At 40.0% G+C, this 72089-nt stretch overlaps 3 protein-coding genes across 3 annotated transcripts; 2 read left to right on the top strand and 1 right to left on the bottom strand.

Moving 5' to 3' along the window:
* Positions 1–13216: 13216 nt before the first annotated feature.
* Positions 13217–29206, bottom strand: LOC114458848 (putative uncharacterized protein DDB_G0271606). Its single transcript, XM_028441226.1, has 5 exons — positions 28938–29206; positions 22082–22213; positions 14728–14862; positions 13395–13478; positions 13217–13314 (listed from the first exon to the last, which is right to left on the bottom strand). The coding sequence occupies exons 1-5, from the start codon at positions 29191–29193 to the stop codon at positions 13217–13219; spliced, it is 705 nt and encodes a 234-aa protein (XP_028297027.1). The 5' UTR covers positions 29194–29206.
* Positions 25410–27003, top strand: LOC114458849 (centromere-associated protein E-like). The gene has a single exon (XM_028441227.1). It carries the CDS (start codon positions 25487–25489, stop codon positions 26873–26875), a length of 1389 nt encoding a protein of 462 aa, XP_028297028.1. The 5' UTR covers positions 25410–25486; the 3' UTR covers positions 26876–27003.
* Positions 29207–32259: 3053 nt separating the features above from the next.
* LOC114458852 (ELKS/Rab6-interacting/CAST family member 1-like) lies at positions 32260–33852 on the top strand. The gene has a single exon (XM_028441231.1). It carries the CDS (start codon positions 32337–32339, stop codon positions 33828–33830), a length of 1494 nt encoding a protein of 497 aa, XP_028297032.1. The 5' UTR covers positions 32260–32336; the 3' UTR covers positions 33831–33852.
* The last annotated feature ends 38237 nt before the right edge of the window (positions 33853–72089 follow it).

The raw sequence follows: 72089 nt of genomic DNA, 5'->3' as shown, positions 1-72089 counted from the left end.
AGACATACGGTGAGGCATCGTTCCAGTTTTATGGCCCCCGTCTGTGGAACAGTCTGCTGGAGCACCTCAGGGCTGCAGAGAACATTCATTTTTTTGAGAACAGGTTCAAGACCCACCTTTTCAATTTAACTCATTATTTACGTTACTAGAAACTTTCAGGAGAGCAGTTTCAGTGGAGTGGATTGATCTAAAACCAGATTGATATTTATCATAAAAATCATGTTGTACCATATTTAAGGTTAGCTGCTTAGCAACCACTTTCTCCATGAATATAGACATGAAGGGAAGTCTTAGATATGGGCCGGTAGTTTATAGGCTCCCCCGGATCAAGATTGGGTTTTTTAAGAATGGCATTCACTATAGCATGTTTAAAGCAGCTGGGGACTGAGCCAGATAAAAAAGAAAGGTTTATCAATTTTACCACCCAAGGGCCAATAACGTCAAAAACATTTAAGAGCAGTGAAGTAGGAACAGTGTCCACAGTGCTCGATGACGGTTTCATCTTTCTTACTAAAACCTGAACATCCTGTAGGATGACAGGAGTGAAGGAGGACCATGAGCTCACAGGGGCTGAGGCAGTGCACAAGCTAACCAACGGAGGAGTGATACGAGCCTTAAAATCTTGTACTTTGTTTACAAAAAAGTTAAAACATTTGTTAAAGTCATCCTGTGTACAGGCACATGGGACGGTGAGGGTGCAACAAGATTTTCAATAGTATTGAACAAGACCTTGGGGTTTGTCTTATTTCGCAAAACAAGATTAGTGAAATTAGCAGAGTGGGCACGTTTTATTATTTCATTTAGCTCCATTCTCTTTTCTTTAAGATGGAGTCTATGCACCTTTAGTTTAGTGGTTTTCCACAACCGTTCTACTTTCCGGCAGCTTCTCCTAAAGCTAAAAATACCTTCATTCATCCATGGACAAGGTTTCTTATTAGAGCCTGGAGTATTTTTAGCTGGTGCTACTGTGTCCAAAACAGTCAAACAGTGGCTATTGAAGTTTGACATAAATGTGTCAACATCAACACAACTAGCAAATGTAGATGGATCGAAAGAGGCAGAAAACCCACTGATTGCTGCTTCATTAAAAATGTGTCTCTGCTTTTTCACATCGGAAGTTATTCGTACCAGTGTGATTGACAGATTGAATAAAATACAGCAGTGGTCGCTTATTTGTAAATCATCAATACTTAGTTGGTTAATTTTTATACCAAAAGAAAAGACCAAATCTTAAGTATAACCTTTAGTGTGCGTTGACACATGTTGATCAAAGTGGAAAGAGTCAATAAAAGATATCAGCTCAGCTGCCATAGGACAAGAGGAGTTGTCAACATGCAGATTAAAATCACCAAGGATTATAACACTCTACAGCTTAACAATAAATGACATAAACTCAGAGAATTCATCTAGAAATAAACAAGCAGGAACAGGAGGTCGGTAGATTAAAACACAGTAAAAAGAGTGTTCATTTCCAACCTTACACGTCTGGAGCTCAAAGGAGTTGTAAGTGTTCATGTCCAACAGTCTGCAGCTGAAAGCCATGTTTCCGTAAGGTACATCAGATCCAACCCATGGGACATGAAAAGGTCCTTCAGGAGGTGAGAATTGTTGGCTAGAGACCTAGCATTCTGCAAGCCGAGGCGTAGAGTCACTTCCTCGTCAGCCTGTGGAGAGCTGTGGGGCAGCGGACTAAGCCACCCGTGATCCACACCACATATATACAGTATATATATGATGGACGGGCTCCTCCTCTCTGTCACCACTGTCACAGAGTCCAGTTTAATCCCCACAACGTCACTGGCCCTGCGGATGAGTCTGTTGAGTCTGTTGGCGTCTGCGACCCTCAGTCTGCTCCCCCAACAAACAACAGCGAAGAGGATCACACTCACCACCACTGACTCATAAAACATCCTCAGCATTTTCCTGCAGATGTTGAAGGACCTCAGCCGTCTCAGAAAATAGTAATAACTGTGAAAACATGTGTTCAACCATGCAAAAGAACAACACTCAAATCTAGGTAAAAATGTATATTGCATTAAATTAATATCATATGAAGCAGTCAATACACCTCAGTGCTTATAAATTCTCAAGGATTTTAATGACATTTATAAGCATTGGGAAATCTCCATGATCCGGGATTTGTAGACATCATTGCCTCTTTTCCATCAGACCTCCTCCATTGACAGACTACGCGCTTTTGGCCTCCTTATGCGCGGTGGGCGTGAATGAAAACCCAAAATTCAGTGTCTCAGAAAATTTGAATATTGTGAAAAACTCAGTTTTAGAAAGTCATGGTGCCACACCCTAATCAGCTCATTAACTCAAAACACCTGCAAAGATTTCCTCAGCCTTTAAATGGTCTCTCAGTCTGGGTCAGTAGGCTACACAATCATGGGGAAGACTGCTGACTTGACAAATGTCCAGAAAACACCTTCCACAAGAAGGGTAAGCCACAAAAGGTCATTGCTAAAGAAGCTGGTTATTCACAGAGTACTGTATCCAAGCCTATTCATAGAAAGTTGAGTGGAATGAAAAAGTGTGCTAGGAAAGGGTGCACCAGCAAAAGGGATGACTGCAGCCTTGAGAGGATTGTCAAGCAAAATGGTTTCAAGAATTTGGGGGAGCTTCACAAGGAGTGGACTGAGGCTGGAGTCAGCGTATCAAGAGCCACTATGCAAGACCTCTTTGAATATGACAAGCTCAGGACATATAACATCTAACCCAAACATTCAATATAAATAAAAGTACTTTTCTACAGTACAGTAACGGAGACAATCAAGAACAATACTCAGATCTAATTACCTAACAACCTTCAGAACTGGCTATATATTTAAAAGAAATCTAAACAAAATTTTAAAAAAACTCTCAAAAACATACAGAGCACTCTCGAACACTAACTCTAATCACTTACCAATCACTAAATGGGAGGCTGAACTCTCAATCACCATGAACACCGATTTCTGGACAGAAATTTTCTGTAATACTTTTAAGTTGACAAAAAACACAAACCTTGAGCTAATTCAATACAAGGTCCTCCACAGATCCCACATTACCCAACAGAAAATGCATGAAATGGGCTTCTCCCCAACAGACATCTGCTCTCAGTGCACCCAGAGAACAGCTGATTCATATTTACATGCCTTATGGCTTTGTTCCCCAGTTGAAAAACTGTCCTTCATTTTGGACTGCAGCAGACACTTCCTGGAATGGATGGTTCAGAATGCTAGTGACGAAACTAGCATTTTAACCACTCGTTTCTCAGAAGAGGGCAGAGAAGCAGCTCAGGGAGCAAGATTATTGAGGATTTCTCAGAGATGCAGGAATGAAACCCAATAATACTTTAGGGGTGTTTTTGATAATGAATTAACATTGCAACAAGGTTAAATGCTCAAAAACTTTGAATTGCATGATACAAGACCTTTAAAGCAAATACATTTATCGAGGTGGTTCTACATTGGTTACTTTTATATAATTTATTTTTTTTTGTTTTGTTTTTTTTTAAAAAGAGGGAAATAATTTTAATCGAATCAATTATTTTCTTTTTAAAAATATTTATTCATTTATTTTTAAAAAGGTAAAAAAACGGATGGTTAGTTGGTCGAAAATTTAATTTGAGATTAATAATATTATTTAGTGAATGATTTCATGCTCAATACATGGTTTAATGTCAGTTTTATAAATCAATTTATAAAATAATTTGACCAGAGCAAATATGTATAATTTCATGATTTGGGATGAGAACCATATGGGTTTTATCATTCCATGGTTGTTTTATAGTGGTAATGTATGGTGGTAGATGCAATAATGTAAGTTAAGTAGATTTAGTGTATGAAATGTTATAGAATTAGAGTAGGGTACTTCGGACAATCTTTATGTAATTATACCAATAATTGTATATCATGTTGCTTGTGTAGTAACTGATCATCTTCAAGATGGTCTGGACCAGGGACCGCCCCCCAGTACTCCCATGGTCCAGAGATGGTCAGTGTGGGTCTGATTAAGAAGGTAAGTGAGTGAAACATGTAATATTAAGCATTTGTATTATAAATTACCTAAATTTTGTCTTAATTTATGTATGATTAGTCTAAATTACTGTTGGAAAATGTGTATCTGTAAGGTGAAAAGGAATTGATGTGGATACATTCCAAGTAAGATATATGTGATGACTGCCATCTGGTGGCTGATTGTATTATGGTTTTGTAGTATTTTTTTTGGGAGGTTGGTTTGTTTACTATTTTGGTGGAATATAGAATGGCTCTATAAACTTTATATTAATAAAATAAATATATGATGGTATTATGCTTTTTGGAAAAGGGTTGTAATTATCTAATTTTTCCCTTTTGATTTAATTATGATTTGCATATGTGGTTGAAACAAAACTACAAAATAATTTTTATTCATATAAAAACTGTTTTTCTAATAATCTTAGGTGTTATGTTTATTTTATTTTGGGGTACTTTGCATTTTGGGTATAAAACATATTTATTCATGGAGTTATTGTATAATTCTTATTTATTTATTTTCTTTATTTAAGTAGGGACAGTACATATTAATGAACATTCAAAAAAATGTAAATATGCCAGATTATAGCCAACGGCTAATTTCCATTTGTTGTCCCGAGACAGGTTGATGTAATAAAATGCTACACTTAACAATGAGACATGGAGAGACACAAAACAATATACAAAAGGACAAAGAACATAGGGATCATAAAATACAGTAACTTTTCACGCAAATGGAACACTGGGACCAGAACAACGACACTTAAGAGAATAGACAGGATGCTGTAGGGCAAAGAAATGGACAGGGAAAAGAAATTGAGGTTAGAAATACAGATTGAAATATGTATATATATATATATTGTAAGCAGGGGAAGAGAGAGATATATAATAAAAAAAGCAAAGGGGTCGACAGATATGTGGATCTGAGAGGGCAAAAGCCTAGATAATCATTTGTCTTTATTCTTCTCTTTAATCTTCTAGTAATTATAAGTTTTTTGTATTACTCTAAACATATTATTTAATAAAGAAAAAAGGTTTATAAATCATTTTGGGAGAACTGGAACTAATCTGGGATTTGGATATTTAAATAATGTTTAATGGTTCCTATAGGGAGGATTTTTATTTTATAATAGAAAAGAATATATAAAATACACTTTTTTATTGTCATTACCCTGTAAAAGTTACAACGAAAATTGGGGGGGGGGCTCCCACACAGTCGTGTACACAAAAAGAAGAAGAAACAGGAATAATATGTATACAATAAAAGTTTAGAAAAAATATTATGTGCATTAAAATCTTAAAATGACTGTAGTTTTGCAGGAGTGCAGGCAGGAGGAGGTAGGCTGATTGTTTGTTCTTCAAGGTGGGGGTTATGCGTGTCTGAGTCCGTGGGTGTTGGCAGTTTGTATGGCCCAGGGGAAGAAGCTGTTTGACAACCTGATGGAGTGGGATCTGGTTGACCTGTAGGGTCTCCCAGAAGGCAACAGATCAAACAGGGAGTAGGCAGGGTGTGAAGGGTCTCCTGTGATGGCCTTCGTTCACCTGAGCCAACAGGATGTGACAATGTTCTCCAGGCTGGGCATATTTCATAATGATGTTGGTTGGGTGCGATGGAGAACAGTCGTAGGTGTACAGGGCATACAGTAGAGGGCTCAGAACGCAGCCTTGGGAGGAACCAGTGCTAAAAGTGAGTGTGGATGGCTTGCCAGGAAGTTTCTAATCAGATAGGAAGGGGAATTTGTAGCTGTATCAGTTTTTTTGTGGAGAATGTCGGGGATGATTGTATTGAACGCTGAGCTGTAGTCCACCATGAGCATCCTCACATAACTTTTGTGTGAGGGCGATGGCATCCTCAGTGGACTGGTTATAGGAGTTTTTGATCGGTTTTTGTTATATTATTTTAAATCTAGTGTTTACCAAAGAAGGTTAATAATTATTTCTGGGAGAACAGGAACTAATTAGGGATTTAGATGTGTTACGGCAAAATTTGCGGTTGACCTCATTTGGAGACATGATTTATTGCTCTGGTTAAGTGATGGAGTCCAGGCGAAGCATTGATGATTTTATAAAAAAGGTTTATTATAAAACTAAGTAAAAAAAAGTACAAAGATGGAACAAAGTGGAACAAAAATTAGTGACCTTCCGGCCGGACGTTCGATGGCAGAGCCGCTCTGTCTAACAGTTTCAGCTTAAGCTTTTATACAGATATGAGAAAAGGTCCCAACCCTGAACGAAAGAAAAGGAGGGAGTCAGATGCTCCCACAGTGGAAATGTTGGAGGATGATGAAGATGTGTATATTATGAGGAAGATTGGCCGCCACTCTTATCTATCCTTGATAGTGTGTGCGTTCGTGTATATCTGCATGTGAGTTTGAGTTTTGGCCCTCAGCAGAGACTGTGTTGCACTGAGTACAATACGATCTGTACTGTTTAATCTAACATGATTCAGCTGTTCAAAAGTGTAAAAAGTAATGGAGTCATCATGTATTAAAACATGACAAATTGTACACATGAACATACATTTGACGATATGATGATGAATATAAAAATCTGCCATAACAGATGATTAAACACTATTTAAATGTCCCTTTGGAAAGGTTTTTTTTTTTAATTCTAAACCTGGACAGTTGTTCATTACGATTTTTTATCTTAAGAATACGTTTTTTTTATCAGGTTTTTGTTGTTTGAAAAGAAAGAAGGTTTACAAATCATTTTGGGGGAACAAAAAATATTTTGCAAATTGAGGATTGTCCAACCAGTTTTATTTTCTAAGACACAGGCCCGCAAAAATACAATGTTGTGGTTTTGAAAACTTACGTTCCTTGTGGTTGTGGGTAACGTTATTATTATTATTTTTTTTTATTATTCAGTTTATTTCCGACATGGTTGCATTCACAGTTTTCTTTTTCTCTCTTTTTTTTTTTTTTTTTCATGCCGAAAAAGGAGACGAGAGAAGCAAGTTGCTTATCCGAGTCCCGTCCCCTATTTGGAACACAGAAAATTTACATCAGAGCTCGTCTCTCTGGTCAAACATTGTTTGGTTCTGAACACAATTTCATTTTTTTTCTTTTTTTTTTTTTTTTTTCTTTTTTGTGTAGGATTTATTCTCATCTGTCGTCAGTGTTTTCTTCTTTTTTTTTTTATTCTTCCTCTCCATCGTTGTTCGTGTCGTCCTTCTTCCCTGTAGATTTCATTCCCAAACGTTGTTTGTGTTCCTCCAGTTCAAAAGAAAAGTTCATCTTCTTTCTCATTGATGTGTTGATCTCGTATTCTTGCAAAAATGTCTTCCGAGTTTTCTCTTTATATCTAGCCAAGTTTGCAGCTTGTTTTGTCTATATTTCTCTTCATTTAACCAGGTTTCTGACAGTGCCATTATTTCAAACTTGTACAAGGTTGTAATGTAATCCTTAATGTTTTCAAAATTTGCATACATACTACGACAATTGAAATGAATAAGTGACAGACCTTTTTTACTCTTGGTTTCCACATTGAATTCATTGTCCGTAAAGTAAGCACAGTCTGAGTCTTGTTTCCAGTGTTTATATAGATCTGGATCCATGTCCGTGTTTACCATCAGTAATGTTGTTGTTTAGGTGGATCCTTCGTATTTTCCCAAGTCTTCCATCGTTTTGATTATTATCTTTTGGCCTGTAATGATGACATCTTTCTCTCTTTCCTTTTGTTCCAGCTCTTCGACCCTTGCGTTCAACAGTTTTATTTCTTCAGCATTCCTCTCATTCTGTTGTTTCAGTACCTTTGTGTGCATGTGGCCATTATAATGTATTTTGATTTGTTTTAGCTCCTTATTTGCAGTCGTGTTGTGTGTTTGCTGTGTTTTTGTTAAACTTTTTTTGTTAATCAGCATAGGCCAACCCACTACCTCTTGGACAGCTGCTGGTAATCAGCGCAACTGTGCAGGGCCGTAACTGGCCCTCATATGAGGGATTAAAAGGACATCGGCAGAGAGACAATGGTGTGTGAGTGGTGGCAGCAACAGCCATCGGCAGGTCTACTAGGACCGGACCGAGCGCCAGCGAAGCGTGAGGAGGGAACGGCGGAACCTGGGTCGGAGGCGAGGAACGGACGCGGTGACGGAGGGAGAGCGAGTGAGCAGCGCCAGGATGAGGAACGGGCGCGGTGACGGAGGCAGAGCGAGTGAGCAGCGCCAGGACGTGGAACGCGGAGACGCGGTGGAGTGTGACATTCAAGGCCTGTTTACTCTATACTGGGTGGTTGCATTCGAGCGCCGCCCAGACGCGGTGAGTCGCACACCTGGGGGGGAGGCACGCGGAGCCAGGATCACTTCTCTCCCACTGGCAGCTGTGTTGTGTCCGCTAAGGCCGGACCGAGCGACAGCGAAGCGTGAGGAGGGAACGGCGGAACCAGGGTTGGAGGCGAGGAGCTGACGCGGTAACCGAGTGAGCGAGCAGCGCCAGGACTGGACACCAGGGCCAGTGGCTTCAAGCCATTTCTGCAATGACCGACTTCTATTTTATCTCATTTTTGAAATAGCAACAGTTTTTCTTTCATTTTGGAGCCATTTTTTATAGCTACAAAAGTAACTTTGACTCAAACGCTAGTGCTTTGATCGAAAAGTTCATTTTTGGAACAAAAAGCCTCCTCGCAGATGTTGCAGCACATGAAAAGCCCTGAACCTGCGAACGACACCCAGACTGTATCTCATACGAGTCGAGCCAACTTGGACGGAAAGAAGTACTCCTCCTGGTGAAGGTAAAACACACACTCAACACCGGCTTAAAACCAAATGAAACATCTAGATCAAAACCCTAAATTCATAGTCCATAGTTTTATTTCATTACTGTCATGACTTCCCCAGGTGATGATGTAGATGGTAAAAAAAAGATGTCGTGTGGAAAAAAGGTCTTCGTTGAAACTGACTTGCAAAATAATACAAAGTTTATTAGCAGCTTAACAAGCAGGATCAAAAAGCAGGAGAACAGGAGACAGCGAGCCTGTGAGAGCAACGGGGGTCAGATCATGCTCTAAAGAAATTCAGCCAAGCAAACATATTTATGTTTTGACGAGAAACCTGAAACCAACAGGTTGAGTCTAAGGCTCTAGCCTTAGACAAAGAAAGGAAGCAACAAATGTTTACCACGGTGGTAAAACTCCCATGTATCAACAGACAAGCACGGGAACAGGCAACTTTCACGGTTCACAAGGCAATAAACATTCAAAGAGAATTGCTTCAAAGGTGGCTGGATTTGATTGTGAAACCATGTGTTCAGGCAACATGACAAAGGCCAATACTCCCAAATTTAAGTGAAAAGGTATATTGCATAAAATGAATGATACATGTGATACATTTATTGCAAGGTCGGGGGGTTCTTTGGGGTAAGGGAGTCTGGTCCCAGGGGGGTTGTTAAGGTAAACGCGGTGATTTAAGACGCAATATTGGAAAGTCCCGTGTTGTGCAAAAATCTGTGACCTGAAAAAATCTGTGATCGGAGGTGGCGACAGTTCCAACACCTGTGGCTTCTCGGCGGACATTTACTCCCCCTTAAACATGTTTGTAATTCTTCTCCAGTCTGTATTTACTTCACCCACCGGAGCGTCATGTTTAAGGAGGGGTAAATACAGTAGCTCCTTAATAGCTACAAAGAGATTTAGCACTCTTCTTCTCTACCGCCGAGAAGCCGCAGCGGTCAAAGATTTTTTTGGGTCCCAGACCTTGGCGTAACACCGGCTTCGGTGAAGGAAGCCGAAACTACCGTAAAAATAGCCCAAACAAAGTCTAAACGCTCCACTCTGAGCAAGCCTCAGGGCTTGCTCACAGTGGACTTCAGGAGAAATCCCCCCCCACTCACGCCCCTTACCATTCTGAATAGCAAAGTGGCTACCGTGGAAAAAGGCACAGCAAGAGCTGCTGATCATGTTCTACACCTCCATCATTCAGTCTGTTCTGTGCACCTCCATCATTGTCTGGTTTGGATCTACAACCAAACTAGACAGACACAGACTACAAAGGATAATCAGGACTGCAGAAAAGATCATTGGTGTTGATCTGTCCTCCATCCAAGACTTATACCTGTCCAGGGTCAGGAAACGGGCAGGTAGCATCACTGCAGACCCCTCACACCCTGCACACAATCTGTTTAAACTCCTCCCCTCCAGCAGACGCTACAGATCACTGTACGCCAAAACTACCTGCCATAAAAACAGTTTCTTCCCCCAGGCTGTCACTGTGATCAACACTAAACAGTCATAGAGTGTCAGACCTGTTTCTGTTACTGTGAAATAACCATGGAACTAAACATAACAACCCTGGATCAACCTGTCACTGAGAATGTTCATGGACATAATATTTTCATTTAAATGTTCACCTGCACTACTCATCAATGCACAACTGCACTATTATCTTATTATTATTATTGTATTTTTTATTTTATTTCGTTATTATTATTATTATTATTATTATTATTATTATTACTATTATCTTGTTATTTTATTTAGTTTGCACATATTAGTCTAACTACTCTTATATTTATGTTTATACTTCTTTTATTTATTTTTATTTATTCTAGTTGATTGTTATTATTTAATGTTATACTATCTGAGAGAGCACAGGTCACCAAGACAAATTCCTCCTGTGTATTCATACACTCTTGGTCAATAAAGTTGATTCTGATTCTGATGAACAGTTACCGTAGACTCACGGTAGGTGAAGCAGCAGTGGTCCTGGGTTTACTTAGCTTCTCTAATATGTCCCGTGTTCCAGGTGCTGGTGGTGTTGTGCCAAAGTCTGTGACCCGAAAAAATTTGTGTTAAGGGGGAGTAAATGTCCGCCGAGAAGCCAAATGCGGTCCCAGATTTTTTTTCGACTAGTATGTACATAGTCAACCATTAAAATTATGAAGTCGTTCGACCTCTCGTTTTAACGCCCGAAACACGTTTGGTGTGAACGCAGCATAACACTGTTGCTCTTCCCTGTCATAAATTCATGATATTTATTTAGGATCATAAGCTGTTCCTCCTGTGAAGATGCTCGCTCTGCCAGTTTCCTCCATTGACTGGTCAGACGCTGCAATCTTCACCCCTTTTGTGTGAGCGCGCACGTACCGAGGCTGAAATCACTTGGGTTAAATTAAGGCGTTGTGATCGACAGCTCCTCTCTGACAGGTTAGTTGAAGCCAGCTAACGGAGAATAATCCAGGATATACTAATCTAGATTCGTAGTATAGGCCCTTTGCGTTTTTGTTGTCAATTTCATGTGTTGTTGGTATTATTGAAATTATTCTCTCTGTGTGTTTGTTTTTTTTTTTTGTGCCGTTTGATTCTGTCTTATGGTGTTTTTTGTACATGTACCCCCATTTGAGAAACACTGCTTTAAACTAGTTCTTGGAAATGCCTCACATGGATTCCAGGGATGATTGGCTTCTTTTCAGTGTGATTTCCTTCCTACCTTTACTCTAAGTAAAGTGTTACCCACTATTATAACATTAGTTCACAGAGCGTTTATTACTTTAGAGTTTGATGACATTACTCCTGATTTATTCCTATTTTTTTTGTTTTTCTTGTTGTTTTATTGAGCAAGTTTTCTTCTTAGAAAAGCAACACCACTGACACACAGTCGCCCCCATTACCTGGATTTACCTTTCCTACAGGTTATTCTCCATATGCTGTGATCACAGTTACCAGAACAGGAATCACTCTTTTTGTGTGGATTTTATTAAAAATAATCATTTAAATTTTTTATTTTTTAGCAAATCTTTATGATATTATTCATAAATTCCTACCAATTAGTAATGTAACACAGATTTATTTTATCTATTCAGTTATTTAATGGGTAAAGCAATGAGGGTGGAGTTCTACTGGTTAAGGAAGTGGACTCATAACTAGAGGATTACAAGTTCAAGTCCCACTTTGGGTCACTGCTATGGGCCCATGAGCAAGGCCCTTTACCCTTAACTCTAACGGATCCCCAGAGATGCAGTTTTAAAGGAGCAGTATTATGAATAATTCACTTTAAAATGGTTTAGCTACAGTAAAATACAATCTTTTAGCCTAATTCTGTTTCCTCCCTCCTGATTTTTCTTGCGTTCTGACGTCACATCACAGAAACTCCTCCTCTTGACAATCCTGGCTCCTCCTACCCTGGAGCAGCATTTGTCTGACTCACAATCACAATAGCCTCTCAAATATCCATGTGTTTTACTGTAATGTGCAGTTTTTTGGCTGAAAACTATAACAGGAGTGTGTAGATGGCAAAATAAATTCACTATAGTAATAAAGCTGTGGCATGAAGTCTGCGTCTACAGACACGCCCACTCATGCATATGCATGAAGGCCTCAAAACAGCCTGTTTTTAGAAGCGTCATGAAATTTACTTTTCAGAGCGCTAACACTAAAAATATAGACGAGTCTAGGAAAATAAACCTCAATTACCATGTTGTTGGGGTTCTTAGAACAAATGGAGATGTGTGAAAAATAGCATAATACTGGACCTTTAAGAATGGCCCAAGCCAGTGTTCTTCCTGTTATCAGAAGCTTTTTGTGATTATGGATGATTTACTTTATACTTCATCATGTGACTGGTGCTACTCTGTAGAATAGAAACACACGACCAGTGAAGAGTCACACATCTACTTCATTTTCATCCAGTTACTAGTTTAATAACAAAAGAGTTTACAAAAGTCACACATTTGATAGAAATGTATACAATTTAATAAAAAATTAGGTGAGATTTGGAAAGTCTAATGAAAACAACAAAATTACAGCTGTTGCAATAAATTGATAAAAATAATTTGTGTTTATCTTCACTTGTTCTCAGTGAGCACAGAACTCAAACAGTTAAAGAATGTGTGTTCCTCACATTGTGAAAAGCAGGTGACCACTGAAGGTGTTGTGGTTATAAAAAGCATCATCATATATCCAGGAGTTCACCCACAGACGCAAAAACACAACATCTCCCACCTCCAGCAGCAGCGTAGCACCATTAGAGGCAGCTGTTCTACCAGAAGACGTACTGTCATATGCCATACAAATCTGTTGTCCGTTCTTCACCAAAAAGGCCCCCGAGGAATATTTAGATGTTCCATGAATGTAGAACTCAAAGTGATAGACCCCCCTCACTGGTGCAGTAAAGAGCCCTGTAGAACAGCTTGGTCAATGAATACATTCATCTTATCATCTTGTTATTCATTAAACCAGTGATGTTCATACCTGTATGTGGGTTATAGGCGTTTCCAATATTTTCATACACATTTTTGAAGATCAGGTTTGTGTCTGTTAAACGGTCCTGTGTATCCTGATCCAGAAGCCAGCAGGGAGGTGGAGAAGGCAACCTGCCTCACTGTAAGAGAGAAAAGCCCTTTTACAGCAGCTGATGGTCCAGGAACAAGACTGATGTGGTACTGAGATAAAATCACAAACCTTCTCTGTCTTTCCTCAGAGCTTCCACCTGCTTTTCAGTGATGTTTGCTTTGGTTTTAATGGTGACCAGCTCTGCTGCCTGTGCTGAAAGAAAAACCTTTACACTTATTCTCTATTGAAAGAAAACAACACTGTTTTTCATACAAGTATTCTTCATCACTTCAACCTTTCTAAAAAACTTTATCACTTTTTCAACTGAACATCAGGAGAGTCTTTAATGGGACCTTAAACCAGTGGTGGCTGCTGCTGAAACTGATGAGTGGGCGAGAAACTTCTCTTGGTTCAATATTAGAGCAAATCTGCAGCTGTAAAATATATCCTGTTGGCAGGTTTGGGCTACATTACATTTTTCAGTTACAATTATGTTTTTAATTACCCATGTTCAATTACAATTCTTTTTTTTATCCTCAGAAAGTCAATTAGAATTACGTTTGCAATTACTAAAGTTCAATTACAATTAGTCACAATAACTGAGCCTGAAATAAATAACCTAATAAAAGTAAACCTTCCTCTTGTGTTAGCTGTCTGTTAGCATCTCTTATGATAACTGTCCTAAATCAGCTGTAAAATACACTAAAAACAAATATCTATCATCTCATTTATTTCCTATTTATTGGTTTTCTTGTTAAGCTTCAGAATCAATGAAAATATAGGTTTTAATCATTTTGGTGTGGGAGTCTGAGATGTTTTTGTGTCACTATACCCCTGGATAAAATGTGGGAATGCTTGATATGAAACACATTTTAATAATTGTTAACTACATAGTGTAGATCTGTACATAGAACTGTAACATTGTTCCCCAGTTTTGCATTAAATTAATGTTATTACGAATACGACAGCAACAGATTTTTAAAATTACAAATACACATATAATTATATTATACCATAATTGTAAGTAATTATCAATTACGCAATTACAATTATAATTAACCCCAACCCTGCCTGTTGGTTTAAATCAGGGTTTGAAACTGTAAACACATTTAATACAAAATGTTCAACCCATGTTTTATGTTTTTTAAATGACTTCAGCACTCTAGTTTATTTGAATTTGCAACAAACTATAAAGTTATTTTTATGAAAATTTATTTTTGTATTTTATTTTATTTTTACCTTGTCTGCACATGCAGTCAGATCTCAACACTATATGTAGTTTAGTCTTTTCACGACAGCTATGCATGTTTTATTATTACAATTAAATAAATGATTTTATTTTATAACATAAATGTGATCATTACCAGCCCTCCTCTAAGGAAGGGTGAACAAAACTTTATTAAAGCTGTAACCTTAGTGAGGGGGAAGGGAACAGTTCTGTCATTGCTAATGTTATACTTACTTTGGATTTGTTGCTGTTGTTGTGCATCTTGTTGTTGTTGCTGTTGTAGTAGTAGTTGTTGTTGTTTGTGTTGTTGCTGCAGTTGTTCCAGCTCACTTTTATGCAGTTCCAGTTCTTTCAGTGTGGTTGATTGTTCTAAAATATGAAGTAAATGTTGAGAACATGTGAGATGAATGAAGGACAGATGCAGCTTATTTGAATATACAGTGTATTTGTTTAAGCTTTAAGATGTTTATAAAGGCTGGGATACACTGTGTGATTTTTTTTCAATCGTTGTAGTCAACTCCAGCTCAAACTGTGTGACTCAGACCCAGAGCCCGAATGTGCACAGCTCACGATTCATGTTCTCACACTGTACGGTCCGACACTCTGATACGATCAGACTGCTCACACTGTACGTTCATACACGACACGTCGGGGTCTTGTTTCCGGAAATGCAATGTACAAATTACAAGAAGAAGAAGAAGAAGAAGAAGAAGAAGAAGAAGAAGAAGAAGAACACTGAAGCGTCACCAGTAAAACAGACGAAGAAGAAAAACCCGGAAGTGGGGAGACGTTCGCCATTCTCAGCAAAAAGAGCTTTAAAAAAGAAAAGACGGCGATGTGATGGACCAGGAGCTGGCTGGACTAACGTGGGCATGACAGTCCGGCAATTTTACAGTGGTCCTACGGTGTTCGCGCATGCACAGTGTGAGCATCTACGGTAAGCCGGTCCATGGCACTGCTTCAACTGTGCAATACCCTCATGAGTAGCGGCTGGATTTTAAGCATGTTTGAAATATTTTATTTTATATATTTTGAAATATATAATTTGACACATAGTCAGGTACTGGGATCGAACCCCCAACCTCTCGATCAGAAGACGACCCACTACCACCTGAGCCACAGTCATAAGGGAGTCTTACCACCATAATGGACAATTGTTGTTTTTTTTTCTTTGTGTCCCAGTGAAGGGTAGTTTAGTTATCATGTGATGGTGACGGTGAAATTTACGGATACCTCGTCTTTGACTTGAAAACACACTCTGCGGTGATAAATGATGAAGACCATTCTGGAGGGATGATGAAGTAATAAAAAATGATTTTATTCTAAAGTAAATAAAAAAGGTACAGACAGGATAATCAAAGGGATCTCCCCTTGGCCAAAAGGGAGATCCCTCTGGCCAAAGGGAGCAACACGAGACTGACCCCCGGACCACATTTCACACACATTTTTACCCAGTTCCACTTCCTACCCTCACCCCCCCCCCGAAGAGGTGAGAAACAAAAGGCAGAGAGGCAGGGGGTCGGTTCAAAGGATGAGCGTAGAAATGTGTGTGTGGGTGTGTGTGTGTGGGAGTCGTCGTGTCTGGCCGATGTGTATTGGGAGGGCGAGTTAACCAACCTTCCAGAATGAGGAAGACAAAAGACATGGAAAGTGTACAACTTAAGACAATATATTTGAATAAGATCAAATTAATGAGTAAGCATATGAGAAAGTACACGAGTAAATATAATTAATCAATTTTTCCACCACAACACGACACCAGTTTCTTTCTTTCTTGGCAGCCAATCAACATGCAGAACCAAATTTAGAAGGCAGTGATGTCATAGTGACACAGAAAAGATATGAACAAAGATCAAAGGCAGTCATAGCTAACACTTTAAAAAGGAGCTCAAATAGTGTTTTGTTCAGTTCCAGACTAACTCGTCACACATTAGCATTCTTCGAGTGAACATTAAAAATGTCAAATAACATGACAAAAGACCCTTTAACCGATGCCTTACTTCGAAGAGGAAGTAATTTCTGGGAAGAAGAAAACAACACCATCCTTCAAAGCAAAGACAAGGAAATATCTGATCTCAAAGAATTACTGGATCTGAGGACCAACGAATTCTACGACAAAAGCAAGCAGTTGCAGGAGTACCTGATGGAGAGGGAGCGTATGGAAGCACAAATCAACTCCATCTTTAAAAGTAAAGACAGTGAAATGTACAAACTCAAAAAAATTGTGCGTACGACAAAAGCACAATTGCTGGAGAAAACCCAGCAGTTGGAGAAGAGCCCGCAGGAAGCACAAAGGCTTCAAAGCCATAAAAAAGATGTGAACGAGACCAAATTTTCACTGGAGGAGTTACATCGGAATTTCAATGCTCAGAAGAATCAGTTGGTGGCAGAGAAGGATGCTTTGCAGTGTGAGATTCATCAGCTGAACAACCGGCTTGAGCAACAGGACAGATCTTTTAGTCAGCAGCAAGCTGAGGCTAAGAAGATCATCTGTGACAAAGATTTTGATTTGAAAAAGAAGGATCTTCTCATGGATGAACATCAACAATCTATAACAGAACTAAGCAACACTCTCAAGAAGGTGGAGGAGGACTTCCAAATCCAGACAGACCAGTGCACCCAACTGGAGATGGAGTGTGCTGAAGCTTTGAAAGAAGTCGAGGATTTAGAGGAAGCTCTCTACCAGACAGAGAGCCAATCCCAACAAGAACTGACCCTGCTACAGACCTCCCTGGATAAAGCAAAGAAAAAGCTTCACGCCCAAGATCTGCAGAGAGAAAAGGAGCAGTCTGAGAACGCCAAGATGATTTCTACTATGATGGACGACCTCGCTCAGACACAGAATGTCTTAGTGGACACACAAGAAAATGCTGACCAGCAGCGAGCTGAGGCTATGAAGATCATCCTAGACAAAGATTTTCATTTGAAAAAGAAGGATCTTCTCATTGATGAACATCAACGGACTATTACAGAAATAAGCAACGCTCTCAAGAAGGTGGAGGAGGACTTCAAAATCCAGACAGACCAGTGCACCCAACTGGTGATGGAGAAGGCTGAAGCGTTGAAAGAAGTCCAGGCATTAGAGGAAGCTCACTGCCAGAAAGAGAGCCAATCCCAACAACAACTGACCCTGCTACAGACCTCCCTGGATAAAGCAAAGGAAAAGCTTCACGCCCAAGATCTGCAGATAGAAAAGGAGCGGTCTGAGAACGCCAAGAAGATTTCTACCATGATGGACGACCTCGCTCAGATGCAGAATATCTTAGTGGACGCACAAGCAAATGCTGAGCAGCAGAAGGACAGCCTCTCTACAAGGACACACACACTCAAGGACAAGGAGAAGGATAAGAAGGAAAAATATTCAAAGTTGAAAGCACTGTGGAAAAAATTCAAGAGCTGGTTAAAGGTTAAGAAACCCAAGAACAAACAAAACAATCCAGCATCTTTGTAACCTGAAGTAAATGGTACTATGATTTACTGGGGGTCAGCAGTCTCCTTCACCATTATTTTAGAGGTTGTGGGCTGAAAAGTTTGGGAACCCCTGGTCTGTACTGTAGAAAATGCAATAATAAATACATGAAAAGAAGATTGATCAAATTGTATTGTGTTTTATTGATCTTTATGAATACAGACAATTCTAACTTTGTACTTGTGTTAAATTGGAAATGAGGAACATGTGTTGAATCTTGTGGTGTAGAAGTGATGACAAAAAGGTGGTGTGGAAAAAGTCTTCGGACGAATGACTTGTAAGTAATATGCAGTTTATTAATACAATCAAAAGTCAAAACAGGTTACAAAAAAGTGAAGCCCTGCTGAGAGCTGCTGGCCAATTGATGCAAAACTCTGAGCTATTCAGAGTCTGTGTTTGCATATATGGTTCAAAATAAGTCCTCCCCCTTTAACATTAGCTCATCACCCTATAGTGAAAACAGCCCAATTCTAGTTTGTGAAAGTACACAGAAACAGTTCATCATCATGTGGAGACATAAGAAAGGAAATTTACGCCTGGATCCTCATCAGCTCAGTATCGCAGATTTGGTAAGTCATGTCTTTCATCTGGAACAAATAATCGGTTCCCAAGTCTCTGATAATGACCAACACCGGTGTCAACGTGCTCATTGGCTCACACCCTACAACTCCCCTCAATTGTCAAAATAGGTGCCCCTCGATTTATCACTTAGAGGGTCCTTTCATACATGAAGTCTGCAGGTCTGTTTTTAAACTTAACACCCCCAGATTCCTGTGAAATTCCTCATAGAAGTTTAGGGCCTCTGTTTAACCACTAGTTTCACATATGCATCTTTTCTGAAATCAATTCTTTATTGAAAAAGACTATAAACCTTTACTATCACACGTTAATGCTTTAATACACTTCACATGTTTGGAAAATGTTTACATTTATCAGTGATGTGTTTGCTGCACAGAAAATGAACCGAATGGTGTCTTTGTGAAAAAAAACAAAAAACAATAATGGTAACACAAAACTTTGACGATGAAAAAATATTTGTATACATTAAGTAGTGAAATGTATTGAGTGGTTCAGTCCTAAAATTGTGGGTTAATGACAGCTACAATTTTCTGTCCATGTCAACAATCAGGACAATCAAATCAAATCTATTTCATTTATTCAATTGTAACGTTTAAGCTATGTTTCCATTACAGATTTCCGCAAAATAAAAGCAATGTTCCTAAATGTTGACAAAGTAGAATTGCGCATTGAACGTGTTTACATTGAACGTTGTTTTGGGCAGGAGCCTCGTATCTCCGGTGAAATCTCATCCCACGAGACTTCTCTGCAGGAAAGCCATTTTTTTTTTTTTTTTTTTTTTTTTGACAAGCAAGTGGAGGCAGATATGGTAACAGGTGGCTAAAAATGGTCCAAAACTAGCAAAAACATGGCAAGAAAATAGAGTAAAGCGACTAAAACTGGTCAAAAGCAGTCAAGAGTGGCCAAAAATGGGCAAATAAAGAGGAACTGGTGATATGTAATGGCAAAGGGTAGCTTAATTGGGCAAAAATGTGGCAAACAATAGTGAAAAAGGGCAAAAATGTGGGACAAAAAGAGGCAAAATGTAAGGAGAAAAGGAAACAAGTGGTATTAAGTGGGCAAAAGGTAGCTTATTGGAATGAAAAGTGGCCAAAAAAATCAAAGAGAGCACAACATTTGAGAAGTTTCAAAAATAACTTGAAAAATGTGCAAATATAATAACAATAATTAAAATGAAGACATAAAGAGCGACTTGTTGAGGATCACTGACTTCAGAATCAGAATCAGAATCAGAAATGTTTTATTTGCCATGTACAGTTTTGAGGACAGTACAAGGAATTTGACTTGGTGGTTGGTGCACAAAACAAGCAACAAAAAGAAATAAAAGAAATAAAAACAACACAACAAAGAACAACCCAGCAACAATAATAATAATAATAATGATAAATATAAAGGATGAGGGATAAATAAAGGATAGATAGAGAATAAAGGATAAATAGGATAAATATAAATATATATATACAGTGCAGCAGGTATCAAGCTGGTGGAGGTGGTGATCGGGTGGGGGGGGGGGGGTTCAGTGGGTGACTTGGGGTGTGTTCATGTGGATGGTGGCAGAGGGAAAGAAGCTGTTTTTGTGTCTGGAGGTTCTGGTCCTGATGGACCGAAACCTCCTACCAGAAGGGAGAGATTGAAACAGTTTATGACCGGGGTGGGAGGGGTCGGCCACAATCTTTCCTGCACGCCTCAAAATCCTGGAGGCGTACAGGTCCTGGAGGGAGGGCAGATTGCAGCCGATGACCTTCTCTGCAGAGTGGATGATACGCTGCAGTCTGGCCTTGTCCTTGGCCGTAGCTGCAGCGTACCAGATGGTGATGGAGGAGCAGAGGATGGACTGGATGATGGAGCTGTAGAAGTTCACCATCATCTTTGTTGGCAGACTGAACTTCCTCAGCTGCCGCAGAAAGTACATCCTCTGCTGAGCTTTTTTGATAAGGGAGCTGATGTTCAGCTCCCACTTGAGGTCCTGAGTGATGATGGTCCCCAGGAAGCAGAAGTACTCTACAGAGCTCACTGTAGAGTCTCCCAGGGTGAGGGGGGTGAGGGGGGCTGGGTTCTTCCTGAAGTCTGCTATCATCTCCACTGTCTTTAAAGCATTGAGCTCCAGGTTGTTCTGGCTGCACCAGGACACCAGCCGGTCTGTCTCCCACCTGTAGTCGGACTCGTCTCCATCAGCGATGAGACCGATGATGGTCGTGTCGTCTGCAAACTTCAGGAGTTTGACCGACTGGTGAGAGGAGGTGCAGCTGTTGGTGTACAGGGAGAAGAGCAGAGGAGAAAGAACACAGCCCTGAGGAGATCCAGTGCTGATGGTACGGGGAGCAGAGATGGTTTTTCCCAGCTTCACGTGCTGCTTCCTGTCAGACAGGAAGTCTGTGATCCACCTGCAGGTGGAGTCTGGCACGTTCAGCTGGGAAAGTTTGTCCTGAAGGAGAGCTGGGATTATTGTATTAAAAGCAGAGCTGAAGTCCACAAACAGGATCCTGGCGTAGGAGCCTGGGGAGTCCAGGTGCTGGAGGATGAAGTGGAGAGCCAGGTTTACAGCATCGTCTACTGACCTGTTGGATCTATAGGCAAACTGCAGGGGGTCCAGGTGGGGGTCGGTGATGTCCTTGATGTGGGAGAGCATGAGGCGTTCAAAGGACTTCATGACCACAGATGTCAGAGCGATGGGTCTGTAGTCATTAAGTCCTGTGATCCTCAGCTTTTTAGGGACAGGAACGATGGTGGAGACCTTAAAACAGGCTGGTACGGTGCATGTCTCCAGTGAGGTGTTAAAAATGTCTGTGAACACTGGAGACAGCTGATCAGCACAGTGCTTCAAGGTAGAGGGAGAGACAGAGTCCGGTCCACAAGCTTTACGGGGGTTTTGTCTCCTGAAAAGTCTATTCACATCTCTGTCTTTGATGGAGAAAGGTGTCTCTGTAGGAGGGGGGGAGGAGGGGGGGAAGATAGGGGAGAGAGCCTCCGTAGGCAGCTGGGGTGAAACTGTAGCTTTGATGTGGGGGGTGAAGGTGTTGGAGTGAGGCTGGTCAGAGGTGTGAGGGGGGTTGGAGTCAGGTCTGTCCCATTGTCTGTCAAATCTACAATAGAACTCATTCAGACTGTTGGCCAGGCAGAGGTCATTAGCAGCAGCAGGGGCTCTGGGCTTGTAGTTTGTAATTTGCCTGAGCCCTCTCCAGACAGAAGCCGAGTCATTTGCAGAGAACTGATATTGTAGCTTCTCTGAGTACAAACGTTTGGCTCTTCTCACCTCCTTTTCAAACGTGTACTTCGACTCTCTGTACCTGGCTCTGTCTCCACTCCTGAAAGCGACCTCTTTGTCTGCCCTCAGCCCTCTGAGCTTAGCTGTGAACCAGGGTTTGTCATTGTTATAACTCACTTAATAACAACTTCGACATAGTGTCTCTGATAATGTAGTGGACAGGTCTGGACACATAATGCTATGGCTGAATTTTTGTCCCAGTCCACCCTGGTATAAATCTATGTTTTCAATGTGTTCCACGATGTTTCAATGCTCAGAAATGTGCATCACATTACCTTCATTCTGTCTTTGCAGGTGCTTCACCTCCACCTCATGTTTAGCCAGCTGGACGCTGATGTCTCTCAGCACAGTGTTGATGTCAGGGACAAAGTTCTGCTGTTGGTTCAGGACACTTGGAGGTTCGTCTCCTGCATGTTTGGTTGAAATGGTTTTATTCTCAGACTCAGCTTGGGGTACAGCTGCTGAGATGCAGCAGATACTGAGCAGCACTAATGGAAGAAGCAAAGCCATCTCTCTTCTCTGTCTGTGCATTTCAACTGTTAAAACAGCCTTAAATATATTCCTGACAGGAGGACGATGATCAATGAGTTACCAGAAGAGTTTATCAAGCACACCTTCAGTACGCGTATAATTATGTGAAATATTGCAGAGGTTATGCTTGACAATTACTCTGATGCTGTTGATTTTGTTCAGATACGAAGAGATCAAAGACCTGTTGACCAGCTCTCTATCAATGTTTGCTTTAGTTATAATGGTTATACAATCCAACCTTTCAACTATGCAGACAACTTGGTGTGTGGTATGAGGGCAATACAATACTTTGATTTACTGTTTTCTGTGCCATTGGTGCAGGATTGGTTGCTCAAAGTCTTCAGCTGTGACTTTTCCGATCAATATTTGGTAACATTGCTGCAGTGCGGATTTGAGATTTTTTGGGCAAAAGACCAGTGAAATGAATTGTTTAAGTACAAGGAGAACCATCACTTGAGATCTTGATGGACCTGATGTTTTTGTGTCCATATTGTTTGGTAGGATCTGTTTGGAAAGAACTGAGAAAATACAGGACTGAGGAAGTTATGTGATTACAGGTGACATACTCAGAGTTTGCGGGGGGCATTGCCCCCCCAGTGATCAAAAGTTTTCATTAGTTTTCCATTTTTTAACATAACTTACACAGTATACAAATATTTTAAATGCCAAAAATGTTCATTTCAAGTAAAAAACCCTGCACTCAGTGTCTATAGATATAAAGCGGTGGATTGAACGGTGCAAAAAAAAAAAATTATATATATATATATTTATTTATTTATTTCATTTTATTTTTTTTGCTGCCTCCTCTGGCAGAATCTCAAACTCCGCCTATGACAGGTTACATATATAGCCACTGGTGAACTGGTGAATCTTTGTGTGGGTTTCTGACCACCAGCTCATATACATATACAGAACCTGAGCTGTCTTATGGTTTTCTTACAATACTTCCTGTAGCATCCAAGTAGATTATGTTAATTTTTGATTGTTGATGGAAGATGTCGATTCTTATTTTTTGACCACAGCATGACTTCTCTTGGGAGGAAGGATGACCTTTTGTAAAACGTCTTCAAGTGCATTCATCTTGCTTTTTAACATCATCTGCAGACTAATAATTTCATTTTTGTGCTTCCTCTCAAGTGTTCTTTCTCTGCACGCAATAGATCTGAGGACACCTGGCCATGGTTTCTCATCCCAACATCCAGAGTTTAAAACAGATTCCTCCATGTTTTGGATGCTCTGAGTGCCCTGGGAAGCAAACCTTATTATATTATTATATATATTATATTTTTCTTTTGCTTTCAGAGCGTACTGGTCTTCTCTGCAGCTTATCACAGCTGTGGAACAGCATTTTATCTGCAAAGCTAATATGTGCTTTCAATGTATCTTCATTACCAACAGTGACCTCCACCTCTACTAGGCAGTCACTAAAATTTAAAAAAAAAAAAAAAAAAACAACAGGATAAATTAGAATTTAGCTTTTATGTTTTGTTTAATGTTTGTGCAGATACTGGTTGAATTTTTTTTTACCTTCCAGAACAAGTTTGTGATGGGGCTAGATGATTCTACCTGCCTAAACGAACTGACACCTCAAACATGGACACTCCAGTCATGGACAAAACATGGATGGCAATCCCCCAATGAAACCGTCGAGAACTGTGCTACTGAACAATAAGTTGATGCTGCCAAAGGAAAACCAACAACAACAATTGTCCAATGTATTCATATGTGTCCTACATGTTTGTGGTGTTTATTATATTGAAATATGCTTATTACAATGTATTCTACCTCATTAAAGATGTTTTACTTTATTATTATTATTATTACTTTATTCATTTGATGCAATATTCCTTTTCACTTAAATATTGCCTTCGTCATGCTGTTGAACACATGGTTCCACAATCCAAATCCAGTCACCCTTGAAGACTTGCTGTTTGCATGTGATATTGTCTTGTGACCCTTGAAAGCACCCTGTTCACATGGCTGCTCTTCCTTCAATTCCAGCTTCATGCCATAAACAAATCTAACTCCGGCCTTTGTTCATTGACATAAATGGACTTGGTAAATGGACTTTATTTATATAGCGCTTTATCACCACACTGAAGCAGTCTCAAAGCGCTTTACATATCAGCTCATTGACCCAATCACTCTCACATTCACACACCAGTGGGACAGGACTACCATGCAAGGCGCTAGTCGACCACTGGGAGCAACTTAGGGTTCAGTGTCTTGCCCGAGGACACTTCGACACATAGTCAGGTACTGGGATCGAACCCCCAACCTCTCGATCAGAAGACGACTCACTACCACCTGAGCCACAGTCATAAGGGAGTCTTACCACCATAATTGTTGCTTTTTTTTCTTTGTGTCCCAGTGAAGGGTAGTTTAGTTATCATGTGATGGTGACGGTGAAATTTACGGATACCTCGTCTTTGACTTGAAAACACACTCTGCGGTGATAAATGATGAAGACCATTCTGGAGGGATGATGAAGTAATAAAAAATGATTTTATTCTAAAGTAAATAAAAAAGGTACAGACAGGATAATCAAAGGGATCTCCCCTTGGCCAAAAGGGAGATCCCTCTGGCCAAAGGGAGCAACACGAGACTGACCCCCGGACCACATTTCACACACATTTTTACCCAGTTCCACTTCCTACCCTCACCCCCCCCCCCCCGAAGAGGTGAGAAACAAAAGACAGAGAGGCAGGGGGTCGGTTCAAAGGATGAGCGTAGAAATGTGTGTGTGGGTGTGTGTGTGTGGGAGTCGTCGTGTCTGGCCGATGTGTATTGGGAGGGCGAGTTAACCAACCTTCCAGAAAGAGGAAGACAAAAGACATGGAAAGTGTACAACTTAAGACAATACATTTGAATAAGATCAAATTAATGAGTAAGCATATGAGAAAGTACACGAGTAAATATAATTAATCAATTTTTCCACCACAACACGACACCAGTTTCTTTCTTTCTTGGCAGCCAATCAACATGCAGAACCAAATTTAGAAGGCAGTGATGTCATAGTGACACAGAAAAGATATGAACAAAGATCAAAGGCAGTCATAGCTGACACTTTAAAAAGGAGCTCAAGTAGTGTTTTGTTCAGTTCCAGACTAACTCGTCACACATTAGCATTCTTCGAGTGAACATTAAAAATGTCAAATAACATGACAAAAGACCCTTTAACCGATGCCTTACTTCGAAGAGGAAGTAATTTCTGGGAAGAAGAAAACAACACCATCCTTCAAAGCAAAGACAAGGAAATATCTGATCTCAAAGAATTACTGGATCTGAGGAACAACGAATTCTACGACAAAAGCAAGCAGTTGCAGGAGTACCTGATGGAGAGGGAGCGTATGGAAGCACAAATCAACTCCATCTTTAAAAGTAAAGACAGTGAAATTTACAAACTCAAAAAAATAGTGCGTACGACAAATGCACAATTGCTGGAGAAAACCCAGCAGTTGGAGAAGAGCCCGCAGGAAGCACAAAGGCTTCAAAGCCATAAAAAAGATGTGAACGAGACCAAATTTTCACTGGAGGAGTTACATCGGAATTTCAATGCTCAGAAGAATCAGTTGGTGGCAGAGAAGGATGCTTTGCAGTGTGAGATTCATCAGCTGAACAACCGGCTTGAGCAACAGGATAAATCTTTTAGTCAGCAGCAAGCTGAGGCTAAGAAGATCATCCGTGACAAAGATTTTGATTTGAAAAAGAAGGATCTTCTCATGGATGAACATCAAGAAACTATAACAGAACTAAGCAACACTCTCAAGAAGGTGGAGGAGGACTTCCAAATCCAGACAGACCAGTGCACCCAACTGGACATGGAGTGTGCTGAAGCTTTGAAAGAAGTCGAGGATTTAGAGGAAGCTCTCTACCAGACAGAGAGCCAATCCCAACAAGAACTGACCCTGCTACAGACCTCCCTGGATAAAGCAAAGGAAAAGCTTCACGCCCAAGATCTGCAGAGAGAAAAGGAGCAGTCTGAGAACGCCAAGATGATTTCTACCATGATGGACGACCTCGCTCAGACAAAGAATGTCTTAGTGGACACACAAGAAAATGCTGACCAGGCTATGAAGATCATCCTAGACAAAGATTTTCATTTGAAAAAGAAGGATCTTCTCATTGATGAACATCAACGGACTATTACAGAAATAAGCAACGCTCTCAAGAAGGTGGAGGAGGACTTCAAAATCCAGACAGACCAGTGCACCCAACTGGTGATGGAGAAGGCTGAAGCGTTGAAAGAAGTCCAGGCATTAGAGGAAGCTCACTGCCAGAAAGAGAGCCAATCCCAACAACAACTGACCCTGCTACAGACCTCCCTGGATAAAGCAAAGGAAAAGCTTCACGCCCAAGATCTGCAGATAGAAAAGGAGCGGTCTGAGAACGCCAAGAAGATTTCTACCATGATGGACGACCTCGCTCAGATGCAGAATATCTTAGTGGACGCACAAGCAAATGCTGACCAGCAGAAGGACAGCCTCTCTACAAGGACACACACACTCAAGGACAAGGAGAAGGATAAGAAGGAATAATATTCAAAGTTGAAAGCACTGTGGAAAAAATTCAAGAGCTGGTTAAAGGTTAAGAAACCCAAGAACAAACAAAACAATCCAGCATCTTTGTAACCTGAAGTAAATGATACTATGATTTACTGGGATAGTGGGGGTCAGCAGTCTCCTTCACCATTATTTTAGAGGTCGTGGGCTGAAAAGTTTGGGAACCCCTGGTCTGTACTGTAGAAAATGCAATAATAAATACATGAAATGAAGAGTGATCAAATTGTATTGTGTTTAATTGATCTTTATGAATACAGACAATTCTAACTTTGTACTTGTGTTAAATTGGAAATGAGGAACATGTGTTGAATCTTGTGGTGTAGAAGTGATGACAAAAAGGTGGTTTGGAAAAAGTCTTCGGACGAATGACTTGTAAGTAATATGCAGTTTATTAATACAATCAAAAGTCAAAACAGGTTACAAAAAAGTGAAGCCCTGCTGAGAGCTGCTGGCCAATTGATGCAAAACTCTGAGCTATTCAGAGTCTGTGTTTGCATATATGGTTCAAAATAAGTCCTCCCCCTTTAACATTAGCTCATCACCCTATAGTGAAAACATCCCAATTCTAGTTTGTGAAAGTACACAGAAACAGTTTATCATCATGTGGAGACATAAGAAAGGAAATTTACGCCTGGATCCTCATCAGCTCAGTATCTCAGATTTGGTAAATCATGTCTTTCATCTGGAACAAATAATCGGTTCCCAAGTCTCTGATAACGACCAACACCGATGTCAACGTGCTCATTGGCTCACACCCTACAACTCCCCTCAATTGTCAAAATAGGTGCCCCTCGATTTATCACTTAGAGGGTCCTTTCATACATGAAGTCTGCAGGTCTGTTTTTAAACTTAACACCCCCAGATTCCTGTGAAATTCCTCATAGAAGTTTAGGGCCTCTGTTTAACCACTAGTTTCACATATGCATCTTTTCTGAAATCAATTCTTTATTGAAAAAGACTATAAACCTTTACTATCACACGTTAAATGCTTTAATACACTTCACATGTTTGGAAAATGTTTACATTTATCAGTGATGTGTTTGCTGCACAGAAAATGAACCGAATGGTGTCTTTGTGGAAAAAAACAAAAAACAATAATGGTAACACAAAACTTTGACGATGAAAAAATATTTGTATACATTAAGTAGTGAAATGTATTGAGTGGTTCAGTCCTAAAATTGTGGGTTAATGACAGCTACAATTTTCTGTCCATGTCAACAATCAGGACAATCAAATCAAATCTATCGCATTTATTCAATTGTAACGTTTAAGCTATGTTTCCATTACAGATTTCCGCAAAATAAAAGCAATGTTTCTAAATGTTGACAAAGTAGAATTGCGCATTGAACGTGTTTACATTGAACGTTGTTTTGGGCAGGAGCCTCGTATCTCCGGTGAAATCTCATCCCACGAGACTTCTCTGCAGGAAAGCAATTTTTTTTTTTTTTTTTTTTGACAAGCGAGTGGAGGCAGATATGGTAACAGGTGGCTAAAAATGGTCCAAAACTAGCAAAAACATGGCAAGAAAAGAGTGTAAAGCGACTAAAACTGGTCAAAAGCAGTCAAGAATGGCCAAAAATGGGCAAATAAAGAGGAACTGGTGATATGTAATGGCAAAAGGTAGCTTCATTGGGCAAAAATGTGGCAAACAATAGTGAAAAAGGGCAAAAATGTGGGACAAAAAGAGGCAAAATGTAAGGAGAAAAGGAAACAAGTGGTATTAAGTGGGCAAAAGGTAGCTTATTGGAATGAAAAGTGGCCAAAAAAATCAAAGAGAGCACAACATTTGAGAAGTTTCAAAAATAACTTGAAAAATGTGCAAAAATAATAACAATAATTAAAATGAAGACATAAAGAGCGACTTGTTGAGGATCACTGACTTAATAACAACTTCGACATAGTGTCTCTGATAATGTAGTGGACAGGTCTGGACACATAATGCTATGGCTGAATTTTTGTCCCAGTCCACCCTGGTTTTAATCTATGTTTTCAATGTGTTCCACGATGTTTCAATGCTCAGAAATGTGCATCACATTACCTTCATTCTGTCTTTGCAGGTGCTTCACCTCCACCTCATGTTTAGCCAGCTGGACGCTGATGTCTCTCAGCACAGTGTTGATGTCAGGGACAAAGTTCTGCTGTTGGTTCAGGACACTTGGAGGTTCGTCTCCTGCAGGTTTGGTTGAAATGGTTTTATTCTCAGACTCAGCTTGGGGTACAGCTGCTGAGATGCAGCAGATACTGAGCAGCACTAATGGAAGAAGCAAAGCCATCTCTCTTCTCTGTCTGTGCATTTCAACTGTTAAAACAGCCTTAAATATATTCCTGACAGGAGGACGATGATCAATGAGTTACCAGAAGAGTTTATCAAGCACACCTTCAGTACGCGTATAATTATGTGAAATATTGCAGAGGTTATGCTTGACAATTACTCTGATGCTGTTGATTTTGTTCAGATACGAAGAGATCAAAGACCTGTTGACCAGCTCTCTATCAATGTTTGCTTTAGTTATAATGGTTATACAATCCAACCTTTCAACTATGCAGACAACTTGGTGTGTGGTATGAGGGCAATACAATACTTTGATTTACTGTTTTCTGTGCCATTGGTGCAGGATTGGTTGCTCAAAGTCTTCAGCTGTGACTTTTCCGATCAATATTTGGTAACATTGCTGCAGTGCGGATTTGAGATTTTTTGGGCAAAAGACCAGTGAAATGAATTGTTTAAGTACAAGGAGAACCATCACTTGAGATCTTGATGGACCTGATGTTTTTGTGTCCATATTGTTTGGTAGGATCTGTTTGGAAAGAACTGAGAAAATACAGGACTGAGGAAGTTATGTGATTACAGGTTACATACTCAGAGTTTGCGGGGGGCATTGCCCCCCCAGTGATCAAAAGTTTTCATTAGTTTTCCATTTTTTAACATAACTTACACAGTATACAAATATTTTAAATGCCAAAAATTTTCATTTCAAGTAAAAAACCCTGCACTCAGTGTCTATAGATATAAAGCGGTGGATTGAACGGTGCAAAAAAAAAAAAATATATATATATATATATTTATTTATTTATTTCATTTTATTTTTTTGCTGCCTCCTCTGGCAGAATCTCAAACTCCGCCTATGACAGGTTACATATATAGCCACTGGTGAACTGGTGAATCTTTGTGTGGGTTTCTGACCACCAGCTCATATACATATACAGAACCTGAGCTGTCTAATGGTTTTCTTACAATACTTCCTGTAGCATCCAAGTAGATTATGTTAATTTTTGATTGTTGATGGAAGATGTCGATGCTTATTTTTTGACCACAGGATGACTTCTCTTGGGAGGAAGGATGACCTTTTGTAAAACGTCTTCAAGTGCATCCATCTTGCTTTTTAACATCATCTGCAGACTAATAATTTCATTTTTGTGCTTCCTCTCAAGTGTTCTTTCTCTGCACGCAATAGATCTGAGGACACCTGGCCATGGTTTCTCATCCCAACATCCAGAGTTTAAAACAGATTCCTCCATGTTTTGGATGCTCTGAGTGCCCTGGGAAGCAAACCTTATTATATTATTATATATATTATATTTTTCTTTTGCTTTCAGAGCGTACTGGTCTTCTCTGCAGCTTATCACAGCTGTGGAACAGCATTTTATCTGCAAAGCTAATATGTGCTTTCAATGTATCTTCATTACCAACAGTGACCTCCACCTCTACTAGGCAGTCACTAAAATTAAAAAAAAAAAAACAACAGGAAAAATTAGAATTTAGCTTTTATGTTGTGTTTAATATTTGTGCAGATACTGGTTGGATGTTTTTTTACCTTCCAGAACAAGTTTGTGATGGGGCTAGATGATTCTACCTGCCTAAACGAACTGACACCTCAAACATGGACACTCCAGTCATGGATAAAACATGGATGGCAATCCCCCAATGAAACCGTCGAGAACTGTGCTACTGAACAATAAATTGATGCTGCCAAAGGAAAACCAACAACAACAATTGTCCAATGTATTCATATGTGTCCTACATGTTTGTGGTGTTTATTATATTGAAATATGCTTATTACAATGTATTCTACCTCATTAAAGATGTTTTACTTTATTATTATTATTATTATTACTTTATTCATTTGATGCAATATTCCTTTTCACTTAAATATTGCCTTCGTCATGCTGTTGAACCCATGGTTCCACAATCCAAATCCAGTCACCCTTGAAGACTTTCTGTTTGCATGTGATATTGTCTTGTGACCCTTGAAAGCACCCTGTTCACATGGCTGCTCTTCCTTCAATTCCAGCTTCATGCCATAAACAAATCTAACTCCGGCCTTTGTTCATTGACATAAATGGACTTGGTAAATGGACTTGATTTATATAGCGCTTTATCACCACACTGAAGCAGTCTCAAAGCGCTTTACATATCAGCTCATTGACCCAATCACTCTCACATTCACACACCAGTGGGACAGGACTACCATGCAAGGCGCTAGTCGACCACTGGGAGCAACTTAGGGTTCAGTGTCTTGCCCGAGGACACTTCGACACATAGTCAGGTACTGGGATCGAACCCCCAACCTCTCGATCAGAAGACGACTCACTACCACCTGAGCCACAGTCATAAGGGAGTCTTACCACCATAATTGTTGCTTTTTTTTCTTTGTGTCCCAGTGAAGGGTAGTTTAGTTATCATGTGATGGTGACGGTGAAATTTACGGATACCTCGTCTTTGACTTGAAAACACACTCTGCGGTGATAAATGATGAAGACCATTCTGGAGGGATGATGAAGTAATAAAAAATGATTTTATTCTAAAGTAAATAAAAAAGGTACAGACAGGATAATCAAAGGGATCTCCCCTTGGCCAAAAGGGAGATCCCTCTGGCCAAAGGGAGCAACACGAGACTGACCCCCGGACCACATTTCACACACATTTTTACCCAGTTCCACTTCCTACCCTCACCCCCCCCAAAGAGGTGAGAAACAAAAGGCAGAGAGGCAGGGGGTCGGTTCAAAGGATGAGCGTAGAAATGTGTGTGTGGGTGTGTGTGTGTGTGGGAGTCGTCGTGTCTGGCCGATGTGTATTGGGAGGGCGAGTTAACCAACCTTCCAGAAAGAGGAAGACAAAAGACATGGAAAGTGTACAACTTAAGACAATATATTTGAATAAGATCAAATTAATGAGTAAGCATATGAGAAAGTACACGAGTAAATATAATTAATCAATTTTTCCACCACAACACGACACCAGTTTCTTTCTTTCTTGGCAGCCAATCAACATGCAGAACCAAATTTAGAAGGCAGTGATGTCATAGTGACACAGAAAAGATATGAACAAAGATCAAAGGCAGTCATAGCTGACACTTTAAAAAGGAGCTCAAGTAGTGTTTTGTTCAGTTCCAGACTAACTCGTCACACATTAGCATTCTTCGAGTGAACATTAAAAATGTCAAATAACATGACAAAAGACCCTTTAACCGATGCCTTACTTCGAAGAGGAAGTCATTTCTGGGAAGAAGAAAACAACACCATCCTTCAAAGCAAAGACAAGGAAATATCCGATCTCAAAGAATTACTGGATCTGAGGACCAACGAATTCTACGACAAAAGCAAGCAGTTGCAGGAGTACCTGATGGAGAGGGAGCGTATGGAAGCACAAATCAACTCCATTTTTAAAAGTAAAGACAGTGAAATGTACAAACTCAAAAAAATAGTGCGTACGACAAAAGCACAATTTCTGGAGAAAACCCAGCAGTTGGAGAAGAGCCCGCAGGAAGCACAAAGGCTTCAAAGCCATAAAAAAGATGTGAACGAGACCAAATTTTCACTGGAGGAGTTACATCGGAATTTCAATGCTCAGAAGAATCAGTTGGTGGCAGAGAAGGATGCTTTGCAGTGTGAGATTCATCAGCTGAACAACCGGCTTGAGCAACAGGACAGATCTTTTAGTCAGCAGCAAGCTGAGGCTAAGAAGATCATCCGTGACAAAGATTTTGATTTGAAAAAGAAGGATCTTCTCATGGATGAACATCAACAAACTATAACAGAACTAAGCAACACTCTCAAGAAGGTGGAGGAGGACTTCCAAATCCAGACAGACCATTGCACCCAACTGGAGATGGAGTGTGCTGAAGCTTTGAAAGAAGTCGAGGATTTAGAGGAAGCTCTCTACCAGACAGAGAGCCAATCCCAACAAGAACTGACCCTGCTACAGACCTCCCTGGATAAAGCAAAGGAAAAGCTTCACGCCCAAGATCTGCAGAGAGAAAAGGAGCAGTCTGAGAACGCCAAGATGATTTCTACTATGATGGACGACCTCGCTCAGACAAAGAATGTCTTAGTGGACACACAAGAAAATGCTGACCAGCAGCGAGCTGAGGCTATGAAGATCATCCTAGACAAAGATTTTCATTTGAAAAAGAAGGATCTTCTCATTGATGAACATCAACGGACTATTACAGAAATAAGCAACGCTCTCAAGAAGGTGGAGGAGGACTTCAAAATCCAGACAGACCAGTGCACCCAACTGGTGATGGAGAAGGCTGAAGCGTTGAAAGAAGTCCAGGCATTAGAGGAAGCTCACTGCCAGAAAGAGAGCCGATCCCAACAACAACTGACCCTGCTACAGACCTCCCTGGATAAAGCAAAGGAAAAGCTTCACGCCCAAGATCTGCAGATAGAAAAGGAGCGGTCTGAGAACGCCAAGAAGATTTCTACCATGATGGACGACCTCGCTCAGATGCAGAATATCTTAGTGGACGCACAAGCAAATGCTGAGCAGCAGAAGGACAGCCACTCTACAAGGACACACACACTCAAGGACAAGGAGAAGGATAAGAAGGAAAAATATTCAAAGTTGAAAGCACTGTGGAAAAAATTCAAGAGCTGGTTAAAGGTTAAGAAACCCAAGAACAAACAAAACAATCCAGCATCTTTGTAACCTGAAGTAAATGGTATATGATTTACTGGGGGTCAGCAGTCTCCTTCACCATTATTTTAGAGGTCGTGGGCTGAAAAGTTTGGGAACCCCTGGTCTGTACTGTAGAAAATGCAATAATAAATACATGAAATGAAGATTGATCAAATTGTATTGTGTTTTATTGATCTTTATGAATACAGACAATTCTAACTTTGTACTTGTGTTAAATTGGAAATGAGGAACAAGTGTTGTTTCTTGTGGTGTAGAAGTGATGACAAAAAGGTGGTGTGGAAAAAGTCTTCGGACGAATGACTTGTAAGTAATATGCAGTTTATTAATACAATCAAAAGTCAAAACAGGTTACAAAAAAGTGAAGCCCTGCTGAGAGCTGCTGGCCAATTGATGCAAAACTCTGAGCTATTCAGAGTCTGTGTTTGCATATATGGTTCAAAATAAGTCCTCCCCCTTTAACATTAGCTCATCACCCTATAGTGAAAACAGCCCAATTCTAGTTTGTGAAAGTACACAGAAACAGTTTATCATCATGTGGAGACATAAGAAAGGAAATTTACGCCTGGATCCTCATCATCTCAGTATCTCAGATTTGGTAAATCATGTCTTTCATCTGGAACAAATAATCGGTTCCCAAGTCTCTGATAACGACCAACACCGATGTCAACGTGCTCATTGGCTCACACCCTACAACTCCCCTCAATTGTCAAAATAGGTGCCCCTCGATTTATCACTTAGAGGGTCCTTTCATACATGAAGTCTGCAGGTCTGTTTTTAAACTTAACACCCCCAGATTCCTGTGAAATTCCTCATAGAAGTTTAGGGCCTCTGTTTAACCACTAGTTTCACATATGCATCTTTTCTGAAATCAATTCTTTATTGAAAAAGACTATAAACCTTTACTATCACACGTTAATGCTTTAATACACTTCACATGTTTGGAAAATGTTTACATTTATCAGTGATGTGTTTGCTGCACAGAAAATGAACCGAATGGTGTCTTTGTGAAAAAAAACAAAAAACAATAATGGTAACACAAAACTTTGACGATGAAAAAATATTTGTATACATTAAGTAGTGAAATGTATTGAGTGGTTCAGTCCTAAAATTGTGGGTTAATGACAGCTACAATTTTCTGTCCATGTCAACAATCAGGACAATCAAATCAAATCTATCGCATTTATTCAATTGTAACGTTTAACAATATTTAAAGTTTCAAGTTGCAATGTTAAAAATCACTTCAGAGGCCCAAACTGATGTATTCTCAGTGTATTGAAGCTGTTTTAGGCCATACTAAAAAATTAAGTTGTTCTCTTAAGACTTGCAGTGTTGCAGTAAATAAAAAATAGGGTCCATATCCACAAAAGGATTGTGCTGAGTTTGCAACACTAAACCGGCGCAGATGAGAGAAAAATTCCATTGTTATTGGAATTGGATGAATTAAAATTAGAATTATAATTTTTCCACTGAAAGTCAATTATGTTCTCAGTTATTTAAGTTTAAATTCAATTCATGTAGAACTCCATAAATTGTAATTTTCCTTATGTTTTAGCTTCCTGTTAGTATCTCTTATGATAAATATGTCTTAAATCATCTGTAAAATACACTAAACATTATTATCTATCATCCAGTTTGTTTCTCATTTCTTGGTTACCTTGTTAGGCTTCCTAATCAATTAAAATATTTGTAATATAGTCTTTGGTGTGGGTGACTGAGACTTTTTTCCGTCAGTATTTACCCCTCAATTTCAATTTTTTTTTAAAAAAAACAAAGACAAAATGATAGTTCCAGCGAGATTCATTTTGTCTTCTTTTTTATTTGTTTGTTAAGTTGAAGTTTTGTTTATTCAGACAAGGTTTTTCAGGAATGTTATTTAAAGACTGAATAAATGAAACCTTAATATAGGATAAAATGATACTCAAGATAACTGACAGATAGTGGTTAAACTTGATATGAAACATGTTTTAAAATGTTTTAACTACGTATGTGTGTAATAGGGCTGTCAACGAATATTCTAAATTCGAATATATATTCGAATAGTAAAAAATTCAAACTTGAAAATTAATGTTCGTATAGTACTAAAAATATTGTATATATATATATATATATATTATGGGAAAAACATGCCCGCGGTAGGTTTATATATACTTCAATGGGTAGCAGGCGCTGCTGTCTGCTGTGCTAGTGCTGCTTGAGGGGTCAGAGACAGGTCGCATGAGTGACGTCAGGTCCCGACAGTGCATATGGAAGATGGCAGAAAGTGAAGAGCCCAACTCGACCGCAGCAGTGAAAGTGATTTTAACCCCAACACATCTAAAAAGCCATGTCTGGAAGTACTTTGGATTTTGGTCGGTAGAAGGTAAATTTGCATATTAATTTTATATTAATTAAAGTGCAGTACCCTGAACTCTTAAAAAGTGACCATTTCCTCTTCAATCAATGCACTTCCACAGAATGTCCTTTAAATGCAAAACTACAAAATGGATAGATTGATCGAATACCCCTTGAAACCACATTAGTCATTAGTCCACTGCAGTCCCCTGAAAGTATTTTAAATCTGTGTTTTTTCAGTCATTCCTTGAAATAATGAAAAAAAATAACATGGCAGTTCAAGTTGTCAGAATTTATCAGACACACATTCAGTACACAAATAATATTGTGAAGTATTGCAGAGGTCATGCTTGACAATCACTCTAATCTCTTCGTATCTGAACAAAACCAACAGCATCAAAGACCTGTTGACCAGCTCTCTATCAATGTTTGCTTTAGTTATAATGGTTATACAATCCAACGTTTCAACTATGCATGTGCAATCATTTGCCAGTCACTGCACTCAGCGTAATCTCTCAATGTGGTTTTACATTGTAAAGCTTTTTCACTCCTTAAAACTCCTTAAATCAACATTCCCGGCCCACATTGTGCCAATAAGGACTGCTCAAACAACACATATGCTGGAAGTAGCAATGTAATGGAAGCAGGAGAAATGTGATGTGTATGGCTGTAATTATGGTATTGTGAGATCCACATGTGATCCACCGTTTGTTTCGTATACGCACCCCACCAAAACACAAGACCCTGAAAAACATCAAGTGTGGCCAAAAATGGCAATATAAGGTATAATGGTGGGATGTTTGTGCATTTGTTAGGAAGCAGAGAAGATCAGGGCAGGGGGAGGTGATTCAGGGAAAGACTAGGTAATAGATTTTAAAGTTATCTTTCTGGTTTGTAAGTGTCTTAATGGTCCTGGGCCTTCTTATCTTTCAGAACTACTTTCACCCTATGAACCTTCCCGGGCCCTGAGGTCTTCCAGCACTGGCCTTTTAGTAATACCCAAAGTCTGGACAGACATACGGTGAGGCATCGTTCCAGTTTTATGGCCCCCGTCTGTGGAACAGTCTGCTGGAGCACCTCAGGGCTGCAGAGAACATTCATTTTTTTGAGAACAGGTTCAAGACCCACCTTTTCAATTTAACTCATTATTTACGTTACTAGAAACTTTCAGGAGAGCAGTTTCAGTGGAGTGGATTGATCTAAAAGCAGATTGTTATTTATCATAAAAATCATGTTGTACCATATTTAAGGTTAGCTGCTTAGCAACCACTTTCTCCATGAATATAGACATGAAGGGAAGTCTTAGATATGGGCCGGTAGTTTATAGGCTCCCCCGGATCAAGATTGGGTTTTTTAAGAATGGCATTCACTATAGCATGTTTAAAGCAGCTGGGGACTGAGCCAGATAAAAAAGAAAGGTTTATCAATTTTACCACCCAAGGGCCAATAACGTCAAAAACATTTAAGAGCAGTGAAGTAGGAACAGTGTCCACAGTGCTCGATGACGGTTTCATCTTTCTTACTAAAACCTGAACATCCTGTAGGATGACAGGAGTGAAGGAGGACCATGAGCTCACAGGGGCTGAGGCAGTGCACAAGCTAACCAACGGAGGAGTGATACGAGCCTTAAAATCTTGTACTTTGTTTACAAAAAAGTTAAAACATTTGTTAAAGTCATCCTGTGTACAGGCACATGGGACGGTGAGGGTGCAACAAGATTTTCAATAGTATTGAACAAGACCTTGGGGTTTGTCTTATTTCGCAAAACAAGATTAGTGAATTTAGCAGAGTGGGCACGTTTTATTATTTCATTTAGCTCCATTCTCTTTTCTTTAAGATGGAGTCTATGCACCTTTAGTTTAGTGGTTTTCCACAACCGTTCTACTTTCCGGCAGCTTCTCCTAAAGCTAAAAATAGCTTCATTCATCCATGGACAAGGTTTCTTATTAGAGCCTGGAGTATTTTTAGCTGGTGCTACTGTGTCCAAAACAGTCAAACAGTGGCTATTGAAGTTTGACATAAATGTGTCAACATCAACACAACTAGCAAATGTAGTTGGATCGAAAGAGGCAGAAAACCCACTGATTGCTGCTTCATTAAAAATGTGTCTCTGCTTTTTCACATTGGAAGTTATTCGTACCAGTGTGATTGACAGATTGAATAAAATACAGCAGTGGTCGCTTATTTGTAAATCATCAATACTTAGTTGGTTAATTTTTATACCAAAAGAAAAGACCAAATCTTAAGTATAACCTTTAGTGTGCGTTGACACATGTTGATCAAAGTGGAAAGAGTCAATAAAAGATATCAGCTCAGCTGCCATAGGACAAGAGGAGTTGTCAACATGCAGATTAAAATCACCAAGGATTATAACACTCTACAGCTTAACAATAAATGACATAAACTCAGAGAATTCATCTAGAAATAAACAAGCAGGAACAGGAGGTCGGTAGATTAAAACACAGTAAAAAGAGTGTTCATTTCCAACCTTACACGTCTGGAGCTCAAAGGAGTTGTAAGTGTTCATGTCCAACAGTCTGCAGCTGAAAGCCATGTTTCCGTAAGGTACATCAGATCCAACCCATGGGACATGAAAAGGTCCTTCAGGAGGTGAGAATTGTTGGCTAGAGACCTAGCATTCTGCAAGCCGAGGCGTAGAGTCACTTCCTCGTCAGCCTGTGGAGAGCTGTGGGGCAGCGGACTAAGCCACCCGTGATCCACACCACATATATACAGTATATATATGATGGACGGGCTCCTCCTCTCTGTCACCACTGTCACAGAGTCCAGTTTAATCCCCACAACGTCACTGGCCCTGCGGATGAGTCTGTTGGCGTCTGCGACCCTCAGTCTGCTCCCCCAACAAACAACAGCGAAGAGGATCACACTCACCACCACTGACTCATAAAACATCCTCAGCATTTTCCTGCAGATGTTGAAGGACCTCAGCCGTCTCAGAAAATAGTAATAACTGAGAAAACATGTGTTCAAGCATGCAAAAGAACAACACTCAAATCTAGGTAAAAATGTATATTGCATTAAATTAATATCATATGAAGCAGTCAATACACCTCAGTGCTTATAAATTCTCAAGGATTTCAATGACATTTATAAGCATTGGGAAATCTCCATGATCCGGGATTTGTAGACATCATTGCCTCTTTTCCATCAGACCTCCTCCATTGACAGACTACGCGCTTTTGGCCTCCTTATGCGCGGTGGGCGTGAATGAAAACCCAAAATTCAGTGTCTCAGAAAATTTGAATATTGTGAAAAACTCAGTTTTAGAAAGTCATGGTGCCACACCCTAATCAGCTCATTAACTCAAAACACCTGCAAAGATTTCCTCAGCCTTTAAATGGTCTCTCAGTCTGGGTCAGTAGGCTACACAATCATGGGGAAGACTGCTGACTTGACAAATGTCCAGAAAACACCTTCCACAAGAAGGGTAAGCCACAAAAGGTCATTGCTAAAGAAGCTGGTTATTCACAGAGTACTGTATCCAAGCCTATTCATAGAAAGTTGAGTGGAATGAAAAAGTGTGCTAGGAAAGGGTGCACCAGCAAAAGGGATGACTGCAGCCTTGAGAGGATTGTCAAGCAAAATGGTTTCAAGAATTTGGGGGAGCTTCACAAGGAGTGGACTGAGGCTGGAGCCAGCGTATCAAGAGCCACTATGCAAGACCTCTTTGAATATGACAAGCTCAGGACATATAACAACCTAACCCAAAAATTCAATATAAATAAAAGTACTTTTCTACAGTACAGTAACAGAGACAATCAAGAACAATACTCAGATCTAATTACCTAACAACCTTCAGAACTGGCTATATATTTAAAAGAAATCTAAACAAAATTTAAAAAAAAACTCTCAAAAACATACAGAGCACTCTCGAACACTAACTCTAATCACTTACCAATCACTAAATGGGAGGCTGAACTCTCAATCACCATGAACACCGATTTCTGGACAGAAATTTTCTGTAATACTTTTAAGTTGACAAAAAACACAAACCTTGAGCTAATTCAATACAAGGTCCTCCACAGATCCCACATTACCCAACAGAAAATGCATAAAATGGGCTTCTCCCCAACAGACATCTGCTCTCAGTGCACCCAGAGAACAGCTGATTCATATTTACATGCCTTATGGCTTTGTTCCCCAGTTGAAAAACTGTCCTTCATTTTGGACTGCAGCAGACACTTCCTGGAATGGATGGTTCAGAATGCTAGTGACGAAACTAGCATTTTAACCACTCGTTTCTCAGAAGAGGGCAGAGAAGCAGCTCAGGGAGCAAGATTATTGAGGATTTCTCAGAGATGCAGGAATGAAACCCAATAATACTTTAGGGGTGTTTTTGATAATGAATTAACATTGCAACAAGGTTAAATGCTCAAAAACTTTGAATTGCATGATACAAGACCATTAAAGCAAATACATTTATTGAGGTGGTTCTACATTGGTTACTTTTATATAATTTATTTTTTTTTTGTTTTGTTTTTTTTTAAAAAGAGGGAAATAATTTTAATCGAATCAATTATTTTCTTTTTAAAAACATTTATTCATTTATTTTTAAAAAGGTAAAAAAACGGATGGTTAGTTGGTCGAAAATTTAAGTTGAGATTAATAATATTATTTAGTGAATGATTTCATGCTCAATACATGGTTTAATGTCAGTTTTATAAATCAATTTATAAAATAATTTGACCAGAGCAAATATGTATAATTTCATGATTTGGGATGAGAACCATATGGGTTTTATCATTCCATGGTTGTTTTATAGTGGTAATGTATGGTGGTAGATGCAATAATGTAAGTTAAGTAGATTTAGTGTATGAAATGTTATAGAATTAGAGTAGGGTACTTTGGATAATCTTTGTGTAATTATACCAATAATTGTATATCATGTTGCTTGTGTAGTAACTGATCATCTTCAAGATGGTCTAGACCAGGGACCGTCCCCCAGTACTCCCATGGTCCAGAGATGGTCAGTGTGGGTCTGATTAAGAAGGTAAGTGAGTGAAACATGTAATATTAAGCATTTGTATTATAAATTATCTAAATTTTGTCTTAATTAATGTATGATTAGTCTAAATTACTGTTGGAAAATGTGTATCTGTAAGGTGAAAGGGAATTGATGTGGATACATTCCAAGTAAGATATATGTGATGACTGCCATCTGGTGGCTGATTGTATTATGGTTTTGTCGATAGCCCGCGGGACTTTATAACGGTAAGGGATCTCAAACTGTCGTACTCACACAATAATTCCCCCTATACCTTGTCACCGAGGCTGGCTGCCTATCCTTTATTATTGTTTTCTAATAAAAGATAAGACTAATTGTACCTCCTCTTATAGGAAGTCCAAGAGTCGTCTCGCTATTTTGTGGGATTGATATTAAGACCCACCGAGTGTAGGTCAAGGCTGGAAACAACTCTTTTTTACAACAGCATGAGTTAGCCCCCCCTGACTCCCCTGATAAAGAGGGAGCCAAAGGCGGATTCACTTACCAGAGGTCTAGAAGTGTGTCTCTCGACCCAGGAGTCATCTCAGATGTGGGTAGTATATACATTGCAGGTTGATTTAATCAAGAAGGCTTCTTAATATTTAATGGTTTTTATTAAAGGTTTACAAAAATCAAGTAAAAGTCAATCAAAAAGTTTCAAAGTATCAAAGTCCTAAACTATCAGCCGATAGAGAAAGACGGGGGCCTCATGAACAACTGAATGTCCGTCTAAAGGAGGCCCCCGAATACAGTAATCAGTGATATATTTATAGCCCAAAGCATGGCGTGATAACGTGTCATAATACATGCCCTAATCACCTCAGCGAATAGAAAAAGAGAACACAAGTTCATACTGATGTCAAGGCCTTACTGGCGTAGCAGTAGCAGGTGCTCTAACTCACCCAGCTGTCATACGAAAGTACAAAAGGTTATACAGATGTCATGGCAATACAAAAGTACAAAAGTTCACTCAGATGTCATGGTCCAACTGGAGTACAAAAAGTTACTTAAAGGTGGTTTCCATCTGTTTGTGTGGTTAATACTTAATGCATCCTATTTAACCGACACCTCGAGGTGTTAGTTCTTCTTTCGAAAAACAGACGTCTTCTAAGAAAAAAGAAGTATCACTACCGGATGGTCATGTTTAGGTCACATTGAGGTCACATTTTTCCTAGCATTTCTCTATAACAATGGCAGTTTAATAGCTGTATTGGTTAAATAAGCATTTCTTTGCAGGATAATGAATGAATGATTAATACACAATCATACAACATCCTCCTTATTAATCATCATGAATATATGTGGATAGCATCAGCCAGAGTTGCCGCTCGCCAGAGGTTTCCAGAGTAGCCGCCCCCGGCTAGGGTTTCAACCCCTTACGGAGTTACTTCTCAGCGCCTGCTGGCAACCGAGGCCCCTTGTGGCGGGGTACGACCCCCCTTCACAACCGACATCACGACCCCTCTAACGTCTGCCAGAGCCTCGCTGAGAAGCGAGAACGCTCTCTCCAGCCTTCCCAAACTGTCATCAGCCGGGGTAGGTGTCACTGTGTCCATGTCTTCATTGGGTGCCTCCCCCCCCCTTCCACCCACGAATGTCTCTGCACTTTCCGTCAATGCCTCCACCACATCATCATCCAGCACTTCCTCCAATGGAGGAAAGTTGTCAGCTTCCTCTTTGGCAGACTCGATTTTCACCACTGTGGGGAAGGGGGGTATTCCGGTTACCCTCTCAGCAAAGAAGATTTCTCCTGTGTTATCATCTCTCTCCTGCTTCATTTCCACACCCGCAGGGGATTGAGAGACGGCACGAGGAGGTGACACAGTCAGGGCCTCGGACGATGCCACTTTCTCCCTTTTCCACTCCGGACCCATATCATCTCCATCCTCTCCACGCCTCTTGGTGGTGGAGGATCCACTTCCAACTCCTTCATCTCCTGAGGAAGAATCACTCCCCCCCCAGTCCTCAATGCTAAGTTTTTCATCCACATCTTTATCATCGCTCATGCTCCACCCCAGTGTCAGGAACCGAGCTACGGCTGGAATTTTTGACATGTCCCCATATCTGTTTTTCTCCAGGTTGTTGTTTTTCCTGGTTAGCTTTTGGTAGCGTTTTTGGTAGAACGAGATGTATTCTCTTCCGATGTTAATTGTCTCCATCCCACCGCCAAACTCTCTCACCTGTCTGAGCGCAGTAAAATTAATTTTTCCCGCTTCTGCTCTTGTCACTAGGTAAAGATGGGGATTCAGGTAACTCTTTCTTCCTTCAGTAATTTCACTGAAGAAGTAAGGAGTATCCCTGTCAGGATAGGGGTAATTCCCCAGTGTCAGGGGTGTCTCATAGACATCTAGTCCACAGGGCACCCAAGCATCCCCCCAGCACGTTAAATCAGGAGCCCCGCAATCAGTGGATCTAGGATCCCGCGCGTCTAAGGAGGCACCCCCCATTCTGACCCTGTCACATGTCATAGTTGCAGACCACCTCCTCCCCGTGTGACACCAGCGAGTGCTGCCTCGCAACCCCCAGCTTATTCTCTCTGATTGTTTTTTGTGATCGGGGTGTTTTGCTGCCATTTCCCTATCGTTCCATCTCACGGAGGGCTCTGGTGTCATAAGAAAAAGTTTCTGCCCGAAAAGCCAAAATGGGCATCCTCCATCCTGTGGGTTGATTAACACCTCCCACATCTCCACCCCCATTCTTGGGTGCAACTCAAAAAGCCAGTTGTATCAGTTTCAAAATCTTCTGCCATTGTGGCCCCATCTGGCACCATCACGCCACGCGGAAGAACCCCTGGGTGCCAGTGCAGGGGTTTATCCTCAGAAATAAAGGGGTTGCCGTCAATATCTAATTCCAAACAGGCAGATCTGTACTCTTTATTTTCGTTTTGAATCAACAACCCCGTCGACATAATCATTGTGGCTTTAACACTCTTATTTTCTGTTTGAGCCTTATTTATCCTAATCCATGCTGGTGTAGGGAGGTTTAGCCCTACGCACCTTCGGAAGGGGTATGGCGAATCGTTCAAGTATCCATCTTGTCCCCTTATGTTGGACGTGTCCCAAATCACTTTGCGTAACTCTCCATTTCTCCCATCAGATCTATACTTGTTAAGCCTGAAAGAAATCCAAAACCAGGCATTGTTGCCAATCCCACTTTTGTTTTCACCGACTGGCGCGTAATCTCTGGGGAATTTTTTGTGTTTTGCGTCCGCGATCCTTATTTGTTTGGTGTACCAATCTGCTTTTTCTGGTATAAGTTCCATATCGCGCGGCACCAGTTTTCCGTCCTATAGATGGGAGAGGAGAGTTCAAACATTAGCATGCAATTCTATGTTATTCAAGGAGATTCCTCCCTTATCAATAATATGTCTATCCCGTAATTCCAATCTTTTACGGTGATTTAATCCCATGACAAACCCCACAAGGGCTATTGCCAAAACTTGTGTAGGTTACCCCATAGCTACACTAAATTTTGATTACTTTTTGCTGATGGCCGACCTCTTTTGATACATAGCCATTAATATTAATAGAAAACAGGCTGAATATGTTCCTGCACCAATAAAACGAAAGTGCTTAACGTTTGGTGTCTTCATCCTAACTATAGTTAAAATTATATCTAGGGCATAAATTACTGTGGTCGCCATCCAGAAGTCTTAATTTGTTAAGGATTAGATATGCTCACAACTGCATGATTTAATCTGAAGTTAACCATATATATTTATATCACTCCTTTTTTTTTTTTTTTTTTTAACTTAGTGGGTTTTTGTTAGTCTGTGTCAAAGGTGAGTTTTCAGAGATTTATTGTGCTGTGATTATCATCTCCGTGAGGAGAACATTAGTAAAGTGTGTGTTGTGATATCAGTAATCAATAGAAGCACCGTAGACTTATATCCATTATATAAAAAAATGAAAAAAAATCTAAAATGGTGGCCCAGGAAGCCATTAGGCTAAAAATAACAGGATTTAATCCTTATTTGGTCTTCAACATCTGTGCCGAATTTCACAATAAATGTGTGACGTGGCTCTGAGATAGATTAAAAAATATATTTTACAGCATCTGTTTTTGATTCAATACACTCCGTCAGAAAAACTCATCAAAAGAGTCAAAACAGGACAGAAAAGTTTAAACAAGTCTCTAAAATGATGCGAAAAGTTCAAAGTTATTACAGAGATTATTTAATTGTGATAAAGCTGTAAAATATTAGTTTGGGAGACTTTAAAAGGGTCTAATTTGGCTCATATATTCAAGTTTTGAGGCCAAAGTCGCTTAATACCATGAATTAACGGGCCTGACACGTGCACTTCCATATATGGTCAGACAGACCAGTTTTCCCGCTCGGGATTCGAGAAGTTTTAAAAAACTGAGCTCCTATTGGTCCACAGCAGGTGACTGTCAACCTAACTTGGCCTTTGGCAGGGAATGCTTTTCTCTGATTGGCTGAGAGGATTAAAAGTCCTTATTTTGGCCTAGCAAGCGAACCAGGGCATCTGATTGTTTTTTTTTTTTTTTTTTGTTTTTTTTCAGTTAATGTTACATTTTTGGAACAATTAAACATGATTGGTCAAAGTTGTAGCATCGCTTCTGTTCTGATGACGTAACTCATGATTGAGGAGTCTAAAACTTCTATCCATTCAATTAGGTTTCTCTACTGGCTGTCAAAATCAATAGGCATGCTATTTCAGCCAGCAAAAAGAAGTCTGCGTTAATACTTAAAATTATTTTTTCACTGCCAGCAGCTGGGTTTTCAGCAGCTAGGTTTTCGTTAAGTGCCTCCGTCAATGCCCCACATTTTTCCAATTGCGTTGCACAAAGTTGCCAGTTTATTTTTCTTCCTGTGTTACTTTTAATTATATTGTCATGGCACAACATCAGTTGTTTTAAACAGCTGAACACAAGTGTACCACCTGAAGGGGCAGTTGATGCCTTTGACAATGGTGTGGGTGTAGTCTTTGTATCATTTACTGAGTGATGGTAGTAGGTGGTTGGTGTTTCAGTCATTGTTAGTCTATTTCCCTCACACTTCACCCATTCCTCACTACAAAAATCCCAATCCATGTCTGCATTGGTGTTGTTTCTCATCATCATTGCTGTATTAGCATGGCACCACATCAGTTGTATTAAACAGCTGAAAACAAGTGTACCCCCTATAGGAGTGGTCGATGCCATGGTGCAAGGTGCAGGTGTGGGTGTGGGTGCGAGGGTTGTTGTTATATTTACCGGATGATGGAAGTTTGGCAGTGCTTCAGCCATTCCTATTCTCCTTCTCTTTGGTCAATCCCCTGTCAGTCGTCTATTAGTCGTCTGTTATCTCTTCCGCCAGTTTGTCTGTTAGTTGCTTATCAGTCCTTCTGCCGGTTTTCTCCTCGTGAGAGTGTCGTAAGGTGTCTATTCTTCAGTATATATCTCTAAGATGAGCCCACTATCTCCCCCCCAGTGGGTGGAGAACGTCCTGTTATCAGATGTCAACGCCCAATCACATGATGTTTTTCACTTTCTGCTGAGCAGGAGGCTTTCATTAGAGAGCCTCTTCTCCTTTCCTTAAACGGTGCCTTTCCTTCTTCTTTTGTATTTCCCTGTCCAACTTCCTGGCAGACTGAGTCACTAATGTTTTGTGTCTGCTCTCTGCGCTTCTAAATGCCCAGTTGCACATTTTTCTGCAGCAGTTCAAAATTGCTAATATCTTCCCTATCACTGCCATAAATATTACACCCCCAATAGCTAGCATTATCCACTTAAGGTACCACATTATTTCTTTAGTCCACCACCAAACATTTTGAGCAGTTTCAGTCACTCCCTTTTTTACTCCTTGTACGGTAGCCCCTATCATCATAGCCCCAAAGAGCCTCCAAGCTGGGAGGCCTGTTCCCTTTTTTTCCGTACTTTTTTCTCTATAACTGTGCTTCCCTATTGCTTCACAGTTAAAAACATCATCTGAGGCCTCCAGTATTTTTCTTGAGTTGTCAATTTTCGTCATTCCACAATTTCTCACAATATCAGTTGGGATATACCATGGGCTATCTTCTTTCAGTCTCATTCTTGTATTATCATTTTTCCATTCTTGCAGAGTGGGTACAGTTTTTTCCCTATTTTTGAATTTATTCCCATCACAAAGCACGTTTCTAACAAACCTCAATCTATCATACATCAATCCTCCTATGTCTACTCCTTGTAGCCATCCGACTGATGCCACATGGGACGGCCAATGAGGTACCCTCACATGTTTTCCTGGGATTATACACATCCCTCTTCTGTTCTCTGTCAGCATGTCGTGTGATGCAAAGGCATATGTGGCATTTACAGTTTTCTTTAGTTCCTGAATTAACGCCTTATCTTTAAGGCATTCCCAGCCGCCTTCTCTCATCCTACAAGGCTGCCATTCGACTTCAGCTGTATTCCATATATTTTCTAAATAAGTCTCACCATTCCGTATTACAGATTTTTTCCCAATTATTCTCGCGCCTGCCGCCTCTGTAATTGTCAGATTCCATGATTCATCTCCGTGAGACCAGCGAAGCTGGTGCCATTGAGCATCAGGAGTTAGCGGCAACCACTTTTTAAATATCGTCTCATTATCCTTTTTGCCGTTCCAATCATTTATGGGTGCCGTGAGGAATAATGACCTCTCCGTGGTATAGAGGAAAGTCATTTGATAGGGAAAAGGGGACTGTATAGAGTCCTGCCAACTCCATTCACCCTGATGTTTGTGACGCTTTTTAATTGTGTGCAAAAAATCTGGGAGTAGATGGCGGATCTTCCTATCTTCATCCGTTAATGTATATTTCTTTGTAGCTAATTTCTCCGCCCAAGGTTTAATCCAGATTTCACCTGAATTATCTGTACTCTCATATTCTATCCTTTGTAAAAATGCTTTATATGCCCTATACATCTTCATCACATCCATCCATTCTTGTCTCTTCCCAAAAGTAGTTTTTGTCAGATATGAATAGAAGAACTGCATCTGCCAACGTATATGCATCTCCTCCGGAAAAAACTCCTTTCTCGCTTCGCCCCATTCCGTCATATTTTCCACCCTGACCTCATCAGAGAAACTCCCCAAATCCTCCTTAACATCTATCTTTCCTTTCCAATCAAAGGTGTTCCTCTCATTAAAAAATTCCAAACCGTCATGGTCTTTGGGAGGTAATGGATAGGCCAAGAATTTATGTATCACCGACCCATCATCCCGAGGGATTGCTATCAGGTGTGGAATTACTAAGACTCCCATTTCGGCCGAATCAAAGCTATTCCAGCCTTCATCTTTACTGAGTAATAAACCTGCTAACTGACTCCATTCCCATGCTTCCAAGAATGCAGAGGGCCTTATCTTTGCTTCTTCTCTTAGTTTAGTGAGATTTTGTGGGAGATGTCCGCTACAATTCCACATCGCTTCTTCCCATAAGCCGCTTCTAAACGGCTCTTCAGCTATTTCCCTGCTGGTGTTACTTGATACTACTTCCAGTATTAATTTATATGCATTTGTGGCCTGTGTCAAATCAACCCCCAGTAGGAAAGACACATTTTTTTGCCTTTATCCACCACACTGTTTGGTTATTTTCTACCCATGTTTTGTATTTATTTTGTGTCATCATTGGTACCGTTATCCCCATAATCTGTCTGAAGCAACTACCCCCTTTGTCAGTGGGGTTAAGATTCCTTCCATCTTTTGCATATCTACTCTGGCATAACAGATCATTTTCTTGATGCTTATCAGCTTCACTCCACATAATCCTCTGTTGGACTCTAGGAAATTTCCGAATAAATTTCATTATCTCTGGACCTTTTGCCTCTCCTTCGTAACGTATAGGTTTTTCCTCTGCTTTATGCTTTTCTGCTGGCAACACAAACAACAGCCATCTCCAATAGACACCTTTAAGCGCGGATTTTGCAGAATAACAGTCTTCATTACTCCTATTGCATTTTTCTAGTCCTTTGGCAGTATTGATATGGGGATACAACGTTGTTACCACATGGGTGTCAGGCTCTACCCTGGATGCCCACATTGGGGTAGTATTATAGGCATTTAGGTAGAAACACTGTTTGACTTCATCCTCTTTGTAAGGTCCTAATTCAACCGACCTATCATCATTCGTCAATTTCTTCACCAGGATTTGGTTGTAATAGAAAACGCAATGTCTTAAAGGATTTCTGTCATCGTTTCTCTGTGCAATCCAATATTTCCTCCTTTGAATCCGTGGCAGACTACCATTCCCTGTATGATACTGACTCCTATTTAATTTTTTTTTTTTTTTTTTTTTTTTTTTTTTTTAAAAAATCCTGCATCATTATTTTTTCCAAAATAGTCTCCTGTAACCTTATCGATTTACATTGCGTCCCATTCCCGTATGTGAAATTTCTAGTCCAATTTTTTGTTACGTCTTTCCATTTCTGGAAAATGTTGACATACCATTTTACGGCGTCTACGCTACATTTTTTGTCCTTTATAATCTCTAATACCACGTTTCCATCTAATTTTCTTTGAAATCTTCTTATCTTTTTGTATCGTAAACCCCGGGGTCACCAATGGCATAGTTTTAATATCATGAATCAGAGCCCTTCTTTCCAACAATTCAAATTTAAAATTGCAAAAAAACCTCTTTGTCAACTGTGGAAGGACATTTCACAATGTTATTTTCTTTCTCTGTGATTTCATCATGAGACGAGACATTCCACACTGAGTATTCCTCTAATTTCTGGCATGTTTTATACACTCCAAACTTCTCTTCAGTTATTTCCCATTTTTTCCTTAATATCTGACTATAGGCTTGGTATCTGCACTCTATTGAAGTATTCCTTTTCTCTATTCCTGACATAATCAAATATCCTTCCTTACTAATACGACTCCCTCAAACAACGAACCCTCCCTTAGTAGCATCGTCATAAATCTTCTCATAATCCTCCCATGTGCATATTTCCATGTCACCCTTTACTGCCTCACAGACTCATAGACTCTCATATGCTACCCTTGAGAGCCTTTCCATAGTCTTCATCAGTTCTTCCTCACAGCATGGCCCCTGATAAGCTTCAAATGCTATCTCGCATCCTCTCAGTTCCATCATATCCATTCTCTTAACACACTTCTTACTTCCTTAATTTTGTTATATTACTAATTGTAGTATTTAATGTAGTCACCGGAAAAGTTGTTGCTTTTACATATTTATTAGGTGATTCGGGTGAATTTTTATCTTGTGGCCTTGTCACGTTTCACTCAGGTCCCTTTTCACCATTTCTATCTTTATCAGCCTTATTCTCCTACACACCCCCTTCCCTTTATCCACAAGACTCTTCATTAAAGCTGTGTTATTTATTAGCAATAATTTCTTCCACATTCTTCCTCAATGCAGTTAAGCCGCCTGGTCTCTTTCCCTTAACACCTTCCTAGCCTCCTTATCATAATGCCTTTTATTCCATATTAGGTGCAGCCTCTCCATTCCTCCGATGGGATGACTTTTCTCTCTGTAACGAGAATAGCACCACAATTATTCCCTTATATTATTTACATCTTTCCATTTTTTTTTTTTTTTTTTCCACGACGCTATTCTCTGTCAGAGTCGTCTTCCTTTGGCCTTTTTATTTCTCTTTCTTTTCCAAAGACAAGCTTCCTCCTAGATCCCTCCTTTTCCTTATTGTCAGGTATATTTATAGGAGCATCTACCCAAGTCTCCCTTGGTTCTTCTTCTGCTCCCGTGAGGCCATCATCCTCCGCCTGATTTTTCTTTCTTGTCCATTCTGTGAGCCACCTAAGCCTCTTTATCTTATCCTTTGGAGCCACCCGCATTACTTTTGATGTTCTAATAACTCCACCGCAGACCCATGCTTTAGCAGCTACAGCAATTATTTGATTAATATTAGAATTCTTTTCCAAGCATCTTTGAGTGAGAACCTCCATAATCAAATAAAGACTCTCATATCTCTCTTCTGCTTTTCTCTTATCCTTCCTTTTTCCTGTCACTTCAGATCCTACTAAGACATCCAATTTCCATTTAATCCCCCGAACCCTCATCGGATCCCCAGCCGGATTCACACTTCCTGTTGTTATCCAATCCTTCTGTGATGCACTCAGCGTCTGAGGTGTCCATTCCTCAATTTTTCCTCCCTCCTTTTTCCTCCTGTGAGGCTATCATCATTTCTCCTAGCTTTTCTCCTAAATTTGTGAGCTCCACCTTATCTTTGGCAAACCTCCGTTTAGTTTTGAAAGCTATTGGAATTCTCCAACCATCACACATTTCATTTATCATTTCTGTTTTCCCTACAAAATTAGCAGAAGCACCACTTTCTTTCAGATGCGCTAATATTTTAGGAGGTAACCCTTTTAATTCCTCCACTTCTCCTCTCTCTGTCACATGTTTCTGAGTCCCTGGTTTCCACGGGGCTATTTTTCCTGTTGACCTCCTATGCCGATACTGGTGGCTCGTTCTGTGTGCCAGGAGTGATGCCATCTCCAGGCGTACATCTCTGCACAAAAGAAGACTGCCACCATCTCCTGCCACACAGTTACACGGCCACTCATGCCTGTCTATACGGCAACACATCATTCTAGCACCATACCTGTCCCAGCACTCGGTGCAGAATGAAACTCGGCAGGCCCCGGCCAACTCTATTCCTGTCAATTTTCCTTCCGGCTGACAGTCATATCTTATCCTCCTATCCTGCCTTTTTCCCATCCATCTGAGACGGCTGATATTCTCTCTCCATGGGAAGAGAGCCAGGAGAATGTCCCGGGAACAATACACGTACCGTTATCATCTCATCCCAAGGAGCAGACAATATAACCAATCCCATGGTCAAATGAGCTTGGTCCGGTAAGACCTGGTAAAACTCATCAGCCTCCGAAGGGTGATACGGAACCTCCGCAGTTTTCGATGTCATAAACTTCGAAGGCCCTGTTGGAATTGTGTCCTGCCTATCAATCCCTTTTACATCATTATTCCTTAAACCGCCTTTTAACTCGGACTTGCTTGGGGTGATATTTCCCTCCATCCGTAGTGTATATTACGTTACCTTCCTGTAGGTCGATTACCCGGAATTCTTCCCCGTTTTTTTATCCACACCTCGTCTTTTGCCTGTAACACAGGATAATCCTGGGTCAATCTGGTAACTGTTTTACGGTGTTTAGGCTGGCTTAATATTTGGTTGATGTAAAATAAATTGTCATGTTTCCACCAGTCTTTTCCTATCACAGCTATCGCTTCTTTTGCTGATCTAACAGCTCGTTCCGCTACGCCGTTTGTATTGGATTGGTATGTGATCGCAAGAACATATTCTATTTGAAGATCATACAACAGTTTCTGGAACCTTGACTCAGAGAACATTGTGGCATTATCACTTTTTACTTCTGTTATTGTCATGTTTCCCTGTAGATATGACAGCGAGCATTTTTCTGCCTCTTCTTGTGTCTCAGGCATCAGGGGAAATATCCTTGTATTTCCTCCTGCGTTATCTGCTATTACCAAGAACTTTTTATATATTATTTATTTATTTTTTATTTTTTCAACTTTGGTATATGTCCCACATCCATAGATGCTGACAGTCCCATGACCTCTGTTGATATTGGCCTTTCATTGCATTGATGGGTGGCAGATTTCTTTTTCTCGCGCATTTCTCACAATTGCTCCGAAGCCTACCGAACATTCCTTCTAAATGTTTCAATTCCACTTGCTGATCTTTCAACCAGCTTTTTATTCTTTCTGTCCCAGGGTGCAATAGCATGTCATGTATGGTTTTTAGATATTTTTCTTTATCCATTTCAGGTATCTCTATTCTTCCTTCCTCATTTCTCCATGACTCAGGGGACAACAGGGACACCTCTTATCCCTTTTAATTTTGCTTTACTCTTTATAGCCCGCACAAGGTCATCCACTCTCTGGTTTCCTTCATGCTCAAAATCACTTTGACCTGTGTGACTTTATACATGCTCAATCCATATTTGTGATTTTGTAATAGCTGAGCAATAATTATCCAGTGCATTTTGTGCCCTAATTCTTTTCCTCAGTAATTTTGATAGTCTCTGGCCTTCCAAAATCGTAGATTTTTTTTTTTTTTTCTATTAATTTTTTCTTCTCTTCATCCCATTGTCTTAGTCCTAATTTTATTTATTCTAGTCCTCTGACTAAACCAGGGTACCCGGGAATTGTGGACCTAACCCAGCTCATTTTTCCAATAGCTCTTTCCAAATCTTTCACCGTGTGTGGTTTAAGATTGTCAAGGTAGCCAGGGACCATTTGGATTGATTCACTCCCTATTGTCATACCTAAGTACTTCACGGAGCTTGTTCCTATCTCACATTTAGGAAGGCCTATTTTCATCCCATTTACTTTTAGGCGATCTAACACTTTTTCTAACAGTGTATAGTGTTCTTCTTCTTCTTCTGTGGAGAAGAAAATGTCATCTATATAAACTTGCACTGGAAGTCCTGCTAACAGCTTTTCCATTCTTTCCTGGAAAGCATTTGGGGAGTTACAAAATCCTTGGGGTAGACGTGTCCAGCAATATCCCTGATTTTTTATCATAAAACATGTTTTCAGTTGCGACACTTCTTCCAGTGGCACGCTCCAAAACCCGTTAGCTAAATCTATTGTGGTATTATACCTTTTTGGCCTTAAGCTCATCATTGTGACTTTTGGATTTACCATCTGCCTTACATCTTTTGCCGTTAGGTCATTTAATTGTTTCAAATTATGTACTGCTCTAACAGTACCATCTTTTTTTGGTACAGCCTGAACAGGCATCAAGCAAGGCGGTTCATCTACTTTTCTAACGACTCCGAGTTCCTCCAATTCCGGTATTGTTTTTGTTTTCCTGGCATCGTCCCCCTAATAACATATGGCTGAGTTTTTATCATACCTACGTCATTCTTGAATTTTGCCACTTCTGCTTTTCTTAGTATGCCTATTAATCTTTCTTTATCACTTAATTCAGATTTATCTATTACGTTTTGTAATACTTCTGGAATTATTATTTCTTTCATCCATCTTACTGGATTTCTCTCCAGCCAGTCTATATCTTTAAAAGCCAACAGTGCATGGGGACCTATCAAGACACCCCTGCCCCTAAATTTTCCTATTGGCATGGTGCATTCTTTCCCATTTGCTAATTCCACTAAGGCATATTTATTCATGGGTTCTGTCCAAGGCTCTAATAAGATGGACATATTTGTTCTGTGTCTGATGTAACCCCCTGGAGTTCTCGTTTATCTTTAGCCACCCTATTATATCATTTTCGATTATTTCTCACCCCGGGAGCGTTACTGTGCTTTGCTCCTTCTTGCTCGAGGAACTACCTGATAGTCCTCTATCCACTTCATCTTCCATTCTTCCTTTTCTTTCATTAGATTGTCCCTCTCTGCCTTTGTCGTTTTCTGAAAATCTTCGTCCGACACTTTCGGACAGGCAGGTGCTCCTTCTTTTGTTCCTGAATTCCTTGGTTTCTGACCCTTCTGAGTCTCCCGTAACCTCTGTCCCTCCATTTGATTCTTTCGCGGAAAATACCCTGGTATCTCGGGCCTGATCTGATTTGGGTTTTCCTTTCTTTGACCTCCCGCTGTTGAATTTAGCCTCGGAGAGTTTTCTTCCCTGTGATTTCCTTGATATGTTCGTTGCGGTGCAAAAGAACCCTGTCTCCTTGGTGTTTGTATTATTTTTGGACTCCCCATCGTACTCTTCTCTTGTCTGGCTGAAGAGAACTGACCGTCTGTGTTGCGGCCAGAGTTTCGTACTTCTGGCCGCCGTAACTCGTTTTTTGACTGCCTCTCTTCTCTTTGCTGTTTCCTAATTCCCCTTATTGTATCAATTGTTCTTAATTTGTCTTGTCTCTCTGAGTGTGTCATTTTTCTCCATTCCACAGCCACTTCTATTATTCTTGAGTCATTACATTGTGTGAGAAACTCCACTTGTTGTGTCTCGTTAGCTTCATTACTTATCATTTGAGCCATAGCGTGCAGGATATCTATTTTTCCTTCTTTGAATTGTTTCACTAATTTATCAGTCAGTTTTCTGACTGGATCCTGATACGTGTGAGGGGAGTTTCCTTTAGAAAGCATATATAGAGTTATTCCTTTTCCTAATTCAAATTTTTCTCTATTAGCTATAGCCTTTGACACCATTGCATCCTTCAGATACTTTACTGAGAGCACATCCAATAATCTTACTGCATATTCTCCTGGTGTCTCATGGGCCTCTTTTTCTGCTGCCATTTTCATAATTTCTGCTAAATTAAGGACCAGCCCTAATGGCTCGTCCTCCTCCGAGTCTGAAGCTTTATTAGTTAACATAGATGTGGCCAGTTGTAGACTAATATCAGGCTTCTTCTTATGTTTAGACTTCTTTTTCTCTTTTTTAGGCTCACGTCTTCTCTTCACTTCCTCCTCATCTGAGGAGGAATCTTCCTCACTCCTTCCACCCTTTCTACCTATCCCCTGATAAGCAGCAATCTTCCTATTCCTCTCGTTCCCTGTGTGCTCCTCTGGTTCTTCGTCATCATCGCTGTCCTCTAGGCCCTCATTCCCACTTGTGTCTGATCAATATGAATGGCTTCTGATGCTGTTCACAACGTCTCGGTGGGCATTTCTTAGGTGATCATATCCGCGCGCGAGATAGGCTTTTTTAAAGGACTGCGAAACTCCTGGCCATCTAGCTATTTCTGAAGCACTGGGAGTGAAGGATAGTTCCAGCGCATGCTGCCTGTCTATGTTTTCCGCGTAGTACTCAGGAAACTCAGCATCATCGTCCCATTCCTGAGATTTAGTATCCCAATCTGGGATATGATTAGAGGGAATGAGGCAATGCCCCTTTTTTCCGGCTGGTCTCGGTACAGATCCGTCTCTACACGGCCATTTGGTGTTGTCATATTTACCCCAATCAATACTTTTCCCCAACGCATGTTTGCTCCTTACTTGTTTTTCTAAATTCCCGGTTTCATATTCTGACACATAGGGCTCATATATCCTTTTTGGTTTAATCCTATGTGCCTCTCGTGGTAGAATTGGAGTGGATCGACCTATTGGTTCTGGTTCGAAAACGTCTTCTTCCTCTGATGATTCTTCCAGGGCATAAGTTACTCTGGATGTGGAGGCAGTAGCCTTTTTAGGTCGGATCTCGGGTGTCAAGTGAGCTTTTGCTTTCACTCGCGGTGTCTCCATAATCGGAGACATGTCCTGTATATGTCTGCCAGCCTCCCTTCTTCCCTTGTTAGCCAAATCCATTGTTGCCTTTATTTTTTCTATTATTTGTAACTCCCTGAGATGTCGTTCCTGATTCCCTTTTTCTTTTTTCCGCCTTTCCTTTTCAGCATTCCTATGCTCTTCCTCTGCCGTCTCACATCTTAATTTTAATTCCTCTAATTTACTCTCAAGGAGAGCTTCTCTTTCTCTGCTCTCATTATTGCTTGGCCTTGTCTTATCTTTACACTGACGATAGGCTTCCGCAGCCCTTCTCTCTAACCACATATGTTGTGCAATATCCTCTCTGAAAGGCACAAGCCCTTCGTCATCTTCCTCTTCACTCCCAGAGCTGTCTTCCTCATCCTCAGTAGTTACTAAGTATTTACTACTTAGACCTCCGTCTCCTTCTTCTATTAGTGCATCTATTATGCCCTCGTCTGTGAAATAAGGGGCTGAGGGAGCAAGAGGCATTATTTGTGTCATTATAGTCCTATACAGCGATGCTCCCGCTTGTGGTTCCTCATATGGAGGTGGCTTTGCTGTTTTTATTTGACCCTTGCCTCCGTCTCTTCCTATTGTGTCAGGCCTTGCACCCCTCTCTGCTGATTTTGACCTCGGTCGCGTCTTTGACAACACCTTTAATCCTTCTATTTTGTAGCCGAGGTCATCCTCGGGTATTTTTGCTATTTTTGTATGATGCAGAGACAAGAGGGCGTTTGCTTCTTGAAATTTTTCTCTGGTTTGTAGGACCCATATAATCCGACGTCCTGCACCTTTGCTTAACCAATTCCTCATAGCTTCATATATCACTATCCTGGCCATATTGTCGGGATATCCGAACAATCCATCTCCCCACGTGGTAGTTAACCCATTAACTATCGATACCACCCCATCATTTTTTATTTCTTCTTTTTCTATCCTTACTTCGCTTGCCGTTTTCCTTGGATATTTTCCTGTTTTAATATCTCTCCTGTTTATATCCTTATTGACTGATATGGGCCATCGCGTTGCCACCCATCTCGCCACTCCGCCACCATCTTCCCCACGGGGATTTCTTGGGTTTAGAATAGTACATTTTGGCCCTGATATTTCTGCCACCAATGTGTCTCCAAGGTTTGCTTTCACTGTTGTAATCACGTCATCGAATCTTACGGCTTCAATCTCTCTGCTAGGCACTCTAGTACCGGTGGAGCCTGTTGACAATCCTCCTGTCGACATTCTTCGATCAGGAGAAAAATGGGGAGGTAACTCCCTCCGCCATTGCTTTGTCTTACGTTCGTGTCACAGTATTCCCGTAAGCGGAGACTGAGGTATCTCCTTGAGAAGAGGGCTTCAATAGCCTTTTTCCCCTCTGATTCCACGCGTGTTTGAATAGGCTTACCTTAACCTGATTCTTTCAATAAAAGACACCTTTCCGATTTTGTGTTCAAAGTGCTAGACCTCACACTTCTAATCTCTCACTCTTTTTCTTTGCACACTCTGTCCAGGGTGATCAGGCCTGCCAGAGTAACAATTACTAAAGAGCTGGAGATTTTTCCACTACTTTCGTACTGAGTTATCCTTTATTCCTCATAGAGTGATAGCCCGTCTATTCACTCTCCTCCCACCAAGCAGTATGGCAGGGCAATGAGACTCTCTCTCTACACCTTTTTTTTTTTTTTTAGGAGCACTCCGTAGGTTCTCTAATTAGACTCGGTACTCGTTTTATTTTTCCCGGACTAATAGGTTAACTTAGTCGTGCCCTCACGTATGGGCGCCATGTCGATAGCCCGCGGGACTTTATAACGGTAAGGGATCTCAAACTGTCGTACTCACACAATAATTCCCCCTATACCTTGTCACCGAGGCTGGCTGCCTATCCTTTATTATTGTTTTCTAATAAAAGATAAGACTAATTGTACCTCCTCTTATAGGAAGTCCAAGAGTCGTCTCGCTATTTTGTGGGATTGATATTAAGACCCACCGAGTGTAGGTCAAGGCTGGAAACAACTCTTTTTTACAACAGCATGAGTTAGCCCCCCCTGACTCCCCTGATAAAGAGGGAGCCAAAGGCGGATTCACTTACCAGAGGTCTAGAAGTGTGTCTCTCGACCCAGGAGTCATCTCAGATGTGGGTAGTATATACATTGCAGGTTGATTTAATCAAGAAGGCTTCTTAATATTTAATGGTTTTTATTAAAGGTTTACAAAAATCAAGTAAAAGTCAATCAAAAAGTTTCAAAGTATCAAAGTCCTAAACTATCAGCCGATAGAGAAAGACGGGGGCCTCATGAACAACTGAATGTCCGTCTAAAGGAGGCCCCCGAATACAGTAATCAGTGATATATTTATAGCCTAAAGCATGGCGTGATAACGTGTCATAATACATGCCCTAATCACCTTAGCGAATAGAAAAAGAGAACACAAGTTCATACTGATGTCAAGGCCTTACTGGCGTAGCAGTAGCAGGTGCTCTAACTCACCCAGCTGTCATACGAAAGTACAAAAGGTTATACAGATGTCATGGCAATACAAAAGTACAAAAGTTCACTCAGATGTCATGGTCCAACTGGAGTACAAAAAGTTACTTAAAGGTGGTTTCCATCTGTTTGTGTGGTTAATACTTAATGCATCCTGTTTAACCGACACCTCGAGGTGTTAGTTCTTCTTTCGAAAAACAGACGTCTTCTAAGAAAAAAGAAGTATCACTACCGGATGGTCATGTTTAGGTCACATTGAGGTCACATTTTTCCTAGCATTTCTCTATAACAATGGCAGTTTAATAGCTGTATTGGTTAAATAAGCATTTCTTTGCAGGATAATGAATGAATGATTAATACACAATCATACAACAGGTTTTGTAGTATTTTTTTTGGGAGGTTGGTTTGTTTACTATTTTGGTGGAATATAGAATGGCTCTATAAACTTTATCTTAATAAAATATATGATGGTTTTATGCTTTTTGGAAAAGGGTTGTAATTATCTAATTTTTCCCTTTTGATTTAATTATGATTTGCATATGTGGTTGAAACAAAACTACAAAATAATTTTTATTTATATAAAAACTGTTTTTCTAATAATCTTAGGTGTTATGTTTATTTTATTTTGGGGTACTTTGCATTTTGGGTATAAAACATATTTATTCATGGAGTTATTGTATAATTCTTATTTATTTATTTTCTTTATTTAAGTAGGGACAGTACATATTAATGAACATTCAAAAAAATGTAAATATGCCAGATTATAGCCAACGGCTAATTTCCATCTGTTGTCCCGATACAGGTTGATGTAATAAAATGCTACACTTAACAATGAGACATGGAGAGACACAAAACAATAAACAAAAGGATTACATACAGGACAAAGAACATAGGGATCATAAAATACAGTAACTTTTCACGCAAATGGAACACTGGGACCAGAACAACGACACTTAAGAGAATAGACAGGATGCTGTAGGGCGAAGAAATGGACAGGGAAAAGAAATTGAGGTTAGAAATACAGATTGAAATATGTATATATATATATTGTAAGCAGGGGAAGAGAGAGATATATAATAAAAAAAGCAAAGGGGTCGACAGATATGTGGATCTGAGAGGCCAAAAGCCGAGATAATCATTTGTCTTTATTCTTCTCTTTAATCTTCTAGTAATTATAAGTTTTTTGTATTACTCTAAACATATTATTTAATAAAGAAAAAAGGTTTATAAATCATTTTGGGAGAACTGGAACTAATCTGGGATTTGGATATTTAAATAATGTTTAATGGTTCCTATAGGGAGGATTTTTATTTTATAATAGAAAAGAATATATAAAATACACTTTTTTATTGTCATTACCCTGTAAAAGTTACAACGAAAATTGGGGGGGGGGGCTCCCACACAGTCGTGTACACAAAAAGAAGAAGAAACAGGAATAATATGTATACAATAAAAGTGTAGAAAAAATATTATGTGCATTAAAATCTTAAAATGACTGTAGTTTTGCAGGAGTGCAGGCAGGAGGAGGTAGGCTGATTGTTTGTTCTTCAAGGTGGGGGTTATGCGTGTCTGAGTCCGTGGGTGTTGGCAGTTTGTATGGCCCAGGGGAAGAAGCTGTTTGACAACCTGATGGAGTGGGATCTGGTTGACCTGTAGGGTCTCCCAGAAGGCAACAGATCAAACAGGGAGTAAGCAGGGTGTGAAGGGTCTCCTGTGATGGCCTTCGTTCACCTGAGCCAACAGGATGTGACGATGTTCTCCAGGCTGGGCATATTTCATAATGCTGTTGGTTGGGTGCGATGGAGAACAGTCGTAGGTGTACAGGGCATACAGTAGAGGGCTCAGAATGCAGCCTTGGGAGGAACCAGTGCTAAAAGTGAGTGTGGATGGCTTGCCAGGAAGTTTCTAATCAGATAGGAAGGGGAATTTGTAGCTGTATCAGTTTTTTTGTGGAGAATGTCGGGGATGATTGTATTGAACGCTGAGCTGTAGTCCACCATGAGCATCCTCACATAACTTTTGTGTGAGGGCGATGGCATCCTCAGTGGACTGGTTATAGGAGTTTTTGATCGGTTTTTGTTATATTATTTTAAATCTAGTGTTTACCAAAGAAGGTTAATAATTATTTCTGGGAGAACAGGAACTAATTAGGGATTTAGATATGTTACGGCAAAATTTGCGGTTGACCTCATTTGGAGACATGATTTATTGCTCTGGTTGAGTGATGGAGTCCAGGCGAAGCATTGATGATTTTATAAAAAAGGTTTATTATAAAACTAAGTAAAAAAAAAGTACAAAGATGGAACAAAGTGGAACAAAAATTAGTGACCGTCCGGCCGGACGTTCGATGGCAGAGCCGCTCTGTCTAACAGTTTCAGCTTAAGCTTTTATACAGATATGAGAAAAGGTCCCAACCCTGAACGAAAGAAAAGGAGGGAGTCAGATGCTCCCACAGTGGAAATGTTGGAGGATGATGAAGATATGTATATTATGAGGAAGATTGGGCGCCACTCTTATCTATCCTTGATAGTGTGTGTGTTCGTGTATATCTGCATGTGAGTTTGAGTTTTGGCCCTCAGCAGAGACTGTGTTGCACTGAGTACAATACGATCTGTACTGTTTAATCTAACATGATTCAGCTGTTCAAAAGTGTAAAAAGTAATGGAGTCATCATGTATTAAAACATGACAAATTGTACACATGAACATACATTTGACGATATGATGATGAATATAAAAATCTGCCATAACAGATGATTAAACACTATTTAAATGTCCCTTTGGAAAGGTTTTTTTTTTTTTATTCTAAACCTGGACAGTTGTTCATTACGATTTTTTATCTTAAGAATACGTTTTTTTTATCAGGTTTTTGTTGTTTGAAAAGAAAGAAGGTTTACAAATCATTTTGGGGGAACAAAAACTATTTTGCAAATTGAGGATTGTCCAACCAGTTTTATTTTCTAAGACACAGGCCCGCAAAAATACAATGTTGTGGTTTTGAAAACTTACGTTCCTTGTGGTTGTGGGTAACGTTATTATTATTATTTTTTTTTATTATTCAGTTTATTTCCGACATGGTTGCATTCACAGTTTTCTTTTTCTCTCTTTTTTTTTTTTTTGTACATGCCGAAAAAGGAGACGAGAGAAGCAGGTTGCTTATCCGAGTCCCGTCCCCTATTTGGAACACAGAAAATTTACATCAGAGCTCGTCTCTCTGGTCAAACATTGTTTGGTTCTGAACACAATTTCATTTTTTTTCTTTTTTTTTTTTTTTTTTCTTTTTTGTGTAGGATTTATTCTCATCTGTCGTCAGTGTTTTCTTCTTTTTTTTTTTTATTCTTCCTTCTCCATCGTTGTTCGTGTCGTCCTTCTTCCTCGTAGATTTCATTCCCAAACGTTGTTTGTGTTCCTCCAGTTCAAAAGAAAAGTTCATCTTCTTTCTCATTGATGTGTTGATCTCGTATTCTTGCAAAAATGTCTTCCGAGTTTTCTCTTTATATCTAGCCAAGTTTGCAGCTTGTTTTGTCTATATTTCTCTTCATTTAACCAGGTTTCTGACAGTGCCATTATTTCAAACTTGTACAAGGTTGTAATGTAATCCTTAATGTTTTCAAAATTTGCATACATACTACGACAATTGAAATGAATAAGTGACAGACCTTTTTTACTCTTGGTTTCCACATTGAATTCATTGTCCGTAAAGTAAGCACAGTCTGAGTCTTGTTTCCAGTGTTTATATAGATCTGGATCCATGTCCGTGTTTACCATCAGTAATGTTGTTGTTTAGGTGGATCCTTTGTATTTTCCCAAGTCTTCCATCGTTTTGATTATTATCTTTTGGCCTGTAATGATGACATCTTTCTCTCTTTCCTTTTGTTCCAGCTCTTCGACCCTTGCGTTCAACAGTTTTATTTCTTCAGCATTCCTCTCATTCTGTTGTTTCTGTACCTTTGCTTCACTTTGAAGGTTTTCCAGTGATTTTTCCAGCGTCTTTTCCAACGACTTTATCTCGGCTGTGATCCGTGTAGATAGATCGTTGTTGAGGTTTCGTATCATCTCCTTGACCTCTTCCAAACCCGGATCAGGTTCTGTAGCGCCTGCAGGCGGTTTTTTGACCATTTTTCTTTTCGTCTTGGGCCCAAGTTTTATTTCTCAGGCTGTCCAGCTGCAGCTGTAAGCTGTTAATCTCACAAGGTCGTGCTATTGGAGCGAGTGAGCACACGTCCTCTCTCTCCGAAGACCAGAGAGAAATGATGGTGGGCATGAAGTCGTACGTAGAGAATTACCGGTCTCTCCTCCATATTGTTTGTTGCATTTTCTGCATCGGAGTAGGTATACACAGTTGGAAGTGTTCAATTTTACTCCTTTTTGTGTAAAAAATATGTTCTTTGTTGTCAAAATCTCTTCTAACCTGCGTTGATCTTAAAGATCATGGGTGGGCTCTCATGGGAGGAAGCTTTGCTTTTATAAGTAGGTCTTGTAGGTTCGGATTTTTTATCAGCTGTGGGTGGTGTCATTGGGGAATTTTTAATCCATTTTTAGTGTCCTCTTTTACGTAGGGACTGGAATAAGATGCGTGTAGCTTCCTCCAGATCCTCCGGTGTGGTGCACATTCTTTGAAACCCTAACAATTGTGAATGAAGGATGCCCTTAAACGTATGTTGTGGGTGGAAACTGGTTTTGAAAAGAAGTGAATGGGTATCGGTTGGTTTGCCTGTGTTAGTAAATGTAGGTCCTTTGAACGTTACCGTATCCAGGAAGTAAACCTCATTGTCGTCAATTGTAGGTTTCAGTTTGATCGAGGAGTGATGTGTGTTAGGGATCTTAATGAAATCTTCAAACTCCATTTTGGAATGTGTCCAGACTCCCCAGATGTCATTCAAATATCTGAGGTAGGTAATTGGAAATTTTGAGCTTTTTTGGTATACCGTGGTTTCAAAATCCGCAGCTCTGCCATGTACAGTACATGTTCAAAAGCTTTACAAGTGAGATTAATCTGTAATAATTTCAATAATTTTTTGTCCAGTGTGGTGTGCTCTGGATGTTTGGGTAATAGTCTGCAGTGGTAATCGTTGCAATGGGCAGCTAAGATATCCTTGGAATTAGTAAGTCTTGTTGAGGTAGGTACAGTATAAATGTTAGTCCTTTTTGGAGGAGTTGGACATGTGACATAGTTAAGTTTATCCCTGTGGTAAGGTCAATGATACCTCTTGTTTTTCTAGTGTCGGTTTGAGGTGTTTCAAGCCTCTTGTTGATGTATTTCTTTGGTCTTTATATTCTGTTTAACGCACTGAGATCACTTTGTTGTAATTTGCGTTATATAAATAAAGTTGAGTTGAGTCAAAAAAAACTTTCAAAGTGTTCCAGATTATTTTGCCCGTGTCCTGGGTCCAGTGTTTATTATCTCGGGCTGTTGAAAAGTGTCCAGCCCTTTCTTTGTACCTTAACGTACAAGAAGGTATCCTGTCATTTGCAGGAGTCTGTTATGTTGATTCTTTAAGGTTGGGATGCTAGTGTTTTTCCTGTTGTTAATGCCAAATGATAGAAAGACTGTTTGCACAACGAAAAAGGAGCAGAGAACCAATGCTTTTCTGTTTACTCAAAATAATCATCCTGCAAGCTGCCCTACAGGCCCCCATCTTGACAACCTGCAGGCCCATCCTCCCCCAAAGAACAAACACATTCCACAGGGACACAAGGAATGTAACCGGAGACATTTTACACCTTCAACATGAAGATTGAAAAGGTAGAAACAAACAATACAACTTAAAACACCATCCGATGCTTTAAAGGCAGAACTGTGATTTAAACTAATTCCAGACATGGGACCCTGACTTTAAGCATTTTCTTCACCTAAAGAAAAAATATTCATCATGTGTCTTTTTCTGACAAAATTTTAATCACTAATTTAATTATCTTTCAAGGGAAATGTTTATAGATATTCATATTCCATGATTATTGATCAAGTGTTTCTACTTTTATCTTTTGAGTAAAGTTTACAAGTTTAAATACTGTATCAATTTAGACAGATTTAGAGTAAACATTGGGTTAATTACTTTGAAGGGTGAATTAGCACAATGTAACTCATATAATAATGTTTACAGAAATTTTATTTAAGAGACTTAAGAAAACTAATTTTGTAACATACGCACACCCATCCTCCATTTTGGCCATGTGACACACACAAACTTTAGTTTTATGACTCTTTGTGTGGACATAGCCCCACCATTTTGTGTTTTTACAATAGATTTAAGACTCCCACTTCTTTCTGCTAACCAATCAGGACTACACCGCAAATGTGTGCTTAACCAACCAAATCACAGCTTGACATGTTTATAAAAGGCCTCTTTTATCTCCAGTCCTCTCTTGTACTTCTTGTCCCTTCTCCTCTTTGCCTCTGTCTTAAACAGTCAGAAGTTTTTTTCAGTTTAGTTATGCAGAATTTTTGAGAAATTATATAGTCTTGCTCCCTGGTCACGAAGTGGCTTCAAGCCATTTCTGCAATGACCGACTTCTATTTTATCTCATTTTTGAAATAGCAACAGTTTTTCTTTCATTTTGGAGTCATTTTTTATAGCTACAAAAGTAACTTTGACTCGAACGCTAGTGCTTTGATCGAAAAGTTCATTTTTGGAACAAAAAGCCTCCTCGCAGATGTTGCAGCACATGAAAAGCCCTGAACCTGCGAACGACACCCAGACTGTATCTCATACGAGTCGAGCCAACTTGGACGGAAAGAAGTACTCCTCCTGGTGAAGGTAAAACACACACTCAACACCGGCTTAAAACCAAATGAAACATCTAGATCAAAACCCTAAATTCATAGTCCATAGTTTTATTTCATTACTGTCATGACTTCCCCAGGTGATGATGTAGATGGTAAAAAAAAGATGTCGTGTGGAAAAAAGGTCTTCGTTGAAACTGACTTGCAAAATAATACAAAGTTTATTAGCAGCTTAACAAGCACGATCAAAAAGCAGGAGAACAGGAAACGGCGAGCCTGTGAGAGCAACGGGGGTCAGATCATGCTCTAAAGAAATTCAGCCAAGCAAACATATTTATGTTTTGATGAGAAACCTGAAACCAACAGGTTGAATCTAAGGCTCTAGCCTTAGACAAAGAAAGGAAGCAACAAATGTTTACCACGGTGGTAAAACTCCCATGTATCAACAGACAAGCACGGGAACAGGCAACTTTCACGGTTCACAAGGCAATAAACATTCAAAGAGAATTGCTTCAAAGGTGGCTGGATTTGATTGTGAAACCATGTGTTCAGGCAACATGACAAAGGCCAATACTCCCAAATTTAAGTGAAAAGGTATATTGCATAAAATGAATGATACATGTGATACATTTATTGCAAGGTCGGGGGGTTCTTTGGGGTAAGGGAGTCTGGTCCCAGGGGGGTTGTTAAGGTAAACGTGGTGATTTAAGATGCAATATTGGAAAGACCCGTGTTGTGCAAAAATCTGTGACCTGAAAAAATCTATGATCGGAGGTGGCGACAGTTCCAACACCTGTGGCTTCTCGGCGGACATTTACTCCCCCTTAAACATGTTTGTAATTCTTCTCCAGTCTGTATTTACTTCACCCACCGGAGCGTCATGTTTAAGGAGGGGTAAATACAGTAGCTCCTTAATAGCTACAAAGAGATTTAGCACTCTTCTTCTCTACCGCCGAGAAGCCGCAGCGGTCAAAGATTTTTTTGGGTCCCAGACCTTGGCGTAACACCGGCTTCGGTGAAGGAAGCCGAAACTACCGTAAAAATAGCCCAAACAAAGTCTAAACGCTCGACTCTGAGCAAGCCTCAGGGCTTGCTCACAGTGGACTTCAGGAGAAATCCCCCCCCACTCACCCCCCTTACCATTCTGAATAGCAAAGTGGCTACCGTGGACTCCTTCAGGTTTCTGGGATCCACAATCTCACAGGACCTGAAGTGGACTAGTATGTACATAGTCAACCTTTAAAATTATGAAGTCGTTCAACCCCTCGTTTTAACGCCCGAAACACGTTTGGTGTGAACGCAGCATAACACTGTTGCTCTTCCCTGTCATAAATTCATGATATTTATTTAGGATCATAAGCTGTTCCTCCTGTGAAGATGCTCGCTCTGCCAGTTTCCTCCATTGACTGGTCAGACGCTGCAATCTTCACCCCTTTTGTGTGAGCGCGCACGTACCGAGGCTGAAATCACTTGGCTTAAATTAGGGAGTTGTGATCGACAGCTCCTCTCTGACAGGTTAGTTGAAGCCAGCTAACGGAGAATAATCCAGGATATACTAATCTAGATTCGTAGTATAGGCCCTTTGCGTTTTTGTTGTCAATTTCATGTGTTGTTGGTATTATTGAAATTATTCTCTCTGTGTGTTTGTTTTTTTTTGTGCCGTTTGATTCTGTCTTATGTTGTTTTTTGTACATGTACCCCCATTTGAGAAACACTGCTTTAAACTAGTTCTTGGAAATGCCTCACATGGATTCCAGGGATGATTGGCTTCTTTTCAGTGTGATTTCCTTCCTACCCTTACTCTAAGTAAAGTGTTACCCACTATTATAACATTAGTTCACAGAGCGTTTATTACTTTAGAGTTTGATGACATTACTCCTGATTTATTCCTATTTTTTTTGTTTTTCTTGTTGTTTTATTGAGCATGTTTTCTTCTTAGAAAAGCAACACCACAGACACACAGTCGCCCCCATTACCTGGATTTACCTTTCCTACAGGTTATTCTCCATATGCTGTGATCACAGTTACCACAATAGGAATCACTCTTTTTGTGTGGATTTTATTAAAAATAATCATTTAAATTTTTCATTTATTAGCAAATCTTTATGATATTATTCATAAATTCCTACCAATTAGTAATGTAACACAGATTTATTTTATTTAGTCAGTTATTTAATGGGTAAAGCAATGAGGGTGGAGTTCTACTGGTTAAGGAAGTGGACTCATAACTAGAGGATTACAAGTTCAAGTCCCACTTTGGGTCACTGCTATGGGCCCATGAGCAAGGCCCTTTACCCTTAACTCTAACGGATCCCCAGAGATGCAGTTTTAAAGGAGCAGTATTATGAATAATTCACTTTAAAATGGTTTAGCTACAGTAAAATACAATCTTTTAGCCTAATTCTGTTTCCTCCCTCCTGATTTTTCTTGCGTTCTGACGTCACATCACAGAAACTCCTCCTCTTGACAATCCTGGCTCCTCCTACCCTGGAGCAGCATTTGTCTGACTCACAATCACAATAGCCTCTCAAATATCCATGTGTTTTACTGTAATGTGCAGTTTTTTGGCTGAAAACTATAACAGGAGTGTGTAGATGGCAAAATAAATTCACTATAGTAATAAAGCTGTGGCATGAATTCTGCGTCTACAGACACGCCCACTCATGCATATGTTTGAAGGCCTCAAAACAGCCTGTTTTTAGAAGCGTCATGAAATTTACTTTTCAGAGCGCTAACACTAAAAATATAGACGAGTCTAGGAAAATAAACCTCAAATACCATGTTGTTGGGGTTCTTAGAACAAATGGAGATGTGTGAAAAATAGCATAATACTGGACCTTTAAGAATGGCCCAAGCCAGTGTTCTTCCTGTTATCAGAAGCTTTTTGTGATTATGGATGATTTACTTTATACTTCATCATGTGACTGGTGCTACTCTGTAGAATAGAAACACACGACCAGTGAAGAGTCACACATCTACTTCATTTTCATCCAGTTACTAGTTTAATAACAAAAGAGTTTACAAAAGTCACACATTTGATAGAAATGTATACAATTTAATAAAAAAACTAGGTGAGATTTGGAAAGTCTAATGAAAACAACAAAATTACAGCTGTTGCAATAAATTGATAAAAAATAATTTGTGTTTATCTTCACTTGTTCTCAGTGAGCACAGAACTCAAACAGTTAAAGAATGTGTGTTCCTCACATTGTGAAAAGCAGGTGACCACTGAAGGTGTTGTGGTTATAAAAAGCATCATCATATATCCAGGAGTTCACCCACAGATGCAAAAACACAACATCTCCCACCTCCAGCAGCAGCGTAGCACCATTAGAGGCAGCTGTTCTACCAGAAGACGTACTGTCAAATGCCATACAAATCTGTTGTCCGTTCTTCACCAAAAAGGCCCCCGAGGAATATTTAGATGTTCCATGAATGTAGAACTCAAAGTGATAGACCCCCCTCACTGGTGCAGTAAAGAGCCCTGTAGAACAGCTTGGTCAATGAATACATTCATCTTATCATCTTGTTATTCATTAAACCAGTGATGTTCATACCTGTATGTGGGTTATAGGCGTTTCCAATATTTTCATACACATTTTTGAAGATCAGGTTTGTGTCTGTGTTAAACGGTCCTGTGTATCCTGATCCAGAAGCCAGCAGGGAGGTGGAGAAGACAACCTGCCTGACTGTAAGAGAGAAAAGCCCTTTTACAGCAGCTGATGGTCCAGGAACAGGACTGATGTGGTACTGAGATAAAATCACAAACCTTCTCTGTCTTTCCTCAGAGCTTCCACCTGCTTTTCAGTGATGTTTGCTTTGGTTTTAATGGTGACCAGCTCTGCTGCCTGTGCTGAAAGAAAAACCTTTACACTTATTCTCTATTGAAAGAAAACAACACTGTTTTTCATACAAGTATTCTTCATCACTTCAACCTTTCTAAAAAACTTTTTCACTTTTTCAACTGAACATCAGGAGAGTCTTTAATGGGACCTTAAACCAGTGGTGGCTGCTGCTAAAACTGATGAGTGGGCGAGAAACTTCTCTTGGTTCAATATTAGAGCAAATCTGCAGCTGTAAAATATATCCTGTTGGCAGGTTTGGGCTACATTACATTTTTCAGTTACAATTATGTTTTTAATTACCCATGTTCAATTACAATTCTTTTTTTTATCCTCAGAAAGTCAATTACAATTATGTTTGCAATTACTAAAGTTCAATTACAATTAGTCACAATAACTGAGCCTGAAATAAATAACCTAATAAAAGTAAACCTTCCTCTTGTGTTAGCTGTCTGTTAGCATCTCTTATGATAACTGGCCTAAATCAGCTGTAAAATACACTAAAAACAAATATCTATCATCTCATTTATTTCCTAATTATTGGTTTTCTTGTTAAGCTTCAGAATCAATGAAAATATAGGTTTTAATCATTTTGGTGTGGGAGTCTGAGATGTTTTTGTGTCACTATACCCCTGGATAAAATGTGGGAATGCTTGATATGAAACACATTTTAATAATTGTTAACTACATAGTGTAGATCTGTACATAGAACTGTAACATTGTTCCCCAGTTTTGCATTAAATTAATGTTATTACGAATACGACAGCAACAGATTTTTAAAATTACAAATACACATATAATTATATTATACCATAATTGTAAGTAATTATCAATTACACAATTACAATTATAATTAACCCCAACCTTGCCTGTTGGTTTAAATCAGGGTTTGAAACTGTAAACACATTTAATACAAAATATTCAACCCATGTTTTATGTTTTTTAAATGACTTCAGCACTCTAGTTTATTTGAATTTGCAACAAACTATAAAGTTATTTTTATGAAAATTTATTTTTGTATTTTATTTTATTTTTACCTTGTCTGCACATGCAGTCAGATGTCAACACTATATGTAGTTTAGTCTTTTCACGACAGCTATGCATGTTTTATTATTGCAATTAAATAAATGATTTTATTTTATAACATAAATGTGATCATTACCAGCCCTCCTCTAAGGAAGGGTGAAAAAAACTTTATTAAAGCTGTAACCTTAGTGAGGGGGAAGGGAACAGTTCTGTCATTGCTAATGTTATACTTACTTTGGATTTGTTGCTGTTGTTGTGCATCTTGTTGTTGTTGCTGTTGTAGTAGTAGTTGTTGTTGTTTGTGTTGTTGCTGCAGTTGTTCCAGCTCACTTTTATGCAGTTCCAGTTCTTTCAGTGTGGTTGATTGTTCTAAAATATGAAGTAAATGTTGAGAACATGTGAGATGAATGAAGGACAGATGCAGCTTATTTGAATATACTGTTACGAATGGTGAGACTCAGGTGCAGGTCAACAAGACACAACTTCAAATTGCATACAATAAGTTTTAATAAACAACCAGCCAAAATACAAAAACAACCAGAAACAAAACAAATGCTATACTACACAAAAATATCCTAACAAAAAACAACTTCAATGAGCGAAAAGTACCAACTGAATAAAAAGCTTAACTGGGGTGCAGCAGAGTATGAGGGAAAGGAAGTCCGGCAAATGTCAGTGGCAGGTGGATTGCTGACGGGGTGATGGAGGGTGAGTGGTGAAGCTGCGGAAGTCCGGGTGTAGGGATCCAGGGAGTTTGCAGGGGTGCAGAGGGGAAGGAAATCCGGAGTTTGTCCTGTCTTGTCCACAGAGGGTAGAGGAGGGTTTGGAGGCCAGAGTGTGCAGAGTTCCAACTGAGAAAATAAAGATAAAGGTAAGCTTTGGCAACAGATCTACAAACAGACTGATTTTTGAGGTCAGACACTGACGATTCAGCTTTACAGTCCGACGAGGAACTGAAGTCCAGAGTGAAGCTTTATTCAGTGGAGAAGATCAGACCCAGGTGCACTTCATCAGCTGATTGGTAGACAATCCACCTGCCAAGCTGCCACCCACCTAGAGAGAACAGAGACTGCACTACCTGGCTTCCGAGCCAGAGGGCGTGACAGTACCCCCCCTCCTACGTGCACCTCCAGGTGTACGAAGCAACCGGTCAGGATGCCGCTGGCGAAAATCCCGGACAAGGGCAGGATCCACAATAAAACGCCGGGGTACCCAGCTCCGCTCCTCCGGACCATACCCCGCCCAGTCCACCAAATACTGCAACCCACGACCACGTCGCCGGACATCCAACAGGCGACGCACCGAATAGACGGGACCACCGTCCACCATCCTGGGTGGAGGAGCGGGATGGACAGGGGGGGCCAGCGGGCTCTCCTTAACCAGTCTAACCTGGGAGACGTGGAATGTAGGATGGATTTTCATAGAGGCAGGTAGTGTAAGGCGCACCGCACTGGGATTAATGACACGCTCAATAATAAAGGGACCCACAAACTTGGGAGCCAGTTTCTTGGATTCCACCTTAAGCGGAAGATCCTTAGCCCTAAGCCAAACCTTTTGTCCAGGGGAGTAGACAGGAGCGGGAGATCTACAACGGTTGGCTTGCTCCTCCATCCTCCGTGAAGCCTTCAGCAGTGAAATTCTGGCTCTTTTCCAGGTACGCTCACATCTGCGAAGGAAGGACTGAAGCGAGGGGATTGCAATCTCCCGTTCTTGGGAGGGAAACAATGG

The sequence above is a fragment of the Gouania willdenowi genome, unplaced genomic scaffold (assembly GCF_900634775.1).
Source record: "Gouania willdenowi unplaced genomic scaffold, fGouWil2.1 scaffold_197_arrow_ctg1, whole genome shotgun sequence".
Classification (NCBI taxonomy): domain Eukaryota; kingdom Metazoa; phylum Chordata; class Actinopteri; order Blenniiformes; family Gobiesocidae; genus Gouania; species Gouania willdenowi.
The sequence above is the reverse complement of the archived record's forward strand: the minus strand, read 5'-3'. Positions and strand labels throughout refer to the sequence as shown.

Coding starts and splice junctions, on each gene's coding strand:
- LOC114458849 (XM_028441227.1), top strand. CDS start 25,487: ATGTCAAATAACATGACAAAAGACCCTTTAACCGATGCCTTACTTCGA.
- LOC114458848 (XM_028441226.1), bottom strand. CDS start 29,193: ATGCACAGACAGAGAAGAGAGATGGCTTTGCTTCTTCCATTAGTGCTG. Junction 14,863..22,081: donor CCTGCAAAGACAGAATGAAG/GTAATGTGATGC, acceptor TTCATATTTTAG/AACAATCAACCACACTGAAA. Junction 13,479..14,727: donor ACAACAGCAACAAATCCAAA/GTAAGTATAACA, acceptor TTTTTCTTTCAG/CACAGGCAGCAGAGCTGGTC.
- LOC114458852 (XM_028441231.1), top strand. CDS start 32,337: ATGTCAAATAACATGACAAAAGACCCTTTAACCGATGCCTTACTTCGA.